The 72,089-nt window shown below is 44.5% G+C and overlaps 1 protein-coding gene across 1 annotated transcript; it reads right to left on the reverse strand.

Moving 5' to 3' along the window:
* Positions 1 to 6,965: 6,965 nt before the first annotated feature.
* On the reverse strand, positions 6,966 to 57,189 carry DIPK2B (divergent protein kinase domain 2B). The gene is made up of 5 exons (XM_057537519.1): positions 56,832 to 57,189; positions 48,543 to 48,807; positions 16,223 to 16,396; positions 11,913 to 12,201; positions 6,966 to 10,776 (listed from the first exon to the last, which is right to left on the reverse strand). The coding sequence occupies exons 1-5, from the start codon at positions 57,065 to 57,067 to the stop codon at positions 10,436 to 10,438; spliced, it is 1,305 nt and encodes a 434-aa protein (XP_057393502.1). The 5' UTR covers positions 57,068 to 57,189; the 3' UTR covers positions 6,966 to 10,435.
* Between the last annotated feature and the right edge of the window lie 14,900 nt (positions 57,190 to 72,089).

Raw genomic sequence — 72,089 nt, forward strand, 5'->3', positions numbered from 1 at the left:
ACTGAATCATGAGGGAACAACAGACAAATCCAGATTGATGGAAATTCTACAAAATAACCAGCCTTTCCTCTTTAAAGATGTCAAAGTGATGAAACACACAGGCTGAGAAACTGTTCCAGATTAAAGGAGACTAGAGACACATGCCAACTAAATGCAATACATGATCCAGAATTGATCCTGGGCCAGAAAAAAGTTTTTCTATGAAGGACATTATTGGAGAAATTGGCAAAATTTGAATAAGGCCTGTAGGTAGATAACAGTGTTGTATCAGTGTTAATCCCCTGATTTTCAGAATTGTGCTGTGGTTATGTAAGCCTTTATTTTGTTTTTAGGATATAAACTCTGAAGCATTTAGGGGCACATCTGCAATTTACTCTAAAAGGGTTCAGAAAAAAATGGAGGAGAGGGGTGGTGGGGAGAGAGAGAGAGAGAGAGATGGAGAAGGAGAAAATGACAAAGCAAACATAGGAAAAAATTTAACACTTGGGAATGTGAATACAGGGTATATGGGAGTTATTTGTACTTTCAACTTTTCTGCAAGTCTTAAATGATTTTAAAATAGTATTAGAAAAAAATAGAAAGGAGTGAGGAACTAAAAAGATGATTGGATGCTCTGGACAGCCAGTGGGGTCTGCCAGCTGTGACCTTATGTGGCAGGGTGGGGTGGTTGAGGGACTTCTGATGTTGGGATTTTTTAGCCTTTTCCCAGGAGGCTCACTCGTCAGTTCTCCTGCCTTGGGGAGAAGTACACAGCCACTGTGCATACATGCCCTTAATCCCCCAGTTTTCAGGGTGACCTGCTGCCCTAGTCTCTGTGCTGTCCCTGAAAACCCTTGGATTGACTCCCTCCAGGGAAGGAGCTTCCGATCTGTTGGATCTTGGAGGGCCATCACCTGGCCATTACCTGGCTGTGAAGGGTCGGAGGATGGGGGAAAACTGGCATCCAATTCCTTCTTAAAATAGCCTCACCCTTATTTCAGCCTTCTCCCTAATTTCTTGGGGGATCTAGAGCCATCAATTCCTCAATGTTTTGAGAGATTTTGTGATGTGAATTGGGATGGTTCTCAGCATCCTTTGTTGCCAGCTTAGGATACAGTTCTTTTGGTCCTGCTAAGTTATTTGCCTTCCAGCTCTCAAAATTTTGTTTCTATTTTCTCCTCTCTCATTTCCCCATGTGGTAGCTTATACCTATTAAAAATTCCACTTACTCTCATTTTAGTAGGGGTTACAAGTGTTCAATCCATGATTTTTAACAGTCAGTCTGTGCATAAATCGCTCTGCATTCTTGATTACTTCCTTTGAATAGCGTCCCAGAAGTGAAATTATTGGGTAGAGTGTGCAATCCTTTTTGAGGCTCTTGATGAACATTGCCAGATTGCTTTTCGATAGGATTATATTTTCACCAAGTTTCCATGACTTGCCTCTTTTCCTGAAATTTTGCCTGCCTTGGGTAGGATTATTTTAAAAACACACACACACAAGTGTGTTATTTTGACGAGGGGAATATTAACTCACATTTGGCACAATTCGCCCTAAAGAATGATTTTTTCAGAGAGAAGCTCCAGGTAGGGGCATGAGGTGGGAAGGTGGATTCAGCTAAATGGCTGGGGGCAGGTCGGGGGGTGGTGGTTTGGGTGAGGGTGTGTGAAGGGGGATTTCAACTCTCTACATGAGGCACCATGGTTTGTATGTAGAAGGGAAGGAATCAGAAGTGAGTGTGTGAGCCCCAAGTCTCTACTGCCTTCCAATGTGGTAGGGGTAACCCTGGTTCTAGTACAGGCATAGTCACTCGGGCAAATTTAACAATGGAAATGATGCAGTGGTTCTTCTACTCAATGAGCATCACCCTGGAGTGAGTCCTAGATGGCAGACCTGAATCTTAATTTTATTTATTTATTTATTTGTATTTATTTTTTAAAGTTGAAGTCGAGTTGATTTACAATGCTGTGCCAATCACTGCCATACAGCAAAGTGACTGAGTTATACACATCTGAATCTTCCTTTTAATCCAACTCAGCTTCCATGTGTTTTTCTTAGTCAGGGCCATCTTGTCACACATATAATGCTTTTGTGTTTTGTTTTATGTCTTTTGTTTTATATAGCACAGCCCCAATATGCAAGCCAGCTTCTTTACCTGGTGCTGAACAATTTCTGCTTCATGCACTGAGTTGCTTTTTTGACTTTTTATTTTGGAATAATTTTATTTAATTAACTAATTAATTTATTTTTAAAAATTAATTAATTTATTTATTTTTGGCTGTGTTGGGTCTTCGTTGCTGCACGCGGGCTTTCTCTAGTTGCGGCAAGCAGGGGCTACTCTTCGTTGCGGAGCACGGGCTCTAGGGTGCGCGGGCTCAGTGACTGCAGCACGCAGGCTCAGTAGTTGTGGCTCACGGGCTCTAGAGTGCAGGCTCAGTAGCTGTGGTGCACGGGTTTTTAGTTGCTCCGCGGCATGTGGGATCTTCCCAGACCAGGGCTTGAACACGTGTCCCGTGCATTGGCAGGCGGATTCTTAACCACTGCGCCACCAGGGAAGCCCTGGAATAATTTTAGACTGACAAAAAGTTCCCAAATTGTATACCGAGTTCCTCCATCCAACTTCCCCTAATGTTAACATCTTACATAACCATAGTACAATTGCTGCAGCTAAGAAATTAACATTGATAAAATACTACGTACTGATCTAATAGACCTTATTGGAATTTCAACAGTTGTCCCACTGAGAAAGAGAAACATGGACCACTGTAGCTGGGAACCAGCCTGGCATCGTCAGGCCTTCCTCTTGGTGTTGCTCAGAGCTGGCCTGGGTCTCACAGCTGGGCCTTTGTGTTCTCCTTGAACCTAAACAATTTCTCAGATCACTAACGCTAAACAAGGCCACTCTGTGACCACGATGAATCAAGACAAAAGAAGTCTACTAAGGTCTGAACACAAACAACGACATGAACATTGTTTAAACAAAAATGACCAAACATCCCCCTATCCTGGCTACTGTGAGTGACTGCTGCTTTCCTAACTATGGCATTACCCTGCTTCATTCCTCCTGCTTTATAGATAAGATTTATTGAGATGTGCAATCATGGATTTACCCCTCTTCCTGATAGCATTCAATCTAGAGCAAAGCCCTGCTTCCTTGAACCCTCCCCCACATCACCTAAAGAGCCCCAATCTTCTACGAAGTCCTTTCTAACCCCCTCTTACTGAGACACCTCATGTTGCTCCATGATGTGCGCTCTCCCTTGTTTTGATGAGCAATAACTCCATCTTGTCTAACTACAGCAGTGTTGCTGGTGAGTTTGGGCTGGCGGGTATCAACACCACTGATATCCTTTTTCTGCTCCAAGATCCAACTGAAGACCCCACATTGTATGTACTTCTCACGTCTCCTTAGTCTCCTCCGATCTGTGACAATTCCTTAGTCTTTCTTGGTCTCTCATGGCTAGTGGTAGGTTGTCCCTCAATATGTCTGATGTTATCTCATGATTCAATTGAGGTTTTGCCTTTGGGGCAAGAATACCACCAAAGTGATGCGGTGCCCTTCTCAGTGCATCATATCAGAGGGTACCTGATGTCTATGTGACTTATGACTAGTGACGTTGACCTTGATCACTTGGTAGAAGTTATGTCTGCCAGGTGTCTTCAGCATAAATTTACTATTTTTCCCTTTGTAATTATGAGTGTGTTGTGGCGAGATAACTTTCAGATGATGCAAACATCCTGCTTCTCATACTATGATCTACTAGTTTTAGCCTCACTGGTGATACTTGCCTGCAAGAATTATTACTGTAGTGTCTGCCAAGTGGTGATTTTCCATTCCCATCATTTCTTCTACATTTATTAATTAGAATACTACCATAAGGAAGAGCTCTTGCCTCCTCCATTTATTTACTTATCTGTTTATTTATTTATATCAGTATGGTCTCGTAAGAATTGATTTTATTCTATGTGTTATCACTATCATTATTTATTTGATATACAAATTGTCCCAAATTTGCCTCCTGGGAGCCCCTTCCTTTCTGGCAACACAAGAGTATTCCAGGCTTATCTTGTACTTTCCCTGTCTAGTCTTGGAATCAGCCATTTCTCCAAAGAGCTCTGGTTTCTTTTACTGAAGAAACCAAGACCCAGGCACTAGGTACTGGGGTGTCACTGCTTATAGACCCTCTCAGAGACAGAGCTAAGAAATATACTTCTGTACACTCGCATCTTAGTGATGTGAGTGGTGGGATAGAAACATACATCCGGATGAGTTGATGAGCTCCAAGACTGACTAAGTCCACCAGTGTGCACCCGGACAAACTTCTCTTTTGAGCACGAAGTGCTATTTGGGCATTTTGCCAATTGGTTCTGATGTCTGTCTGCCATTGAGGACCGTTTGTGAGCACTGACTGCTATTTGGGCATTGTGCATATATATGAGAAATCCTTAGAGAGTGTCATACAGAGTGAAGTAAGTCAGAAAGAGAAAAGCAAATGTCGTATAATAACGCATATATGTGGAATCTAGAAAAATGGTATAGATGATCTTAGTTGCAAAGCAGAAATAGAGACACAGACGTAGAGAACAAATGTATGGATACCGAGGGGGGAAGGGGTGGGGTGGGAGGAATTGGGAGACTGGGATTGACACATATACATTATTGGTACCACGTATAAAATAGACAACTGAGCGGAACATGCTGTATAGCACAGGGAACTCACCTAGTGCCCTGTGGTAACCTAAATGCGAGGGAAGTCCAAAGGGAGGGGATATCTGTATGTGTATGGCTGAATCATTTTGCGGTACAGTAGAAACTAACACAGCGTTGTAAAGCAGCTATACTCCAATAAAAATTAAAAACAAAAAAAAAGAAAGCCTGAGTTCATAGTGATACCTCCAGTTCCAGTCTAACATCACAGACTTCAAAATTGGAAGGAACACAAAATTCCCTCTTTCTTGACTTGTAACTCCTTTCTCGAGCCGCGAGAAGCCCGTCTCTCACCATCCACAACATATTTACTTACTTGCTCAAAACTTAAAGTAGTTTCGGAATTGCTAACCCAGATCCTCATGAGAAAAATATTTACTAACTAGAGCACAGATTTTGTGGATGGTTCTTTTTTTCCTCTCTCTTTTAAAATTGAGGTAAAATTCACATACCATAAAATTAACCGTTTTAAAGCGTGTGTACACTTCTTGTTGTTTTTCGTCTTATACTATGTAGTCAAAAGGCTTAGTTTCCAAGTTACTTAAGTTAGTTCCTCTGTGTAGTTATTTTATTCATTTGTAATACAGTTGGGTCCATCTGTTATTCTTTGTATTTCATTTTAGTTCAACCCACCTCCTGGTTGATCTTAACTATTTATTTGTGGGTTGTGTGAGGTATTCCCATGGTTCTAAGAGTCAGAGTTATACAGAAAGGCATGCTCAGAAAAGTTTCACTCCCTCCTCATCCGTGCTGCCCCACTCCCATTCCTCTCTTCTTTCCACCGCATTGACACCCACCCCCTGTACGGAACCAATCTCCTTAGCTTCTGGTTTATTCTTTAGATCTATGTATCTATATACCCACACATGCATATACACACACACATACGTATGTGTGTATGTGTGTGTGTATATCTTTTTTTGCATCACAGGTGAACGGATACATAAGTGTTTTCTTATATCTTCTTTCTTACATGAAAGGTAGCATCCTATAAATACCCTTGTGCGCTTTTTTTTTTCCTCACGTCATACTGTATCTTGCAAATCATCCCATATCAGTTCCTAGAGACCTTCCTTATTCATTTGTAGAACTGCATAGCACTCCTTTGTGTGGATGTGCTGCAGTTTATTCAACCACTCTCCCATGTACGGGCACTGAAGTTGTTTTCTGTATTTGCAATGACAAACAACGCTGCAATCAATAACTTTGACGTACTAATTTTGGTGAGAGGGGCTGGCACAGGATCTGAAAGCAGACGAGTCTGCTTCCAGAGCCGCTGCTCTCTCTGCGCTGCCACAGACAGCTCAGGCCTGAGACGATGCCCTGCTCACCCTAGCGGGCTGGGGGTACTCCCTCTCCTTGTCTGCTTCTACAAAGAGCTCCAATGGGCGGGCCACTGGTTGCTCAGCTCCCCTTTGCTGGCCTATTCCTCTCAATTGCCTTCTTAGAGGGTCATTGCATCTGCAAATTCAGGGCCCTCAGCCTGGGTGTTGACCATCCCGCACAGCCCGCAGATGCAACCATTTTTTAAAAATGACACGAAGAGCTGCGGACCGATCTGACTATACTTGTGTGCACGTGAGCTCAGCCGTGCCAATATATGTGAGCAACAGGCCTGAAGTGGGCAGGAAAGCCACATCACCACGCACAGGCAGCGAGCTGTGAGCTTTCAATGGGCCAAGAGGGATACTCGAACCCCTCGGATACTAAGCGCGGGTGGACTTCCCAAGGATCCCAACGTTACCTGCTCAAGGAGGATTCCCTCCTGAGCCTGGTGGAGACCTAGGCTGTGGAGGCGAGTCTAGTGACTGCCCGGCTGCCATTCATGATCAACCCGGAGTCTGGAGAGCGGGAGGGAAGAAAAATGGCCCCAGTCAGACTGTCCGGCAGCCTGCAGCACCCTGGTGTTTCCTTCGGTCTGGAGCAGAGCCTTGGGGCAGAGATCAGCGTCCCTCCGGAGAGGCTGCAGCACTCACCTTGGCTGTGTGAGGAGCCCTTTCTGCCAGGAAACTCTCTGCTCTTGCCCTACATTTACCATGAAATATAAAACGCCCATATGTGCCAGGCTCTTGAGAAACAGTGTATTATTTAAATAGGATAATAACCCTGCAAGGGTAAATCTTTTTCTCATCTTTTTATGAGTGAGGCTCAGAGAGAGACTCAGAGAGGTTAAGCAGCTTGCCCAAGGTTACACAGTAACCAGCAGAGTCATGATTTGAAGCCAGGTCTGGCTGATTCCAGGGCTCTAGACCTTTTCAAAATGAATACAAATCCAACAAAGTATTTATTTTAGCTCTTAGAGGAAACATTCAGGCTCATGCAATCACTTATAGGCAGAAGTTAGATGCTACAGGGGAGGACTAGGAAAGCAGGAGACCTCAAAATGGTCACTTTGAGCAGATCGCTTGAATCAGTTTCCTTGTTTGAAAAGTAGGACTTGCCCGCAGGGCTGTGGGGACGCCGAGCTGATAGCTGAAGCCAGTGGAGCCTGTTCTCCTATGTCAGTCCCTTTGCCATGATGGTTATTAAATATTTTATACCACCTCTGGCTCCACAGCTACTCCCCTTGCTTGTGGAGATCAAGTGAGACCCCAGTAAACCCCAAGAACCCTCTACACAGAGGTTAATTAGTATTCTCAGGCACCCAGGGCTGGCTTCGTGGGCATCAACATACAGTCGTACGGGGCCTGCACTCAGGTTAACACTCTGCTGGCCCCATCTTGCAATGCTCAGTGACAGGAGGCCCCACGTTTTCCTTTTGCAGGGGGTCCCACAAATTATGCAGCCGGTCCTGCAGGCAAAAAGACAGTGGCTGGCAAAACGCAGAAAGAATAATGCCTCCAATCAGATTGCAGGGGGCTGAGAACATAGTACGATGATTTTGTTCTGGCTAAGTCTCTTGAGTGTTGACTCACTTGTCTCCTGGCTCTTGAGGGGAAAGAGCTGTTCTCGAGGACGTGGCTGCGGCTTGCGTATGTTCAGCACGGTGTCTTTGTCCATTGGGCTGCTATAACAATACCACAGACTGGATGACTTATAAGCAGCAATTATTTCTCCCAGTTCCGGTGGTTAGGAAGTCCAAGATCATGGGGCTGGCAGACTCAGTGTCTGGTGAGAGCAAGCTTCTTGGTTCATAGCCAGGACCTTCTTGCTGTGTCCTCACATGGCGGAAGGAGTGAGGGAGCTGTCTGGGGTCACTTTTATGAGGGCATTCATGAGGGCTCCACCCCCATGACCTCCAAATACCATCACATTGGGGGTTAAGATCTCAACCTATGAATTTTTGCGGGGGACACAAAAAAATCAGTCCAGAGCACATGGTGTATGAAAAGCACAGAACAAAAAGGATTGAAGAACACATCATTGTTCTCAGCAAGAATATTTTCCGAGCACGTGCTCTGTGCCTAGCCCTGTGCTGGCTGCTACGGGGAGTACAGAGAACTCTGCCACCAGCATCTTCAGGGAGCTCCCAGCTGGATGGGAAGGAGGAGCACAGATCTCTCTGGAATACCCTTGAGGTTAGCCTCAAATGGGTGCGGGCCTGGGGTTCAGGGGTACAGAGGTAGGATTCAGAAAAGGCTCGTTGGGAGCTGGGCTGTCAGGAAAAGCTTTGGGTCAAGGTAGGACTCAGGGTCTTAAATGATGCCCAGGACTTAGTCAGTGGAGGAACGGAACCGTCCAAGCCCCAGCCCTGGTTATGGACACATAACACACTCTTTCCTGGCGGGTCTGGCTTTTGAATCCATCACGATAGACTGGAGTTGGGGAGCATTGCAAGTTGGGTTCTCTGGAAGCAGACACTAAGAGTTCGGGGTATGTGTTTGTTTCCTGTGGCTACTGTAACAAATGACTCCACAGTGCGGGCTTAAAACAATAGAAATGTATCCTCTCCGAGTTCTGAAGGCCAGAAGTCTAAGATCAGTTTCACTGGGCTAAAAAAGCAAGGTGTTGGGAAGGGTGGTCAATCCTTCCTCTCCAGACCAAGCCAGGAAGCAACTGTCTCAAAGACTCTCAGGCAGCCCAAGCCTGCCCTCCCAGAAGCTCGGCCCGGCAGCCTCACTGTTACGGTTGCCCCAGACGTAGTGCCTGCAGCAGTCAAAAGGGAACTCCCAACCGCACCGCAGGGTACCACAGAACAGGACTTTTCTTGGCTTCTCTTTAAATGTGAGTGAAGGGACCAGAATTGGGCAGGACAGAGGCTGAAGGGGAAGGCAAGAGGAGCCTGGACTCATAGCAGGAGTTCTGGAACTATCCCAGCAAGTCACTCTTCCTCCCTGGGCCTCAGTTTCCCCGTCTGCGGCGTGAAGCCTATTAAGCCAGGCATTCTGACCTTAAAGGTGGTGATTCAGAGGTAGAAAAGAGGAGGCCGACTGAGAGGTCCCTGGGGGGTGGAGGGCTGGCAGGGAGGCTGGGCAAAGGTCCAAGGAAGCCCTACTAATTTTTGAGGGGCCCGGGCAGGAGTATACACGGAGACCCACATACCACGTGGCTAAACATTTTAAAGATATAAAGCAAACTGCTGAATAAAATATATTCCGTTGGCTGACCTTGAAAAAATATTTTTAGAATGACCTGTAAGGCCAAGTTTGAATGAAAATTCTCAGACTCTTTAGAGTCCTGCCCTGGAGGCCACGGTGTGGAGAGAGCTGGCCCTGGTCCCCGGCTGTGGCTACAATGAGAATCTTCTAACTCACAGACCTTCGGCTCCAGGGAGCAGAACTGGCTAAGTGCCCTGCGCTGTGCTTTGAAATCCATCTTTGCGGTTGGGCTGAGGCCACGCTTCCCACGGGCTGTTCCCCGCCACAGGAATATAAGGGCTCTCCATTCTTGCGAAGCTCCTCTGACGGCTGGCTTTGCCTCGAGGTCGCCCTGACGGTCTCGCTGAACCTTCTTTCGGTTGCGCGGATGGCAGTCTGGGATGCCCCAAGCTGACCTTCTTGCCCTCACTTGGGAGAGGGAGGGGTCAACCTTACAGCGTGGCCTGATGGCTCTCCCAGGCGTCTCCGGCTCCCTCCTCCCTTCCCTCCCCCCACGCATCTTCCTTAATATTGATACAATCCTTGCCCATTTAATCCTGTCTTGACACCTGGTTCTCAGAGGACCTGGGCAAACACATTGGCCCCCAGCCCAGCCCTCTTCTCTTCTTACCCCTGGCTCCTTCCCACACCATGAAGTGCCTCTCTGGACACTTCTGGGACAGAAGGGCCTTCTGTCCACGTGTCCCCTTGTCCTGCAGTCTCCTCACCCTGTGGCAGTGCGGGGAGTGTGGCAGGAGGGCTATAGGGCAGGGGTACAGTCTTCCTTCCATGCCAGCCTTTTGACCTCCACGGCTCTGTCACATTTGCCCTGGCCGTGCATGCTTCTGGAACATTCTTTGTAACCACCTGGGCTGGGGGGAGAGAGCACGTGTCCCTGGCCCTTCATATCTCTGTCTTTTTGCACTAACTCAAGAGTCCGGCGGAGAAGAGAGAAAAATGAGGCTCAAAGAGGCCGAGTGAGTGTCCACACCTGGTTCTTCCGATGCCCACCCTTGGGCTCTTCCACGATGACCCAGCCGGCAGGGGCAATCATGCCACCCGATGGCATGACTGCCCTCTGATGGTTGGCATGTTCCTTTCTCCCTGGGAAACAAAGGTACCTTTCTCCCAGTGTCTAAAAGGGAGCAGCTTCTTTCAACCGTGCAGCAAGCAAGCGGGCAGCAGAAGTTCCAAGGATGTGGTCCCCGGAGGCCAGCAAGGCTCCAGCCCCTCAGAACTTATCATTATACTTGCAGTCTGGGTAGCGGTAGGCAAATCTGGGGTCACAGGTTCTCAGGGGCCTCAAGATGTCCTTCAGCCGGCTGGCAGCTTGGAGGACCTCGGGGTCTGGCCGGGTTGCCTCCCCACAGCGAGCGAGCTCGGCGTCTATCTCCTGCTGCACCGGGGACGGGAACTTGGCCCGGAGAAGTGGGGGCAGCACCTGGCCACACACCAGCACCAGGTTCTGCTTCTCAGGGATGGTGTCGCAGGAGGGCAGCTGGGTCTGGCAGCCAGAGACCAGGCAGCTGAAGATGTCTTTATTCTCTCCTGCCCTGGAGGCCGCTTGGCTGCCTACAAGAGACATGGAAGACATCACACACCCTACAACCTGTTCTCCTTGCGGGGAGGCGTCACTAATGAGAATTGCTGGGCAAAGTGGTTCAGACTCCTAGCATCTCCTGTCACCAGGAGATTTAGGGCTCAGGGACACGATGGCCCCCGTTGAGAACCTGGGGGGAACTCTCTCGGCTACAATGAGGTGAGGCCTGGGACTTCCCTGGCAGTCCAGTGGTTAAGACTCCGTGCTTCCACTGCAGGGGGCACGGATTTGATCCCTCGTCGGGGAACTAAGATCCTGCATGCCACGTGGCGTGCCCAAAAAATTAAAAAAAAAAAAAAAAAGATGAGGCCTGGGGATGGAAAACGCACTTCTTCCTACCAGAACTTGGGCTTCTAATTGTAAGGCTCCCATGCATATCGTGATTCTCCCATTATTATGACTGAATTAGGGAACTCAGGAAATTCCTAGGGCTGGTTTCATGTGCCTTCTTTAAATACAAAGTCGGGAGAAAGAACAGGTAATCCAGAATATGCCTTCAACGGGTTGTAGTGGGACTGATATTCAGTGGTTCACATATCCCGAATATTCTGGAATCAGCCCCACTTCTTCTCATTTGATTCTTCTTAATAAAGGCAAATCAGGAAATGAGTAAGCGTGGTTTAATTGGTCTATCTTTGTAGGCCTTCTCATATAAACAAAATCAGAAATCGGAAATTAAAATCCTCTGTCCTACTATTGGGCTCAGAATAGCTAGTCACCATTACAGACTGCGATGTTCAAAGCATCTGATGAGAAAGGCTCTGAGGGGGAGGTGGATCCAGGGGCTTGTATGTGTGTGAGCAGGGGCGGGGCAGGTCCCCGCGCCACACAGACCCAGTCGGACAATGGCAGTGCCCTCAGAGGGTGAAGCTGGGGCCATAGCACAGTGCAAATCTCCTCCTCCTGCGCTGACAAGGTCAAGTCCGGTTCCCCTTTGGAGCTGGAGCAGAGACTTAAAACGGGGAGAGGGACTCTCTCCCATCCCAAACTTGAGCTGCTCTCACTATGACACAGGGAGACCCCACCCCCGGGCCCTGTCACCCCTCCCTAGCGCCTGTCACCCTGCCTTCCCCTCTGACAGCTGCTCAGCCAGGCCCATGCTGGGTACCTTCCTGCCTGTCGATGACGCCCAGTGCGCTGGCATCCCGGATGAACAGATGCCCGTTGTTGAAGATGCCAAACATGTCCACATCCACGTGGGTGAAGTAGAAGAAGTAGTTCAAATCGTTGCTCCTCAGAGACTCCAGGACACCCAGGAGCTGGTAGGCCAGGTCGGCCGCCTGGTCTGCGGGTGCACCATAGAATTCCTGCAGTGGGCTGGTGCTGGTGCTGACCAGAAATCTGCCGCAGGAGCCCAGGTACTTGGGCAGTGGCCATCCCTCGGCGCCCGGGAAGATCTGCCAAGCGAGAGGAGGAGGCATTAGAGGATTAGAGAGAAAAACCTCCTGAGACAGTTCCCTCCCTCCCTTTCTCCCCCTCCCTCTCTCCTTCCCTCCCTCTCCCTCTCTCCCCCTCCCTCCCTCTCCCTCTCTCCCCCTCCCTCCCTCCATCCCTCCCTCCCTCTCTCTATCTCCCCCTCCCTCCCTCCATCCCTCCCTCCCTCTCTCTCTCATTTTCTCTCTCCCCCTCCCTCCCTCCATCCCTCCCTCCCTCTCTCTCTCTCTCCCCCTCCCTCCCTCCATCCCTCCCTCCCTCTCTCTCTCTCTCATTTTCTCTCTCCCCCTCCCTCCCTCCATCCCTCCCTCCCTCTCTCTCTCTCTCCCCCTCCCTCCCTCCATCCCTCCCTCCCTCCCTCCCTCTCTCCCCCTCCCTCCCTCCCTCTGTCTCTCTCTCTCATTTTCTCTCTCCCCCTCCCTCCCTCCATCCCTCCTCCCTCTCTCTCTCTCCCTCTCATTTTCTCTCTCCCCCTCCCTCCCTCCATCCCTCCCTCCCTCTCTCTCTCTCTCTCATTTTCTCTCTCCCCCTCCCTCCCTCCATCCCTCCCTCCCTCTCTCTCTCTCTCCCCCTCCCTCCCTCCATCCCTCCCTCCCTCTCTCTCTCTCATTTTCTCTCTCCCCCTCCCTCCCTCCATCCCTCCCTCCCTCCCTCTCTCTCTCTCATTCTCTCTCTCTCTCTCCCCAAGAGCAGACAGAAAGATCAGCCTTACTCAGGTATCCAACGTCTCAAGACACGTCAGCAAAGCATCCCTTAACCTTGCTTATACCTCTTGGAACATGGCAATACCTTGCTCCCCCCATCCCTCCCCCCACCACTTTTTTATTCCATTGTTGATGGAGGGATTCAGAAAAGGGAGCTCTTCTTTCCATATTGTAGATTGCATTTCAACAAAATTGCCCCAAGCGAGGTAAGAGAATGCCGATGCCTTTGCTACAATTTTAGAGGGTATTCAGGCTTCAGGGGAATGTGTTTATTTGAAGAGTTGTAGAGTTGAAAAAATATGACTAGCATTTCAGATTTCACAGATATCACGGCTTAGGAAGAGGCTATGGGGGAAAAAAAAGAGGGTCCACTTAAGGTTGATTTAAAGAAAATATTTAAAAAAATAACAGTGCAGGCAGTAGGTTCTGGGATAGGACAAAAATTATGAAGGTGACCCTTGGGTGACTCAAGTTTGGGAACTGCTGCACTGGCCCTGGGCGTGGCCCTAGGCGAATCTGCCTAGCTGGGGTAATTACACACTTACAGAGACTCCCCAACTGACTGGAACATTCTGACAGCCTAACACTGGTCTAGGCAAGCACACAGCTCTACCCAGTTTCCCCTGTCTCCTTGTAAGAGCTCCAGGAGTTTTGGATTAACATATACACACTACTATATGTAAAATAGATAACCAGCAAGGACCTACTGTACAGCACAGGAAACTCTACTCAATATTTTGTAATAACCTATAAGGGAAAAGGATCTGAAAAGAATATATATATATATATATATATATATATATATATATATATAAAACTGAACCACTTTGCTGTATACTTGAAACTAACACAATGTTGTAAATTAACTATATCTCAATTTAAAAAAAAAGAGTGGAGGGAATATCCTAGCTTTTTTTTTTTTTGACTATTTATTGAGGCAGCTATATCTAGAATGGTGTTTCTTCATGGGAGAAATGACAGAAACTATAAATATTAACACTTTTTTTTCCTCATTTTTCCTTCTTAAAAGAACAAAGTCATCCCCCTTTCTGATGATTTTCTGTGGCCTTCTGCCATTTTAACCCACTCGCCATGTTGTGAAGAACCTTTTCTTGTCCCCCCCCTGCCCACTGGGACCTCTCCACTGTGTACCATGGAGAGAGGCCCCCGGCTCCCTGGTGATGTCTAAATGTGCGGCCACGAGTCATCCCTGGGCTGGGGGCAGATCGATGCCATGCCCTTCCTGGGCGGAGCTCAGGGTGGATGGAGAGTCCCAGCCCAGACCTCTCAGGAGCCAGGGCTGGAAGTAGCCAGGTCACCTGCCTTGGCCACTAAGTGTAGGATAATTGGAGAAGAAGGCCTCTGAGCGTGCAGGGCAACCAGCAATTCCTTCTTCTCCTCTAGGATTTCAAATGCCAACGTTAGTAGGCAGCTTTTAGCAGGAAGAGCGTGGACCCTGAAGTCAGACAGCTCTGGGTTTGGGTTCCACCACTGACACTGGCTAAGGGACTGTGGCCCAGTCACTTCACAGCTCTGAGCTCCACTTACCTCATCTGGAAGACGGGAGAATAATAATATTCCCATGGGGTTGTCGAGTTGTGAGCATTAAATGACATAATGATGTAAAACATTTAACAGTGCCTGGCACATAGCTAGTGCTCAAGAAATGAGTTGTTATTATGTACTTAGCCATCCTGCCTTTGGCCAGTAATATATCATTAATATATTATATGTAAAAATAATATGTAATTATATATTATATAATATCTCATAAATAATTTAAATACTATAAATAATTAGAATTAAATATATTATAAATAATTAGAACAAAATAATATATTATAAATAATATTAAAATAATAATTATACTATAAATAATATAATTATAAATAATTATATGTATATTTATTTATAAATAAACATCATATAATAACTAATATAATTATTAATTAGAATTATTAATATTAACACAATACTATAAATAATTAAAATATAATCTCGATATAATTATTATAGTTATTAAAGTCGATACAATATTATAAATAATTATAATATAATATAATTAATAACAATGCTAATTATTATTAACTGCTGTGGGGCTGCCTCCTCCTCCACCCCCTCCTCTTCCTGCACCTTCTCCTTCTCCTCTTTCTCCTCCCTCTCTTCCTCTCCCGCCTCCCCTTATTCCTCTTCCCCCTGCTTCTCCTCCTCTCTCTTCCACCCTCCTTTTTCTACTCCTCCCTCTCACTTCCTAGTTTCCTTTGTGCCCATTCAGTAAGCGTCCTGACTCTTGGGATCCGGGAGAAATGGGTGTGATGGGGCCCAGCGAGTTAGCTGACTTGTTAAGGGGCTGTCTCTACCACTGGAGTGGAAGCTGCATGAAGGCAGGGGCCAGCGCGCCTGTCTCGTGGACCAGTGTTCCAGAACATCCTTACCTATTTGACCATCCCCTTTTTTTTTTTTTTTTTTTTAAATCGCACTTAAGCTGTCAAGATCTCAATGCTTTAGCTTTCTTAACTTTATTTATTTATTTATTTTTGGCTGTGCTGGGTCTTCGGTTCGTGCGAGGGCTTTCTCTAGTTGCGGCAAGTGGGGGCCACTCTTCATCGCGGTGCGGGGACCGCTCTTCATCGCGGTGCGCGGGCCTTTCACTATCGCGGCCCCTCCCGTTGCGGGGCACAGGCTCCAGACGCGCAGGCTCAGTAGCTGTGGCTCACGGGCCCAGCTGCTCCGTGGCATGTGGGATCTTCCCAGACCAGGGCTCGAACCCGTGTCTCCTGCATTAGCAGGCAGATCCTCAACCACTGCGCCACCAGGGAAGCCCTGACCATCCCCTTTTTGATGGACATTTAGGTGACTTCCATTTTTTTCTCCTTTCCAAGCACAGCTGCAGAGCACCTCTCCGGGTGGGTCCTTCTTCGGTTTTTTCCCCACCTCCTGAGCTTGCTCAGCTCATATGGTACTGATCTTTGAGACACCTGGTCAAAGCTGCCCTCCTCCACAAAGCCCTTCCGGGCTGCCTCTGGCCGCGAAAGTGGCCATTCCCCACCGCCCCTCCTCCCCAGCTCCCACACCTCTCTCCTCTGCAGTAACCACAGCACTTCCCCACTGCAGAAGCCAACACATATTTACTGAATGCCACAAAGGTGCTAACGTGGGCTGGTGGCCCCAAGGTGTGCAGTGATGGCAGAGAGAGCTCAACCCAGGGCTTGCTCCCTCGGAGCCGGAAGTGAACCCGCTCCCTAGACGGGCTTTCCCGGGGTGGGGGGTCCCTGCATACCTGTAGGAGGATGGGATGGGCGTTGACAGCTAGCGTGTAGAGGAGACGCAGCTTGTCGCGGTCCGTGAAGTGGTCCATGAAGATGCTGCCAGCGTCGGCCACCTCCGCATAGCGCCGGACCACGCGATCCAGGAGTCGCTGTGACGGGCAGCGCAGGAGGGGGCTGGGCAGGCCCTGCAGCGGGTGGGAGAGATTCCGGGAGGAGGAAAGCGTGCTGAGTGCTCGTGGGCGATGGCAGGACCGGCACGGGCAGGCCCTGCTATTGGGGGAGATCGCGGGGTTGCGGGGGACCAAGTAGGGCCTGAGGGGGTCGGGGGGCGGTTTGGAGCACAGTACCTCTGGGGGGCGTGGTGGGAGGGGCCTGAGCAGGCTATGTGGGGGAGGGCGGGAGTCGAGAAGGGACTGAGCGGTCCTGGGGTCAGGGTAGGCGGCCACTGGGCAGGCAGTGCATCCCTAGCTAGCAGCTGGAGCGTTGGAGACCCTGTGTCTCCACCCGCATTTTGCAACTGAGGAACTGGAAGTCTGCAGAGTGTACGTAAGTGTTGGAAGGGCTGGATTCAGGATTTGAACCTGATATGAGCTGCATGTTTGCCCTCCCCCCACCCCACCCCATCCATATGTTGAAACCCTAATCCCCAATGTGATGGTATTAGAAGGTGGGGCCTTTGGGAGGTCACTAGGTCATGAGAGATTAAGTGAGTTCCCCAAGTCACACACACCTAGTATTTGTACTAAGGCAGTACACCAGGTGAGAAGTAGGTAGGTGGAACCAGGCAGGACCTGCATCCTTATCTTTACTGGGGTTGTAACCCTGTAGCTGGGTGAGCTCAGAGCACTCATTCATTCATTCACCCACCAACGTTTGCAGGGAGTCTACCAAAGACCAGACTGTATTTGAGGCACTGCAGATGCAAAGGGGACCACAATCGACACTGCCCTCCCAGGCCTGTCGGGGGGGTGGGGGGAGACCATCAAATGCCCAGCAGTTACGACGTGGTGCAGAGGGAGCTATGACTGGTGTGAGGTCAGGGAGCTATGGGAGCCCACAGGAGCAGGGCCACACCAGAACTTTTGGAGGCGCTGGCATCTCCAAAATCCTTTGCCTTCACGGGCCCCCTTCCTCCATAAAAAATATTAAAAATGATCTTTTACAACTGCATTGGTACAAAGACAAATACCTTAATATTATATATTCAAACATGTTCTTGGATCTAAAAGATCGATTTTTTCTTCTGATTTTAAAAGAAATCAAAACATATTTGTGGGCCCCTCAAAGGCTTCTTGGAAGACAGTGAAGTCTAAGCGGAGGCCTGAAGCAAGGGTAGAGTGAGCGTGCAAAGAGGGTGGGAGGGTATCTGTGCAGAGGGAACAAGCTGTACAAAAACCTTAGTGACGCATATGACTGCCCAGAATAAAGATTCCATTCTCAGCTTCCTTTGCAGCTAGGTGTGGTAACGTGACTAAGTGCTGGTCAATGAGATATAAGTAGAAATTTCTGAGAAAGGTCCTTAAAGGGAGCGGGTGTATCCTTCTTTACTCCTTCTTCCTTCCTGACTGGAATGTGGAAGTGATGGCTGGTACTTGGGCAGCCATCTTGGACCAGGGCATGCTAAGGGTTGTGGAGCAGAAAAATGAAAGTAGCCTGGATCCCTGACAATCACAGAGTCACTATATCAGCCCTGGACAGCTATGTATCAGTTTCTTTTATATAAAAGAAAAGTATATTTTGATCTTGCTTAAGCCACTGTTACTTGGATTTTTTTGTCACATGCAGCTGAACCGAATCCTAAATATCACAGAAGAAAAGAATGGAGGCAGGACGGTCAGTTAAGAAGATGCAATGGTCCAGGTGTGAGATGAGAGAATGAAAGGATTTGAGCGTAGTAGAATCTACAAGTCTTGGTGATCGGCTGAATGGGGGAGGGGGGTGAAGGAAAAAGGAGGTGTCAGAGCTAGTACCCAACATGAGTGTGGACACCAGAGGTATCATTTGTGGAGGTGATTTTAAAACATGTTCACAAACTCCTTGACACTCCTCCCATCGAGGGTGGAGTCTAATTCCCCTCCCCTGGAGTATGGAGTGGCTTTGATGACTCACTTCTAGTGACTGGAATGCTTACGGGAGTGATGCTGTATGACTTCTGAGCCTTGGCCATAAAAGGAGATACAGCTTCTACTTGGCTCTCTCTTGTACCCAGCCACCGTGCTGTAAAGAAACCCAGGCTACATGGAGGGAAAGCAAGACCCTTAGCTCTCACCCAGCTGAGTGCCTAGTTGACAGCCAACCCCCAACTTGCCAGACACACGACTCGGCCATTTTGGGAATGGGTCCTCCGGTGCTGTATTGAACCACCCCAGCTGATGCCATGTGGAGCCTCGTGAGCCTTCCTACCAAGCCCTGCCCAAATTGAATATTTGTGAGCAAAACTGATGATTCCTGTTGTTTTAAGCCCCTAGTTTTGAAGTGGTTTGTTACTCAGCAATAAATAACTGGTATATTTGCTGAGAAGGTTCTGGGCCATCTCTAGAACTATAGCCGGAAGAGGCTCTAAACCTATCTTGTACCCCAATCTCCCTTTATGGTGGAGGCAGCTGCTTCCCAAGGTCCCACTCACAGAGTGGGGCTGCACCTACTCCTGTTTGGTTTGTGCTGGCCAAGTGCAAGCCCACAGTGATATTGGCCAATGGCAAACGGAATTAGGAAACCAAACATGTCCAATAAAATAATGATTCATTATTTTATTGGAAATACACACTTTCTGGGGATTGCCCATTGCTTTGGAGTTTCCAAATCACTACTCCCTTCTCTATACATGGGCAATAGGGCTAAGTCACCATCTTCCAATGAAAGGCAAAAGGAAAACCAAACACTGGCCTTCTGTTGCCCCTCCCCCTCTCATGCCCGGTTTCCTCATCCTTGCATTTCCTGTCTGGTGCCAGCCCTAGGGAACCAGCCAGTGGGTCAAGGTCTTCACGGTGTGGTGCAAGCGACCGGGCTTTTGCTCTGCTGCACTGTCACCTCACAGGGGGCTTCAGTGCAGGGTGGTACTGAGAGCGATTGTCACGCTTCCCCACCTCAATCTCCAATAGTTCATAAAACAGTCAATGAAATGTAATGGGTACATCATTGTGATGGTCAGTTTTATGTGTCAACTTGGCTAGGCTATGGTGCCCTGTTCAATCAAACACTAATCTAGGTGTTGCTGTGAAGGTATTTTGTAGAGGTGGTTAACATCTACAGTCAGTTGACTTTAAGTAAAGGAGATTATCTTTGATAATGTGGATGGGCCCGATCCAAGAAGTTGAAAGGCCTTAAGAGCAAAACTGAGGTTTCCCTGAGGAGGAAGAAATTCCACCTGTGCACTATGACATCAGGTCCTGCACAAGGTTCTCCAGCCTGCTGGCCTGTCCTATGGATTTTGGACTTGCCAGTCCCCCAATCTCATAAGCCAATTCCTTGAAATAAATCTGTTATATATATATATATATATATATATATATATATATATATATATATGCATACATATATATCATATAATATTATATGTTATGTATAATTATATTATATTGCATATTATTATTTTATATAAAATTTATTATATTAACATTTATACTATATTTATTAATATTGGTTAATAAATTAATAATATTGTATATTTTGTGTAATATATTATCATAATACAATATGTACATTACATATATATACTATATACACACACATACACTGGTGCCAAGGGAAAAGCACTTGTTCTGTGCGGAAACAACAGCAACTGAGATGGAAATCTAGATTTGCTTTCACTTTTGAAGCTTCTAGTGTAATCTGAGTACACGAGAAGTAACTTCCCCAATGAGCTGTTTGACCTTCGGTTGGCTTTTATCCACATCCTGTCATGTGTTTGCTCAAAAAAAAATCACCAGCAATCAGCGGTGTCCCCATTTAAATGGTTCTTACCGGGACAGAAGCATGAAAGTTAAATTGTCTAGACAAATGATTCTGTGACTCTGATGGAGAAAGCTGTGCTTGTTGTTCCTCCCTAGAAGCCAGAGATAAGAGAGTTCAAGAGAGCAGGAGGGGGCTTTCCTCAGAGCAGACCACAACTTAGAAGTCATGTGGATCTTCAATAACCTACCCAGAATTGCCCTAGTCCTTCTCAAGTTCCATGCCATGGGTGAGATCTGCCCAGCTTGAGGGTCCCGTTGGAAGTGGAAGATGGCAGCAGGGGGACAACATCTCTGCTGGGGTTTGACCGCCTGCCATCACAGAATGTGGGGCACACGCAGCCCATTCCCAGTGGTCCTGTGTGTTGGTGAATTCCGCAGGGTGGCAAGGGAGCTGCATGTGGAGGGCTGACGCAGAAGCCTCTGTGGTGATCACTATTTGAAACCATGGTTGGCAGGACACAGTTGGGGAAAGGAGGGTAACATTTTCTGGAAGTTCCAAGTGTCAGGTCATATGGCGAGCCTTTCACAGACATTATCCTGGCATACACAGGGACTTTTAGCTTTTAGTTTTCTCTTGCCCTGTGACTCTCCTGGAAATTTAAAGTGATTGATTTTAAAAAAGCTTAAACAGTTTGTGGAAAATGCAGTGACATTAAATTTCGCAGCTCATGCTGGCCAATGCAAATGGTAGACTGCATTATCAAGTGATCTAGTAAAATGCTCCCATTTTCTGGATGAGAATACTAAGGTAGGGACCAGGAAAGGGAGGTGGCTTGTTAAAGATCATGCTGCTTATTGGTGCACATTATCCTCAAGTTCATTTTCCATATTAATGATCCCACTTGTTTCTGGATGACTTTTAGCTGTTTCCGCAAAGCAAATGCTACTCGAAAGGCAAAGATTTATGAGGCAACCTAAATGTCCATCAACAGATGAATGGATAAAGAAGTGGTATATATATATATACATACACACACACACACACACACACACACACACACACACACAGACAATGGATTACTGCTCAGCCATAAAAAAGAAAGAAATTTTGCCATTTGCAGCAACATGGATGAACTTGGAGGGCATTATGCTAGTGAAATAAGTCAAACAGAGAAAGACAAATATTATATGATTTATCACTTATATGTGGAATCTAAAAAGACACAACAAATTAGTGAATATAACAAAAAAGAAGGAGACTCACAGATATAGAGAACAAACTAGCAGTTACCAGTGGGGAGAGGGAAGGAGGGAGGGGCAATATAGGGGTAGGGGATTAGGTATAAAATAAGCTACAAGGGTACATTGCACACCACAGGGAATATAGCCTATATTATTTAAGCAAAGCAAAGCAAAGCAAAGATTTACCACCACTGAATACACTTTTTCTGATGGAAATAAATGTGTAGAAGAAAGAACACCAGCTGCTCTTAGAAAGAGAAATCTAAGACAAGAAGTTGACTTTCCTTTAAGATTGGAAGTCAGCAAGCTGAGGTCACAGTGCTAACTGAAGGCAGGGTTTGGTTCAGGAATCTGACCTTCTTTCCAAGGACATATCCAACTAATGGAGAGCTTCATGCTGAAATGAGAATTAATTTTCACTTCTCAGATAGAATCTGTTCTTTTGTTCTAAAGCTTTAAAGAACATAAAAACTAGGCAAATAAAAATTATGTTTGCAAATTATGGCACTTTATTCCCCTCCTTACCCTTTCCAAGGGCTACCACCCTCTTCCCCATCAGCGGATCAGGACACAGGCGGTGCCCACACTGACTGTAGAGAATGGTTAGCCCGTGTACTTTTTTCCATGCACCGAGAGGATAGACGTTTCCAAAGCTGGCCATCGTGGGCGTGTTCATTGTGAGATATTCAAATACTATGGAACTGTACAGTGTAAAAGTAAAAAAAAAAAGTTCATGTTGCTGCCCACAGAGGCCACCATTGTTCTATGTGGGGATGTACGAATACACACATGTAGTGATGCCAGAAGAAAAAAAAAGATTGGAAGTTAGCTTTTCCACTAAGAAGGTTGCCCTGGCCAGCTCAATTTGGAAAGCTGAGGGAAATCTTGAACAAATGAGTTTTTACTTTTAGTGAATTTACTTTTATCAAGCTCTCCTAGCACCCAGGGAGAAGAGAAAGTTCTAGTGCTAATAAACCTGTGAGTTGTCTTTCTGGTTGCACACCTCAACACTTTTCATATGATTTAGTTGTTAAATATGCTTGTGAAGCAGGGTTTAGGTTAATTATGTATCCTAGTTAATCAGTGTGTCCAGGGTTTAGGTTAATTATGTGTCCTAGTTAATCAATGTGTCCTAATTAGAACAATGACGATTCAGTAACTGTATCCGTTGTGGATAATTAACCCAAAAGTTCCCAAATATTTCTTCAAGCTGCATTGTATTCAAAACCATGAAAATCCCTGTTTGGTTTATGTTATTAAGAGAAACAGCTCACGGTTCTTTTCCAACTTCAGTAGATGGATTTTTTCCCCCCTCTTTTATTAAAGTTCTTTCTGTTTTTTTTTTTTTTTTTTAATCTGAAACCCAGACTCAGTGTGGTTTGTTAACTTTTCATTCTACAAATGCTGGCCACCACAGTGATTATTTTGGAGAAACCATCTGGATGATTTTCAAAGTTCAGACATCCAAAAATGTCCTCATAAATCTCAGTCTTTTATGTTACTTTATGACGCAGCTAATCTCAGCCGCTGTTACGAGGTACCATAAGATACTGTAGCCTTATGACAGGCCCCTTGCCCCACTGGGAAGTTTCTCTCTGGTACCGTTCGCCTCGGCTGAGCAATTTAGGTTCCCTGCAACTTAGTCTCTGATGGAAAGTTAGTCAGAAAGGGTAGAAGCAAGGACAGGAAGTCAGCCAAGAGTGGGTCCAGAATTTGGAGTTTGCCTTGGATCATCTCAGAGTGGATAACATACCCTGCAGCGTTGACTAGATGTTAAAACAACATTAAATCAAAAACTAAACAGATTTGGTTGGGCGGGGTGAGGGATGTAAAATGTTTCCCTCGCACCGGAAGGCCTGTCTCTGACAGAGCTCCCATTTCCACATGAAACAGAGCCTCTAGCTCTGTGACATCCTTTCTTTGGGTGGGGTTTCTGTTTGTTTAGATTCTTGATACTCCGCAGAGTTTCTGGGTTGAGCCCTGATAGAATGTTCAAGAAGTTCTGTTTAAATCGATGGGGAGGTCTCCCAGGAGAGGAGTAATGAAGATCCCCCGTGAACGGGTGGAGTTATGTGGTTTATCCTTTCTCCTGCCTCTACCAGCACCTCCTGGTGGACCTTCTTCACGTCTAACCTCTCCAGGCCACTGCCTGCCTCCATTCCATCTTGGAATCCATTGGCCTGGGGTGGGGTCTTTGCCTGGATAGGTGGGCAGCCTTCACCGCCCCCCCAGCTGCAAAGGTGAAAAATTGGATTCAATACCAACTTCGAGAGGCAGTATGACAAAGTAGTTACAAGCCTGTCCTTTGGAGGCAAGCTACCTGGGTTCAAATCCCAGCTCTGTCACTTAACAACAGCCTGACCTGGGGCAAGCTCTTCAATTGATCGGTGCCTTAGTTTCCTCGTGTGTAATTGAGAGATAATACCTAAGGGGACTCTGTGACTTATCTTCTAAACCTGGATAGTATTGAGAGTGAAAGGGATGATATTAATAATTAAATCAGGACAACTGGCATATGCTGGAACTGTCTCAAGCAAACCTGAATGTATGGTTACCCTAATAATTGTGGTACCCACCTCATCAGGGTGTTGGGAGGGTCAAATCTGCGGGAAAAGTGTCTGGTACATTGTTGGGGAGGCTAGTAAAGTAGTCTTATTCAGGCTTCAGAGGTGGCGCTAGGCCAGCAGGGGTGGCGCTGGCACACACTGTAAACCGTTAGATAAGACAGGGAGTAAGTCACGGGACTTCTTGCACCTTGAGGGCCTGGCCAGCTCCCAGGGATCAAGAACATTCCAAGACTTACGAGTTAAGACCAAGGCATTTACGACAACAACCAGAGCTACAAACTTGCACGTAGGCTGATTGTTATCAGCGTGCAGCCTGGTGCTAAAAGCTGGGCTCCTTCGAGTGACAAACGGAAGTCTCACCCGTGGGGTGGACGCACCACCGGGGACCTTCCCAACTGTGACTCCAGATTGCTGTTCAAGGCACTTCCCAGCGCTTCTTGGATCTGGATGTAGGTGCTTCCCCAATTCGGTGATGTATGAACCTCTGTCTTTACTATTCTTTCTTAGTTAGTTATACTATTCTTTTCTTAATTAGTATACTGTAATCTTTGTTAATTCAATAAACTCTCTCTAAATTCTTGTTTAACTGAGTGTAGAGTGATTATTTTGCCAACGAATCCTACGAACCTTGAAACCTAAAGTAAGGCTTTCGGCAAAACATACATGGGAAGGGCTCTATGAGTATTTGCTATTATTTGCCCTAAAGATAGCACCTTTCCAAATTTTCCCACTTCTGTAAGTGACCTTACCATTCTCCTAGTCTTCCAGGTTAGAATATCTGGAGCTGTTTTCAACTTCCTTATCTTAATGGCTGATCTCTCTCATCTTTGATTCCCTGTGTCAAGTTGTGCTGTCATCGTTGTGATCTCTAGCATTGTATTGTGTCCATTTGTGTCATCAGTCACCTCTCCCCCAGCTTGTGCTCCCCCTGGGCTTAGCTGGCCTGGAGGTGTGCCTTTAGGCAAGTCCCTTTCCCTTTCTGAGGCCGTTTCCTCATCTCTCACGTGGGCATTATGGTAGATGGTTGGTTTACACCAGGTACGTCACTCGGTTGCCTGGCTCTAGCTGGCTCTCTGGACACTGTAGGTACCTGCTACTACTTTCCTGGATGCATGATAAACAACTCACTGTGCTTTCCACACTGTGGAGTGCTTTGTGAACACAAGGTAGTGTTGTCAGTTCCAAGGGTCAATGGGGGTCAATGGTAATATGCCCCCTCCCCAAATTTCATAATAAAATGGATCTCTGAGTAGGAAACAAGGTTGCCTTTGGAGGGTCAAACAAATGTACTCCACGTCGTGACTATGTTGACACAGGACTGTCTTTAAATTTGGAAGAAACAGTTGGGAACCCCAGGAAACCCTAGTCAGGGAGCTCAGTAACTTCAGAGGGAAGGGTTGGGGAATGAGTGTTACCGTCTTGTCCCCTATTTGGAGTGGCCAAGTAGACATAGGGGTTGGTAAGACTGGGTATCCAGACAGGAGAATCCGAGGGTCAGGAGTTGGCTTTGGGGTCTGGGGAAAAGGGCACCCAGCCCGTCGTCTCCAGCAGCCTGTGGGCAGGTGGCCAGGCCACTGAGGATCGCTTGGTTGACTTCCCTCTCGGATCAGCGCTCACCCAACAGGCTTCTGACTACGACTTGTCTTCCACTGAGGAACCCTCCTTAGTGGTGGAGCCAGGATTTGAACCCAGGCCTGAGTCCCAGGCCAGACTGTACTGCTTTCTTGCATTGAAACTCAGCCTCTCCTCCCTACCTTCTTCACCAATAGCTGTGTTTTGGGGGGCCCTGTCCTACTTTTGCTACACAGCCTCGCTGACCTCACTCCCTTGCCCATCCACCCAGCATACCACTTTTAGGTCCCATTTCTGGAAAGATCCACAGTCTTCAAATCACTTTTCTTGAGAAACGTAAATTCTCAGACTCTGCCTCAGACCTGCACAGTCAGAAGCTCTGGGGCTGCGACTCAGCAATGCCAGTGTTAACCAGCCCTCCAGGGAATTCTGATGCCCGCTCAAGTGTGAGAACCACTGTCTTATAGAATAAAATTTAGCCCCCCACCCGCCTGCCCCAGTCCTACTACTGCAACATCTATCCACTGCTCTCGACCCATACTATAATCAGGGGGCATGACACTTGCCACTTCCCACAATTACATCTTATTCTCATTTTCATGGCTTTGCCCAGCACACTCTTCTTTTATTCCCTGGAAGATATGCCCTGGTCAGGGCTACCTCCCCTTTTCTACCTGTGCCCCTTACTGTCAAACCTTTAGAAGCCAGAGGCTCACTTGGTGGCGATCCTGGCCCCTTCTTCCATGGGGTAGTCAACATCTTGGGTGACCCTGCTGGTGGAAGTGGCAGCTAGCTTTCTCCTCCTATTGGAGTCTATCTCTTTCTTCCCACCTCGTCCGTCATCCATCTCCCTCCATTCAGGGGCCCCAGAGGCTTTGCCATTGAAGCATTTGTGGGCTGCTCCAAGGTTTTCACTGTGGCAGATGAAATAATCATTGTGGCAGGCAATTCAGCTGACAGTTGGGACAGGCAGGGCAGCTGACACAGAGTAAGACACGTTATTTCATGGTCTGTCATTTTGATTCAGGTATGCCAAGGTTGGTCATAATTCTCCACTGGGCCATTTCATTTTATAGGCTGCTGGGGTTTTTTTCTCTCTTTCTTTCTTTTTTTTTTTTTATTTTATTTATTTATTTATTTTTTTATTGATTAATTGATTGATTGATTGATTGCTATGTTGGGTCTTCGTTTCTGTGCTAGGGCTTTCTCTAGTTGTGGCAAGCGGGGGCCACTCTTCATCGCGGTGCACGGGCCTCTCACTATCGCAGCCTCTCTTGTTGCGGAGCACAGGCTCCAGACGCGCAGGCTCAGTAATTGTGGCTCACGGGCCCAGCTGCTCTGCGGCATGTGGGATCTTCCCAGACCAGGGCTCGAACCCGTGTCCCCTGCATTAGCAGGCAGATTCTCAACCACTGCGCCACCAGGGAAGCCCTCTTTCTTTCTTTTTAAATCAAAAGACAGGAAGCCAAGTGCTTCTGACAACTCATTTGTGCATGCAAAGTTGCAGAAACTTCCAATGAAACTCAGTAGCTTCTGCAAAGGTCCTGTGGTCCAGGAGGCTCAGAACGAATCCTGATTGTCAGGAAAACCTTCAAACCAGCCCCGAGTTTGCCTGGGGGGAGGGACTACCAGGCTTCTTTTTATCCCCACCCCCTCTGTTGAGGTTGTACCACCTGTATCAGTCACGGTTCAATCAGAGAAGCAGAATCACTAGATTTTTTTCAAAAACAGGATTTGAACTTATACAATTGTACAAGCAGGTTAAGTAGTCTCCGTAAGGCTGTTGATCCCCCATACGATGCTGGAGCTTGAAGTCCATAGGCAGGCAGTTGAGAAGGGAAGACAGATGCAAAATGGGGGAAGATCAAGGACAACATGGAACCCACAAGCACAAGATGGAGCTCATGACAATGGACTGAAGCCCATGTCAGTTCTTATTGCCTCTGAGCGTGATGGTGTGGAGACCTGCAGAAGCTGGGGCCCTTTGGCATGAAGCTAACCCTAGCCTGGGAACCAGAGAAGCTGAAGGAGGAGCCAAGGGGAAGGCAGAGCAGACATGCAATACCGTGTGTGAGCCACAAAATGGCCACTGTTGCCCTTCCGCCCTCCCAAACTCCCAACAGAATCTCTCTGTGGCCTACTCTAACCGGAAACGTAAGGGAAGGGAAGTCTGGGAAATGTAGTTCAGCCTGGTCACGTTGACACATTCCAAACCTACCACATCACCTTTGGCTCCTTTGCTTCTCTCTTGGTGACTTTTCTGCGACCTGACTGAAGTATCTCACTGGACCCCAACCACCCTAAGTATGTATTTGGGGAGTGGCGGTTTGTCGTTCTGAGGAAAGGCTGGATAGAGGCGCAGGCTCGGATAGGCAGCTCTGGGCCAGGGTTGTGGGTGAGGAGCTCTCTGTCAGATGGCTGTCGCCAACCCCAACCCCTATTTCCCCCACCTTTAGTGCCCTCACTCCCCTGTACCCTGGGTATCTTCACAGGGTACCATCTACCAGGTCCTTTCTGGGATGGAGGGTAGGGTTAGGAGAGAGAGAAAAGCAGCCACTTCCTAGAGAATGAATATGAGAAAGTAGAACAAGAGGCTCTGGAGAGAGAGGCTGCAAAGCCCAGAATGGCCAGAGCTGAGTGTTTATCCTGACAAGGAAGTGCTAGCCAGACTAAGGTCGGTCACTAGACTCAAATGGTTCTTTGGACTGCATTGCAGGGAGAACCAAAAGGAATTTGGGGAGTCTTCCCCCAGCTCAAATATACTGTCGTAACCACTCATGTGGGTTAGGAAACTTGTCAAAACTCCCCCGAGGCTGTTGCAAGTCATTTATCAAACAAAAATTCATCAAGCCCCTACTTTATATAAGGCATTGTGCTGAGCACAGGAGTCACACATTTAAATAAGAGAGGGTCCTGACCTCCAAAGAACTGGTACTCTGGTGGGGCAGAGTGACATGTATACTCCAAAGTTCAGTACAGGGCAGGATGAGACAAATGCTACAAGAGGTGTAAACAAAGTGCTGTGAGAATACAGAGGAGAGAGCAGTAGGGGAATCCAGGAAGGCTTCACAGATGAGGTGGCATGAACATGGTCTTGAAGAATGAGTAGGATTTTGTCAGGTGGACCTCTAACGTCAATGCATTTCAAGCTGAAGGATCAGAATTGAGCAAAAGCAAGGAACAGACTTAAAGGTCATATCTGGCCAATGGAATCATTGGGAAAGAAAGCTGGGACCAAACTGTGAGGCTCTTGAAAACCATATTTAGGAATTTAGGTTTTATTCTACAGATATCATACATAATCTTAGAGGCAAAGCTTATTGGTCATGAAGATGCCATGAACATCCTCAATAACTGCTGGTGGGAGTTGAATTCAGTTTGGTAATTTAAAAAATTTAAAAAGATTAAAATAAAAAGATTTTTAAATGTTCATACCCTTAGACCCAGTAATTCCACCACAGAAAGTAAGGAAGTAGCAAAGCATAGTACTTAAGGGTATGACTTCTGGAATCAGGAGATAGACCTGTGTTCAAATCCCAGTTCCAAAATTTTCTAGCCAGGTGATCTTGGGCCAGGTATATAAATCTCTCTAAGCCTCAGATTCTCCATCTGTAAAATGGGAACAAGGATATCTCATAGGTTGTGAAGATTAACTGTGAAAAATGTGTATGAAATGCACCTGGCCCATAGAAAGTAGTCAGTATGTGGTAGTTTTGAAAAGGAAGTTTGTCTCAAGAATATAACATAAAGTTCAGGCAAAGATGTTGCAGAAAGATGGTCATCAAAGTATTATTTATAATAATGACATCAAATGATATAAACACTAGTGAATAACATGGTATACCCATGTGATGAAATGGGGCTTGTAAAGAATTTTAATGATATGGGGAATAGTATGTGATATAACATTAAGCCATAGAGAAATATGCAACATGAAACATACAACTTATTTTTTCTTAAGTTAAATCTGACTAGAAAAAAGACTAGAAGTAAAAACACCAGTGTGTTAACGGTGATTGCCTCCGGGTGGTGGCTTATAAGCAATTTTTCCCCCTACTTCCTTTTGAGTTTTTAAAAAATATACTTTATAAATTTTTATAATAAGTATATGTTATTTAATAATAAAAAGAAGGGAATTCCCTGGTGGTCCAGTGGTTAGGACTTGGCGCTTTCACTGCCAGGTCCCGGGTTCAATCCCTGGTTGGGGAACTAAGATCCCACAAGCCGCGAGGCATGCCCCCCCACCCCCAAAAAAGGTAAACATTGAACTGGGAAGGGAAAGATCTGTTTTTTGAGAGTGTCGCAAGTGGCCAGGTTGAGGATGTGTCTGAGAAAGGAAAGGTGAGAGGCAAGGAGACAATTGATGGGAAGAGTTGAGGGTGCTGCGTAGGAGAAGGACTTGGTTGGAGGTGTTCTCTGTGCACAGCCAGGAGGTCTGTGTCTTGGGAAGGAGGTCTATCATGGGGGAACTCTTGCAGGAGAACGTGCTCAGGCAATATGATGGCCTCCTGAGCTGTGAGGGCTTGAGGTATTAAGGTGAAACAGTCAGCTAAAAGGGGAAGCCCTAGATTGTTCACCATTGGGTAATGGGCAGGACTTCAAGGAGGACAGAGAGATCAGATGGACCCAAGAATGATGAATATCAAGAATGAGGTAAGCCCCATGACTGTAGCCATCTGATCCTCTAAAAATCAGATAGCTTCACATATAGGGTTCTTTAGACCCAGAACTGTGAGGAAAGGACTATAGTTTTAGTGTGAAAAGAAGGTGCCAATCTCAAGATGCTAGAAGGCAGTTAGATTGGTTGGTTAATTAAAAAGTCATTTGTAGGGAATTCCCTGGCGGTCCAGTGGTTAGGACTCGGCGCTTTCACTGCCGGAGCCCAGGTTCAATCCCTAGTTGGGGAAGTAATATCCCACAAGCCATGCGGAGTGGCCAAAAAAAAAAAAAAAAGACAAAAAGAAGAAAAAAGTCATTTATATTCTAGAGACGCCCTCCCCAAACAATGGCATATATGCTGTCCACTGTCTTGTCCCCAGAACTGGAAAGTGCCACAGGTAAATAACCACCTACTGAATCTGAATACATGATGTTGTACAGAAAGTCTCCACCACAGCCAATGCCATTTGGGAGGCCCTAGATGCCGGGTTAGCCTGAATCACTGACCTTCCCAGAAGCCTCTTGGTAGGAGGCAGTGCTTACCTAGAGAAAGTGGTGGAAGGGCACTTGGTTCTTGCTTTTCACCTTTCCTTTTGGTGTCTTATCTTCCCTTTGAGGTGCTGTGCTCAGAAGTGCTTGGGCCAGCTTACCAGGCAAGCCCTTGGAGGAATCACCCCTCCTCCTCCTGAGCAAGAAGCCCCCCATCTATTTCTTCCTCCCCTGCCCTGGGTCAAAATGCCTCAGCCGTCTCTCTTCCAAGATAACTATGGAGAGATCAAGCCCTGGAGAAGCTAATGGATAACTGTGTCACCATCCCTCTCACCCAAATTAGGTAGACATTTCTGGTATCAAGAGTCATATTCCAAGGATTAGAAACCATGGGACTTTCAAGCTTGTTAACACCTGAGTCATGCCAGTAAAGATGCTCTCTTGGGAAAAGACGGGACTTTCAGAGACTCTGAAATCTGACAGCCTCTAGAGATGACCGGGGAGTTAGCATAGGTGTGGATCAAGAGTCACCCTGGGGCTTCCCTGGTGGCGCAGTGGTTGAGGGTCTGCCTGCCAGTGCAGGGGACACGGGTTCGAGCCCTGGTCTGGGGGGATCCCACGTGCCGCGGAGCAACTGGGCCCGTGGGCCACAATTGCTGAGCCTGCGCGTCTGGAGCCTGTGCTCCGCAACAAGAGAGGCCACGATAGTGAGAGGCCCGCGCACCGCGATGAAGAGTGGCCCCCGCTTGCCACAACTAGAGAAAGCCCTCGCAAAGAAACGAAGACCCACCCAACACAGCCAAAAAAAAAAAAAAAAAAAAAAGAGTCACCCTGAAACCATGAATACTGAGTGGTGAATGATGTCCTATTCATTCACTCAGTCGATCACGCCTTCATTTCCCAAAGATTTACGAAGTGTCTACACCATGTCAGACATGTGTGAGGGAAGACATTGATGAATAAGATGCAGTGCCTCCCCTCAAGTAGCTCCCTGTCTGGTTGGAGAGTCAAAAACAGAAAGAGAGAGAGGGAGGAGAGAGAGGGAGAGAGAGGAGAGAAAGGGAGAGAGAGAGGAAGGAAGGAAGAAAGAAAGAAGGAAGGAAGGAAGGAGGAAGGGAAGGAGGACGGAAGGAAGGAGAGAAGGAAAGAAAGACAAAGAAAGAAAGGAAGGAATGAAAGAAAGAAAACAATGCCATGTACTTTATAGAAAGTGCTTTTCTGGTCTGCTGTAAGTGTGTTATTAAGTCAGATTCTCCTCTGGCTCTCATGCCAGGCTTGATTCCTTTCATATGTGCTGGGCTGAAAGCCACAGGTATTCCCCACACTTTCTTCAGCCTTGAAATAGTATCCAAAATGCCAAAGCCTTTTAGAATAAGGTGAGAGTTTTGAAAGCAAGAAAGATGGCTTTCATAGCTATATTTAGGATTTGCATATATGAACGCAATAGCACCACTTTTTTTCTCTCCTGGACAGTAGATCATTTTGAGATTTCTAGTGCTGGCCATAACAGAGTAACTGGTATCAGGCTTACCCTTCTGATGCAAATAGCTATAAACCCACACAAAACATATAAAACAACTGTTTGTGGGCATTGGACCACCACCCACATAGGGCAACAATCCTTGAGAGAAAGGATGTGCATGAGCTGAGCCCCATATTCACACTGTCTTTTCCCCCAAGGACATTTTCCAAGCTGCAGTGCAGGGTCTTGCTGGGTAGAGGAAACAGCAGTTAGGATTTGGGGCTGCCTGAGTAGCTGGGATTTGGGGGGCAGGGTCCTATAAAGGAAAAGCCACAGAGAAGGAGAGCCCAAAACATATGTGAAAGTTTCCCTCAGATCTTTGGCCAACTCCTAAGCTGCATAAGAGCAGGGTGGGACTCTAGAGCCCTAGCAGAGAACCACATTAGAAGGCTATATCACTGAGCAGAGATTTCAGAGGCCACATAGCACTGGAGAGAGGGGAGTCTGGGCTAGACATCTTAGTGAGCACCCTGGGCTTGTGATTGGACCTCAGAAAGTCCACATTCCAGTGGTAAGGCTCATGTCCTACCAGCAAGGACCATGTCCTGGGAGTAAGGGCAAAACTGAAAGAGACCTGCACTAACAAAGTCTTAATCCCAGCCTCAACAGGATTAAGGCAGTGGTTCTAGACTGGGGGCAATTTTGCTCCACAGAGGACATTTTGGACAACATCTGGAAACAGTTTGGGTTGTCACAGTTGGAGGTTGTAATGCTACTGGCATCTAGTGGGTGAGGGCTGGGGCATGCTGCTAAGCGTCTTAACAAATGCACAGGACAGCCCCCATCCCAATCCCCTAACAAAGAATGATCCAGCTGCAAATGTCAATAGTCACGAGACTGAGAAACCCTGGATTTAGGTGAGCCATTTCGTTGGCTGCTAGAGCAAAGCTCAACCATCTTTAGGAGAAGATAATGTAATTTCGGACCTCTACCATGTGTTATCCTTAAAATCCAGCACACAGTTAAAAATTACCAAAAAATGTGCAGAAGCAAGAAAAACTAATTGATAATCAAGAAAAAAGAAAACAACCAACAAAAGCAGAAGTAGAATCAGAGATATTCTGGATTTTAGAATTAGCAAGTATGGAATTCAAAGTAACTGTGATTAAGATTTCAAGAAAATAGAAGAAAAGACAGGCAAAATTAATGAAAGGGAGAGAATTTCAACAGAGAATTGGAATCCACACAAAAAATTAAGTTGACATTTAGAAATACAAAATGCAATATCTGAAATTAAGAAGTTACTACTGGATTTAACACCAAACTGGGCACAGCAGAACATAAGATTAATGAGGTATGTATGAGAGAGAATACATGAAAGCTTCTAGAAGTAAACAGGGGGATACCTTTGTGACCATGGGATAATCGGGATATTTAAAAGAAAATAATTAATAAACTGGACTTCATTGAAATTAAGAATGTCAGTTTATCAAAAGATACCATTAAGACAGGGAAAGGGCAAGCCATGGGCTGGGAGAAGATATTTGTAATTCATATATTCAACAAAGAACTCATATCCAGAATATAAATGAAACTTTTACAAATCAGTGGGACAGACAACCCAATAAAAAATGGACAAACAGGTTATGCCAGCACTTTACAAAAGATGAAATCAAAACAGCCAATAAATATATGAAAAGGGCCCTTATATTGTAAATTATGAGAAAAATACAAATTCAAACCACACAATGAGATATTGCTAGACACCCACCAAGATGACTAAAATGAAAGACTAAATATCAAGTGTTGATGAAAATGTGGAACAACAGAACTCTCTCTTCCGTTGCTTATAGGAGGAAATCAGTACAACTGCTTTGGAAAACTGTTTGGCAGTATTGACTAAATCTGTCCATAGGTACAGTTATGACCCAGAAACTTCACTTCTGCATGCTTACGTTCACCAACTGACATAAATAAGAATGTTTGTTCATCAATGGTAGAAAGAATAAATTGTGACATCATCATACACATCAGTGGAATATTCTACTGCAATGAAAAAACAAACTACTGATCATGCAACAACATGGTTAAATAGCATAACATGTTGAGGACATACTGTGTGATTCCATTTAAATGCAGTTCAAAACCAAGTAAAAGTAATTTATGGTGATTTAGGTCGAAATAGTGGTTACCATTGGGAGGGGGTGAGGTGATCAACTCTTCCAGTTTGCCTGGGACTGAGGGGTTTCCCAGGATGTGGGACTTTCAGTGCTAAAACAAGGATAGTCTCAAGAAAATCAGATGGTTGGTCACCCTAGAGGCGGTCTTTTTAGGGAGGGCACATGAAAGAGCCTTCTGAGGGGCCAGAAATGTTCAGTATCTTGATGTGGATGGTGGTTACATGAATGAATACATGTATAAAAATTTATCTAGCTCTGCATGTTAGATTTGTGCATTTAAGTATGTAACTTATACTTTGAAAAACTTTGAAAAGAACTCTATTTTACAAAGAATAGAGTGAAAAGAAATTAAAGACGTTTTGAGTAGGGCCATGGGGAGAATCTTGGTGGGTAACAAAATGAAGGCCCAGTTTTCATTCTTAATGTTTGCTTGTCTTCTTTGACAGGTATTGGGAGTTTGATCTGAAAAGGGTGGAGCAAAACGGTGGTGAACAGGTATGGGAAGCCAGAATGCGTAAAGGAAGCTTCCATTGTTTGGAATGAGTTTTCCCACCTGGAAGATTCACAGAGACCTTGCAAACAATATCACTGAATCTTGGGCAGTGAAAGCAGAGAACAGAAAAGGCATGAAAATCCATTTCTGATATTCAAAGGAGCAAAAGGGTAGATTTTACAAATTACTGGATCATAGGAAATATTCTAAGACAGGGTATTAATAGGATGATTTGTGCACCTCTAGAAGAGGAAGTGATATCTTTAGTTACTGAGGATTCATTTAACTGAATCATTCTAGACTAACTTTTTTTCTTTGACATGGTTATTTGATTTTTAACCATAGAAATGCAATAGACTTAGAATATATAGACTTTAGTGAGGAATTCAATGGTAAGTCTTATGATAACTCTTTTTTTTTTTTGTCTGGATTGGGTCTTCATTGCTGTGCGTGGGCTTTTCTCTAGTTTCAGTGAGCGGGGGCTACTCTTCATTGCGGTGTGCGGGCTTCTCATTGCGGTGGCTTCTCTTGTTGCGGAGCACGGGTTCTAAGCACGCGGGTTTCAGTAGCTGTGGCACGTGGGCTCAGTAGTTGTGGATCGAGGGCTCTAGAGCGCAGGCTCAGTAGTTGTGGCGCACGGGCTTAGTTGCTCCGCGACATGTGGGATCTTCCTGGCCCAGGGATCAAACCGTGTCCCCTGCATTGGCAGGCGGATTCTTAACCACTGGGAAGTGGTTATCAGGGAAGTCCCTCATGATAACTCTTAAAGGAGATGGTGAATTAAGATTTTGATGGCATAGAAAATTAAGATGATTAGTAATTGCTTAACTGAGTTTACCTAACAGTGAATGGATTCATCCACATAGAGTAAGAAGGCTTTCTCTTTGGTCCTGTTCTATTTAATATTTTTATTAATGACTAGGACCTAGATAAAAGTCGTGTTCATCAAAATTGAAGGTGATATGCAGTTGGGTTGGTAGTGACTATAAGTAACACAATCAAGGTGACAGGCTGGAGTAATGGATTTAATCTGAGAAGATCATATTTAACGGGATAAATAAAAGGTTCTGTTCTTGAAAACTAAAATCTAGCTGCAGAAGGGGTTTTGGCTGACACAACTTTTCACACGTACCAGTAGGAGGGGAATGACCAAGATAGCAAAGAGAATTGGGAATGTTTAGATTGGGAAACCAGGATTTAGGAGGTGAATGTATGGGAGGGGGAAGTGTTACATTTAACTCCAAGGAGTAGAAATAACTTAATAGTTGAAATGAGTGAAAGCTACAAGAAGACAGATTTGAGATGCACTTCCTAATGATCCATTTGATTCAAAGAAGGAACAGGTTGTTTCTGAAGGTAGTGAGTTTCCTGTCACTGTATGGTAAGACAAAGGATGCAAATAGTTTGAGAATTTGAATTGGTGGGCTTTCGAGGTTCTGTCAACTCCAAGAATCTATGACATATGTGTGGTTCAGTGGGTAGAAATCTATTTTGATCTTTAACAAATTGACCTATTGCTCTGTGGTCTGCTGTCTCATGTTAGCACCAAATTGGCACACAGCTCCCCATTTTTATGTCTTTTTGTCTTATTCCTCCCCATTAATGACCAAATTTGTATTGATAGCTGCCTGACACAACACTGGATTGGTTTTCAGTTATCCTCTGAGCAGTGATTTGGCAAAGCAAATCACAGACTGGGGGATACGTAGAGTTTTTAATCATTGTTATTTTCTTGATACGATTACTATTTCAGTTTTTTGCTCTGTGGTTCAAAAGATAATGTTTTTAAATGCCAGGTTTGGTAGGTTTTGGGGCTTCCCTGTTTTATTATTGTTTATGTCTGATTTTATTGCCTTTTAATCAGAGAAAAAAGCCTTCGGTATTTCTACTTTTTAAAATGTATTGAATGTTTTTGTGGCCTAATAAACAGTTTTTAGAATGTGACCAATATATCAATTATTTCTATCATTAATTTTTTCAAGTGAATATCTTTATAGACATATATACCATATAGTTTAACCTCTGCTTACTGCATATTACGTGGACACACGTAGAGGTGTAGCCAAACCCCAGGACTCCAAGCCAAGTCACGCTATAGCAAAAGCACTTGTCCCAGAGTACATCACGATAAGGATAGTGAGAGAGCAAGGAAAGAAATCATAGAACAAAGGATGGCTTGATTTATTTAAGAAGGCGCTTGGTTGGCTAACATCTACATTCAGGGGAAAGTGGAGAGCCCTGTGAAGACAAAGTCTGCTCTGGATGGACCATCTTGGTGACTGCCCAGGCTTCAGTAATGCTTTGGCTGGGAGCTGCCTCTCTTCTGCATTTGAGACTCATTGGGAAGGAACCACTGGCAACTCATCTCATGTATACCTTCCCTGAGTCTTCCCTTGCCTCCTTTTTCTTTTCCAACTTGTCTATGTCAAGGCTGGGGAAACCTTTCATTGTCTCCTTTTCACTCGTGAGATCCACCAAGAATAATTTAGGAGTCATTTTCGAGGACAGGCTGGGTGATCTATGAGTCGTTTTTCTATGAGCCTATGATACAATGGAGACCTGGAGATTAATAATTTAGTCACTGCCCTCTTCCAAAGAATCCCTTTGCCACAAATGCTGAGGCGACGAAGTCTCGGTGGTTTTAACTCTAAACATATCCCGTGATTCAAAGTCTTATTTGTTGCAACTCTCAACGATTATATGATGGAAAGGAGAAAGTGGACTGTGGGTGGGTGGGTTGGCTCCAGAAACTCGCATGGGCAACAAAAGAGAAGCACCGTTACTACATCCCCACGGTCGCGGAGAACAAAGTCTCATGATCTCATAGTCACAAAGGGGCCCTGCTTTCCGAAGACCGTTCAGCCAGAGAGTGTGCACTGAAGTCCTGGGAATATTGCTCTGTGTGAGGGCACTTTTAGTTGCTTAACTTTCCTCTTCCATTTCAGCTTTGATTTCCATTTCAGTTAGATAAGTATGAAAATGGTACATCTACCCATCAGCTGTTTTCCTTTCGGCATCAATATAGCCATGTAATTTTTTTTAAAAAAATGAATGCAACTTTTTGGAAGGGTCTTTGACCTGGTAGTTTGTGAAGGATTAAAATATTTATCGTCTGAAAACTAGCTGTGACTTCAATATAAAATTTCCCGGGGCTTCCCTGGTGGCGCAGTGGTTGGGAGTCTGCCTGCCAGTGCAGGGGACACGGGTTCGAACCCGAGTCTGGGAAGATCCCACATGCCGCGGAGCAACTAGGCCCGTGAGCCACAATTACTGAGCCTGTGCGTCTGGAGCTTGTGCTCCGCAACAAGAGACGCCGCGATAGTGAGAGGCCCGCGCACTGCAATGAAGAGTGGCCCCCACTTGCCACAACTAGAGAAAGCCCTCGCACAGAAACGAAGACCCAACACAGCCATAAAAAAATAAATAAAAATAAAATAAATTTAAAAAATAAATAAATAAAATAAAATAAAATAAAATTTCCATCTTCATTCAAACACTTTATCATAACCTGTCTTGTATCAGAACTAATCAAATATGGTCTGTCTCCCCCATTGGGGTGTCATCTCTCAGAGTACAGGGACCTTGTCTTGACAGCCTTATACCCTCCTAGGGCATAGCATATGTCCTGCAAATACCCCTTAAATATTTTTGAATTAAATTCAAACCAAAGGGGAATTTGATTATTCGTTTAGCAGTTACCTCTAAAACTATATTCTGATTAAATGGTTAGCATGCATTTTGGTTACTTTGCTTATTTCCTTTATTGTATTTATGTGAATGAGACCAAGGAAGTAAAATTGCCAGGCATCCTGGTTTAAACAAAGCTCCCTGAACACTCTATACCACCATCTAGTGGGAGGAAAATCTCCATGGTCAGCAAGCCGGTTCCCACTTGAGGAAGAAACAGGATCTGTGTATAGAACAATGTCAATAGCAGCTGGCAGTTGAGGGGATGGGAGGGGTTCTATTTGTGGGCTAGTAATTTAGGCTGTGAGATATTCCCATCAGAACAATGCAGCTTTTAGAGGAGAAAAGTCATGGTTTTATTAGGGTAAGTGTTCACACACATACACACACACACACACACACACACACATGCACACACACTGCATTGTTTCACCCTCTTGCTGACTCCTGGTCCTGTCCCACTTCCTTGGCGGCCCTTTGCTACAGTGTATTGCCTGTGGCTCAAGAGAGTGTCCTTAATACAAAGCTGCACTTGGCCCTGAAGGAGGGGAGCCATGGTCTGGCTGGCTCAGCTTCTGATGGTGATCACTGGGGCTTCTCATCCAAGTTGACTTTCTTTATTCATAAGCAGGACCGACAGTCAACGTTCTGAGGCCCCTGCACCAGTCAGATCCCTCCTTCCTTCAATTTTCTTTTCTTTTTTTTTTTGATTGTTTCTCCTTCCTTCCCTGCCTGGCCAGTTCTCTGAGCCAACCTGTGAGCTCCGTGTGGCCCCTTTTGCCTCTTCCAGGCACGCATCAGCACATCCACACTCAAATACGCACACTTGAGGGCCCTGGCCTCCATCCCTGTTGGAAAGTGGCTCTTGAGAAAATCAGAGAAAGCTCACTTAAGCCACTCGCCAGAGAGGATCCCCAGGGCTGGCCCAGCTGGTAGGCGGAGTTGACATCGGGCCATTTGTTATGAGTTGAAGCATGAGGCAACTCTGCGTACCATCCAGCCTACAATCTCTCTCCACTTGGCTCCTGAAACTCCCATATGAAAAGAGAAATATCATAATTTCCGAATTAAAAATCAGGACTTCATGGCTGACAAGTGATCAGAAAAACAGGGCAGAGCTATTTGGCCAAATCTGGAATGAATCTTCACTCAAATAGATCCCACCTCACAGTTCAGCTGAAATCACGGCGGAGGCTGCTTGCTTGGAACACTGTTGAGAAGGATTCTGGGGCCACATCTGGGTTTCGTCGGGGAATAATGCAGGGATGTATTAGGAAGGTCTGAGATAGTCATGGGATGGGCTAGTGGGAGCATTACAAATATTGGCTTTACACACAAATGGTTTCTCGGAGGGCTACCAGTGAAATGCTATTAGCTGTTGTTAACATGCTTACATGAATTAAATTATTAGATCAGCTGCCTGTCACCTCTCAGGGCTTTAAGGGAATGGAGTCACAGGATTGATGAAGTTTTTTTTAAATGACTTATTCTTCCTTTTTTTTATTAAGGTAAAATTTACATCACACAGAATTCACCATTTGGACCATTTTAAGGTGAACAATTCAGTGGCTTTTAGTACACGCACAAGGTTGTACAACTATCACCATTATCTAATTCCAGAATTTTTTCATCACCTCAAAAGATACCCTGTCTCCATTAAACAGTCACTCCTAATTCTCCCCTCCCCTCAGCCCCTGACAACCACTTATCTGCCTTTTGTCTCTGTGGATTTGCCTATCCTGGATATTTCCTATAAATGGAATCACACAATATTTGTCCTTTTGCATCTGGCTTCTTTCACTCAGCACAATGTTTTCAAGGTTCATCCATGTTGTAGCATGTATCATTTCTTTTAATGGCTCAATAGTATTCCACTGTATAAATATAACGCATTATGTGTGTTCATTCATCAGTTGATGGACATTTGGGATTTTCACCCTTTGGCTATTATGAATAATAATGCTATAAACATTGACATACAAGTTTTTGTTTGAGCACTTGTCTTCATCTCTCTTGATTGGATGGGTGACTTTTTTTTCTCCCCACCTTTGGTGATGATGGGTCCATTTGAAAGCATTTGACAGGTGAGTTTTGCTAAGAAGAAAAGAGCAGGAGTTTGGGTACTGCCTGGATAAGGTCTGGGAGGGAAAGGATACAGAGCATGTTGTGTTTGCTGTGGGATCCTAAGGGCAAAGGGTCTCTGGAAAGGACAGGAGAGTGAAGAGACGGTGCCATAATTGGATGGCAGTGACCTTGAGCTTGGTGGATGAAAGAAGCATGGGTTTGTCCAGAGTTTATAAAATGGCTGCTGATATTTTTCTGGATTTTATAAGGAAAGGAAAACTCTCTGGTGGGGATGAAAAGATGGGCTAAGAGAGCCCCCCCTCAAAAAAATGAGAAGAAAGAAAATGGTTATGACTTTGGCTGTGTCTAAACAAGGTGCTGTTAATGGATGCCTTTTTAGCAGAAAAAAGGAAAAGGAGGACCCTCAAGATGGCGGAAGAGTAAGACGCGGAGATCACCTTCCTCCCCACAAATACATCAGAAATACATCTACATGTGGAACAACTCCTACAGAACACCTACTGAACGCTGGCAGAAGACCTCAGAGCTCCCAAAAGGCAAGAAACTCCCCACGTACTTGGGTAGGGCAAAAGAAAAAAGAAAAAACAGAGACAAAAGAATAGGGACGGGACCTGCACCAGTGGGAGGGAGCCGTGAAGGAGGAAAGGTTTCCACGCACTAGGAAGCCCCTTCGCGGGCGGAGACTGAGGGTGGCGGAGGGGGGAAGCTTCGGAGCCACGGAGGAGAGCGCAGCTACAGGGGTGCGGAGGGCAAAGTGGAGAGATTCCCGCACAGAGGCTCGGTGCCGACCAGCACTCACCAGCCCGAGAGGCTTGTCTGCTCACCCGCCGGGGCAGGCGGGGCTGGGAGCTGAGGCTCGGGCTTTGGTCGGATCGCAGGGAGAGGACTGGGGTTGGCGGCGTGAACACAGTCTGAAGGGGCTAGTGCACCACAGCTAGCTGGGAGGGAGTCCGGGAAAAGTCTGGAGCTGCCGAAGAGGCCAGAGACTTTTTCTTGCCTCTTTGTTTCCTGGTGCGCGAGGAGAGGGGATTCAGGGCGCCACTTAAACGAGCTCCAGAGATGGGCGCGAGCCGCGGCGATCAGCGCAGGCCCCAGAGACGGGCATGAGACGCTAAGTCTGCTGCTGCTGCCACCAAGAAGCCTGTGTGCAAGCACAGGTCACTCTCCACACCTCCCCTCCCGGGAGCCTGTGCAGCCCGCCACTGCCAAGGTCCCGTGATCCAGGGACACTTACCCGGGAGAACACACAGCACGCCTCAGGCTGGTGCAACGTCATGCTGGCCTCTGCTGCCACAGGCTCACCCTGCATTCCAATTATAACTACAATACCCCTCCCTTCCCCCGGCCTGAATGAGCAAGAGCCCCCTAATCAGCTGCTGCTTTAACCCCGTCCTGTCTGGGCAGGAACAGATGCCTGAGGGCGACCTACACGCAGAGGCGGGGCCAAAACCAAAGCTGAACCCCAGGAGCTGGGCAAACAAAGAAGAGAAAGGGAAACTTCTCCATGCAGCCTCAGGAGCAGCAGATTAAATTCCACAATCAATCTGATGTACCTGCATCTGTGGAATACCTGACTAGACAACGAATCATCCCAAAATTGAGGCAGTGGACTTTGGGAGCAACTGTAGACTTGGGGTTTGCTGTCTGACTGATTTGTTTCTGATTTTTAAATTTATCTTAGTTTAGTGTTTAGTGCTTGTTATCATTGGTGGATTTGTTTATTGGTTTGGTTGGTCTCTTCTTTTTTTATTATTATTTTTATTTTAATAATTTTTTTAATTAAAATTTTTTTTTAATTTATTATTATTATATTTTTTCTTTCTTTTTTTCTTGTTTTTCTTCTGAGCTGTGTGGCTGACAAGGTCTTGGTACTCCGGCCTTGTGTCAGGCGTGAGCCTCTGAGGTGGGAGAGCCGAGTTCAGGACATTGGACCACCAGAGACCTCCCGGCCCCATGTAATATCAGTTGGCAAGAGCTCTACCAGAGATCTCCATCTCAACGCTAAGACCCAGCTCCACCCAACAGCCAGCAAGCTCCAGTGCTGGATGCCCCATGCCCAACAACTAGCAAGACAGGAACACAACCCCACCCATTAGCAGAGAGGTTGCCTAAAATCATAATAAGTTCACAGACACCCCAAAACACACCAATGGACATGGTCCTGCCCACCAGAAAGACAAGTTCCAGTGTCACCCACCAGAACACAGGCACCAGTCCCCTCCACCAGGAAGCCTACACAAGCCACCGAACCAACCTCACCCACTGGGGGCAGGCACCAAAAACAATGGGAACTACAAACCTGCAGCCTGTGAAAAGGAGACCCCAAACACAGTAAGTTAAACAAAATGAGAAGACAGATATACACAGCAGATGAAGGAGCAAGGTAAAAAACCACCAGACCAAACAAATGAAGAGGAAGCAGGCAGTCTACCTGAAAAAGAATTCAGAGTAATGATAGTAAAGATGATCCAAAATCTTGGAAATAGAATAAAGAAAATACAAGAAACGTTTAACAAGGAACTAGAAGAACTAAAGAGCAAACAAACAGTGATGAACAACACAATAAATGAAATTAAAAATTCTCTAGAAGGGATCAATAGCAGAATAACTGAGGCAGAAGGATGGATAAGTGACCTGGAAGATAAAACAGTGGAAATAACTACAGCAGAGCACAATAAAGAAAAAAGAATGAAAAGAATTGAGGACAGTCTCGGAGACCTCTGGGACAATATTAAATGCACCAACATTCGAATTATAGGGGTCCCAGAAGAAGAAGAGAAAAAGAAACGGTCTGAGAAAATATTTGAAGAGATTATAGTTGAAAATGTCCCTAACATGAGAATGGAAATAGTCAATCAAGTCCAGGAAGCCCAGAGAGTTCCATACAGGATAAATCCAAGGAGAAAAATGCCAAGACACATATTAATCAAACTATCAAAAATTAAATACAAAGAAAAAATATCAAAAGCAGCAAGGTAAAAACAACAAATAACATACAAGAGAATCTCCATAAGGTTAACAGCTGATCTTTCAGCAGAAACTCTGCAAGCCAGAAGGGAGTGGCAAGACATATTTAAAGTGATGAAAGGGAAAAACCTACAATCAAGATTACTCTACCCAGCAAGGATCTCATTCAGATTCGATGAAGAAATTAAAACCTTTACAGACAAGCAAAAGTTAAGAGATTTCAGTACCACCAAACCAGCTTTACAACAAATGCTAAAGGAACTGCTCTAGTCAGGAAACACAAGAGAAGGAAAAGATGTAGAAAAACAAACCCAAAACAATTAGGAAAATGGTAATAGGAACATACATATCGATAATTAGCTTAAATGTAAATGGATTAAATGCTCCAACCAAAAGACATAGACTGGGTGAACAGATACAAAAACAAGACCTGTATATATGCCGTCTACAAGAGACCCACTTCAGACCTAGGGACACATACAGACTGAAAATAAGGGGATGGAAAAAGATACTCCATGCAAATGGAAATCAAAGAAAGCTGGAGTAACAATTCTCATATCACACAGAATAGACGTTAAAATAGAGACTATTACAAGAGACAAAGAAGGACACTACATAATGATCAAGGGATCAATCCAAGAAGAAGATATAACAATTGTAAATATTTATGCATCCCACATAGGAGCACCTCAACACATAAGGCAATCGCTAACAGCCATAAAAGGAGAAATCAACAGTAACACAGTCATAATAAGAGACTTTAACAACCCACTTTCACCAATGGACAGATCATCCAAAATGAAAATAAATAAGGAAACACAAGCTGTAAATGATACATTAAACAAGATGGACTTAACTGATATTTATAGGACATTCCATCCAAAAACAACAGAATACTCTTTCTTCTCAAGTGCTCATGGAACATTTTTCAGGAGAGATCATATCTTGGGTCACAAATGAAGCCTTGGGAAATTTAAGGAAATTGAAATCGTATCAAGTATCTTTTCGGACCAGAACACTATGAGACTAGATATCAATCACAGGAAAAAATCTGTAAGAAATACAAACACATGGAGGCTAAACATACACTACTTAATAACCAAGAGATCACTGAAGAAATCAGAGGAAATAAAAAAATACCTAGAAAAAAATGACAATGAAAACATGATGACCCAAAACCTATGGGAAGCTACAAAAGCAGTTCTAAGAGGGAAGTTTATAGCAATATAATCCTACCTCAAGAAAGAAGAAACATCTCAAATAAACAACCTAATTTTACACCTAAAGCAATTAGAGAAAGAAGAACAAAAAACCCCTAAAGTTAGCAGAAGGAAAGAAATCATAAAGATCAGATCAGAAATAAATGAAAAAGAAATGAAGGAAACAATAGCAACGATCAATAAAACTAAAAGCTGGTTCTTTGAGAAGATAAACAAAATTGATAAACCATTAGCCAGACTCATCAAGAAAAAAAGGGAGAAGACTCAAATCAATAGAATTAGAAATGAAAAAGGAGAAGTAACAACAACACTGCAGAAATACAAAGGATCATGAGAAATTACTACAAGCAACTCTATGCCAATAAAATGGACAACCTGGAAGAAATGGACACATTCTTAGAAAAGCACAACCTTCTGAGACTGAACCAGAAAGAAATAGAAAATATAAACAGAGCAATCACAAGCACTGAAATTGAAACTGTGATTAAAAATCTTCCAACAAACAAAAACCCAGGACCAGATGGCTCCACAGGTGAGTTCTACCAAACATTTAGAGAAGAGCTAACACCTATCCTTCTCAAACTCTTCCAGAATAAAGCAGAGGGAGGAACACTCCCAAACTCATTCTATGAGGCCACCATCACCCTGATACCAAAACCAGACAAAGATGTCACAACGAAAGAAAACTACAGGCCAATATCACTGATGAACATAAGTACAAGATTCCTCAACAAAATACTAGCAAAGAGAATCCAACAGCACATTAAAAGGATCATACACCATGATCAACTGGGGTTTATCCCAGGAATGCAAGGATTCTTCAATATACAGAAATCAATCAGTGTGATACACCATATTAACAAATTGAAGGAGAAAAACCATTTGATAATCTCAATAGATGCAGAAAAAGCTTTTGACAAAATTCAACACCCATGTATGATAAAAAAAAAAGGTTCTGAAGAACCTATGGGCAGAACAGGAATAAAGACACAGACGTAGAGAATGGACTTGAGGACACAGGGAGGGGGAAGGGTAAGCTGGGACGAAGTGAGAGAGTGGCATGGACATATATACACTACCAAATGTAAAATAGATAGCTAATGGAAAGCAACTGCATAGCACAGGGAGATCAGCTCGGTGCTCTGTGACCACCTAGAAGGGTGGGATAGGAAGGGTGGGAGGGAGACGCAAGTGGGAGGGGATATGGGGATATATGTATATGTATAGCTGATTCACTTTGTTATACAGCAGAAACTAACACAACATTGTAAAGCAATTATACTCTAATAAAGATGTTAAAAAAAGAAAAGAAGGAAAGCTTGTTTAGCTGTATGTTAATGCACGTTGACAAAATTGGTAGAGCAAGTTTTAGCACAAGAAATTGAAGAAGGGGTCCCACTTATTACAACAACACTGCCATACATTTCTATGGTGATGGACTTTTTCTAAAATATCTTCACATCTATAAGCTCACTAGGATGAATGAATCTGGTAAAGCAGGCACTATTTGCTGCCTTTTGAGAAACAGGGAATCAAGGCACCCAGCACAGTGTCTGGTGATAGTAGGCATTCAATTAGGATTTCTTATCTAAGTGAAGTAGAGTCATGTGAAATCAAAGAATATCAGAACTGGGAGGGCCTTTGAGATCATCCAGACACCTCCCCCCAGCACAGTTTTGGAGGAGGAATGTCAGGGCAGAGTGGGGAAGTCCTAGACTTAAATGCAAGGTCAACTGGTCAGTGAGTGAAGGATCCAAGTCAATAGTCTGTCCTTTGTCCCCATACAGGCTGTTATCATAACATCCACTACAACACTTTGTGGTGGTTTGTGTTCTTGTCTGTCCTCACCATTGGGCCACATGATCCTGGGGGGGACAGCTTGTGTCTGATTCATCTTTGTCACATGGATGAACAGGAACCAGAAGCTCTCTGCTCTTCCTGGGTCTCTGAGCTCCTTCGTGTTCTGCCACAGCTGTTAGTGGCAGAGTTAGGACTCAACCACAGTTTCCAGACCCCAGGGATCTTTTGCCCCTACCACAACGTCTATACCCATCAAGGTAGGTGGCATTAGATGTACTGGGCAGGTTGCTTTGGACTTCCTAGGCCTCCTGGGATAATCCCCACTGTATTATGGAAGTGTCTAGAAAATGAGCAAAAGAAGGAGTCTTCCTTAGTTCAAAGCCCAAGGCCAGTTTAACCACTTTCTGTGGAATCTCAAGTGTATCTTGTGCACCAGGATGTTCTGTCCTTTGGTACATTTGCTAGGTCCCAGGTGGAGGTAGTCCAGGGCCAGTGCCTTGGGGGAACTGTGCCTGTCAGCGTGGGACCAGACAGCAATGGGGGCAGGAAGAAGTGATGGGATTTTCACGGGGTTCTGAAACAAACCCTTGCGTATCTTGTTTTGCTCTTCCTGGGGCCTTCTATTTGTTCCTGAGCACATATTTGAGGCAAAGCAGAGGAGGTCTCATATTGGTCTTTCCCATGCCTCAGTATTAGTTGTGGTCAGCCTGAGAATGGCAGATGGTGGGTACCCAGGCCAGTGCATGGAGGCTCTGTCTGCAGGCACAGAAAGAGAGGCACAGGGACATTACACCTAGGGTGTGTACCATGGTGTGGGCTTTGATATCTGTCCTCTGTCTTCCGGTTCTGCCCAGTGTTGAGCAGCTCCCATAAGCTTCTTTCCACCTGAGCCTCCACTTCCAGTTTCCCACACCAACTCCAAGACCCTTAGGTTGGGTCCTGCCACCACCTCCCCAACCTGGCAATAGTTTGACTTCCTCTGGCTTATTTTCTCCCCACTGCATGCCAGTGAGATTCATAAAGTGTAGAGTACAAAAGGACCACATTGGAAAGCTCAATATCAGATGATGGCCATGTCACGTGGTCGAGATATGCAAGGACCAGTGACTCTGCTTCATTCTGGGTTGCTCATCTCGAAGAGACCAAGGGGAAGGTCTGTTTGTTAGGGCTCAGAAGTTACCCAGACAGCCTTATGTGCCCATATGAAGGGGCTAGTGGCCTGGGGAGTTCAAGAAACAGACTTGGCGTGCCCCTGAGGGATGCCAAAGCCTCCAGCCTCATCATGACAGGGAGATTGAGGTGAGCCTCTCCTCTCCCATCTTTGCTGAAGGTGAGCGGCTCCTCAATCCTTTGAGGCGGCATCTTCTGCCCCAAGGGGCCAGCTGGATGTGTGTGGAGTTACATGACTGTGCTGGTTCGGATGAAAAACACGATACCAGTGGCGATAGTGCAGGAGGGGACCAATGCAGGATAAGATGGCACTGGCAACGTGCTGAAGTTCTGAAGGCAGCCTACCCGTGGGAGTGGGTGGGAGCTCTCAGATGGGAGGAGGGAGCTGTGTTATCAGAGTCTGCTTTTGCAGTGACTCAGGTTTGGTTCTTCTTTATGGTGGGAGATCAAAGAGGAAGCCGATTTTCAAAGTGGGGTCTCTGGATCATGAAACGGGATGCGTATGTATGGGAGCTTCTAAGAACGGTCACTGTTTAGGGGTTGGCAAACATTGTGGTGAGGGGGGGAAGGCTGGTGAGGGTCATCCGTCCTTCAGACCAGAGGTGGGAGCTAGGAACTGTTTCCCAAAGAGTCGCTGGGGGTCATATCAGAGAGAACGGAGAATGACAATGGGAAGGGTCCCTATAACTAAACCTGTTTAGTTCCTGTCTTGTCACAAGCCATGCTGTTTCATGACATTGTTTTGTCCCACTTTAGACAGACTACAATTCCTTTTGCCCAGACTGAGATGTGAGCTGGGAATGGATTCTGCCCCCTCTCCCCACCCCCACGGCCAGTACTCTCACCTGCACCAGGTCCGGTGTGAGGCGCTTGGCCTGCAGCCATTTCTGGAACCTCCCTGTTTTCCGCAGGACGCGCTCAATGCTACAGGTCTTTGGGGCAGCTGCGAAGGCACAGATTCTCCTGTCCGAGATCTCGTTTTGGTGTTTGCTGACCAGCCTTGAGATCTCCACGGGGCGCCAGGTTTTGAAATCATCCGAGTAATTTACAGGGTAAGAAGGCAAGTCGTCGGGAGACAGTCCAAGGTGTGAGGCCAGCCAGTTGTCAAACCTGGAAGAATAGCCCTTTGGGGATCAGCCTGGGAGCTGGAGAGAGGGAGCAGGGACTAAGCAGGGACCAGCCACACTGCCAGGGCCAGCAGAGCCCGGGGACAGGGAGATGGGGGAGAGCATCTGTTCTGATCCATTTCTTCTCCTTAGACTGGGGAGCTCCAAGCTCTTCCTGTGAGAGGACTATTTGTGTTTCCTCAAGCTTAGGGAAGTGTATATGTGATGTCAGAAAAGGTAAGGGATCTGCATACCAAAACCAAACTTTTATCTTCTTCATCCAAATGGCACAGAAGGACTAGCCACGGCTTTCTGAACTTCTACTCCACGTGAAGGCAGCAGCTTTACACATGCTGGTACCTTTGATTCTCCTACTACCCCATCCCCACTTTACAGATGTGGAAACTGAGGCTTGCGGAGCTTAAGTGCCTTGCAAGGTCAGATAATATGTTGCTAAGCAGGGATGCAAACTCAGGGCTGTCTGTCAGAAAAACCCATGATCTTTCTCCTTCGCTACGCTGGTTCTAGCAGCGGCCCACTCTGTGAACAACGACTGGGTCTTGAAACCACAGTTCTTGAAGAGGCTTCTGGTCCTGCACTGGGGAGGGCACTGCCTCTTCATATCCAACCCCCAAAAGCCCCATCAATTTTGCTTTCAGTCCACAGATAAGTTCTGAGTACCAACCAAGTGTCAGGGAACAGTGGCTGCTAAAGGGTCACCAAATTCAAAGCTATGTGGGATCCAGGAGGTGTGTGATTCCACACAATGGAATCCTCCCCAGGGGAGAGGCACTGGCCTATTACCATCTGCTGATTTTCTAGGCACCACCTTGACCCTTTTCTCCAGTCATTTCTCCAGCTGTGTGCCGACAGTTCCATCAGGGAAGAATGTTCAGTCTCCTTCTGACTAATGTATGAAAAATTACTAAGAAAATGTGTCTCTTCATTATTATTAATAATTGAGGGTTATACTGCAAATGAAAATTAGGCTTATATGTTATATATTGAATTTCTTTTTTAAAAAAATTATTTTATTGTAGTATAGTTGATTCACAATGTGGTGTTAATTTCTACTGTGCAGCAAAGTGATTCGGTTATACGTATATATACATTCTTTTCCATATTCTTTTCTATTATGGTTCATCACAGGATATTGAATATAGTTCCCTGTGCTATACAGTAGGACCTTGTTGTTTTTAATTTAATTTCAGTAAGAATCTTTAAATTCTTATTATTGCGCATTACTGGGCAACCTCATGATAATGAGTTTTGGAGGAACTAGCTCCAAACCCTACATTGTATTGTTTTCTCACCTATATGATACAGTTACCCTCTTAGGGTAACTAAGACTCTTAGACTGAAAGCTTTTCAAAGAAGGTGCTCTAAGGAACTGTCAGTAAGTACCTTCTGCAATGCAGGACCATTCAAACTGCAGTGGAAGTAGGCACAAAGAATTCCATTCAAGGACATCGCCACAGATCTGTTTAAAAAGACCAGACACCGAAAACTTGCAAGGAATCAACTCTATTGGAATTTTTAGGACAACCATGGGAAATGATCCTCCCCACTGGGAGAATAAGGAAGGGCCTAGGCCCCCGAGGCAGGCCTGTTTCCTGTAGCTACTCTTATTCATGCGGGTTCAAACCACCCCTCCCCAAGGGCCTGTGACTAAGGATTTACAACTAGGTGGCTCTCTTAGATAACAATAACAGCGATACACATTTATGAATCACTTTAGCGGTCACTTTATTGAACACTTTATGTGCATTAAGTCAGTTAAACCTTTCAACAAACCTATGAGGTCAGCACTGCTATTACCATGCAGATGAGGAAACTGAGGCACAGAGAAGTTCAGTGATTTGCTCCAAGTCACACAGCCAGGAACTGGAGGAAGTAGCCTTCATGGCTCCAGAGCTTGTACTCTAAACCACTTTGCTGCTACTTAGTCTTCTATCATCTATTTTATGAATTTGCGCTTGGTAACAGATGGGTAACATTATTAGGAGTTATAGCTAGCAGGGTCCTTAAAGATGATTTTGTCCCTGTCCCCCTTCCATTATATATATATATATATATATATTTTTTTTTTAAATTCTTTTCCAGATTCTTCTTTTTCCTTATAGGTTATTAGTTCCCTGCGCTATACAGTAGGTCCTTGTTGGTTATCTATATTTTTCAACTTCTTCATTGGAGTATAATTGCTTTACAATGGTGTGTTAGTTTGTGCTTTATAACAAAGTGAATCAGCTATACATATACATATATCCCCATATCTCCTCCCTCTTGTGTCTCCCTCCCTCCCACCCTCCCTATCCCACCCCTCTAGGTGGTCACAAAGCACCGAGCTGATCTCCCTGTGCTATGCAGTTGCTTCCCACTAGCTATCTATTTTACATTTGGTAGTGTATATATGTCCATGCCACTCTCTCACTTTGTCCATTATATTTTGAGGATGAGAAAATTGAAGATGACTTGTCTGAAGAATCATAGAAAATTAGTGGCAGGGGAGGACAGATCTCAGGGGGCTTTGTCTCCCGGTTTGTGGGGGTGACATGGGGAGGGATGACCTACCCTGTGGGGTAACCTCATTGTCCTCTTTTTCTGTCCCCACCTTCTGAGGAGGCTCTACCGAGAGGGCAGCACTGACTTGGCAGGTGACTATCATGGATCTCGGTGCATGTCCAGCCATGGCTTGAGGTGTCCCATGAGGACCAATTGAGGACAAATAAAGAGGTTTACAGGCCACACTTCTCCCCCTTTCCAAGTGGTAATAACTTTAGGATGCTGAATGGGAAAACAACGAATATTCTTACCACTTTGATTACCTACTTTATTGAACTGAAGAATGTCAGTGAGAAAATGGGCCCTGCTGTTTATTCACTAAAATGTTAATATCCTAGAATTTGGAAAACCACAAAATAGAGGCAGAGTTCTAATCTTCCTTCTGAACTGACATCATGGGCATGTTTGTAGTGAGCCTGGCCGAGTTCCTCACTGGGTTGAAAGATGGAAAAGCAAGATCATAGTTTCCTAGAGCTGGAAGGAAGAATAAATATCATGTGGTCCCATCCCTGCAAGCCCCTCAACATGGAGAGCAGGCTGCGGGTGTAGGGGAGAGTGACAACATTGGAACGAGAATGTATACTTCTTGTGCTTGCATCCAGTCAAACACTAAGTTTGTAGCCACGCCTTCCTAAATATTTCGTGCCTCCCTTCCCTCTTCTCCATCCCTCAGCTCTGCACAGGACACTTAAAACATCCAACATCTTGCCAAAGCTCTCAGGATACAGTTCATACTTAGAGCAGTTCACAATGCTCTTCCTAAGCCCATCTCCTGCTGCTCTCCTTACAAGCTTGCTTTGGTCTCACCAAACCACTGACCATCCTTGGCTAAGCCGTACTGTTTTGGGCCTCTGGGCCTCCACTCACCTTGTTATATGCTGATCCCTTTATCTGAGACACTTTCTCTTTCTTCCCTGGATAATCCCTACCCAACCCATTAAAACCCAGACAGGTATCATCTCTTCTGATTCTCACTCCCTCATCCCCCCCAGTCTGAGACAGGTTCCCTCCCACATGCTCCCATGACATCCTGTGTAGGACATTGTGTATAGTCCTCATACTCTGCTTTAATCATTGGTTCATGTCTCTGTCTTCCTTCAGGGCCAGGACTGGGCCTCCTTCAACTTTGTAACTAAGTGCCTAGCAGAGTGCTTGGTTCCAAGTTAGTACCTAATAATTTTAGTTGGACGGATGGATGGATGGTTGGGTGGGTATTTGAATGAACAGATGGTTAAATGAGTAGAGGAATACATGGAGGGCTGGATGAATGGGATGCACAGAGTGAAGGTTGGGTGGATGAATGGGTGAATGGATGGATGGATGGGTGTGTGTATGGATGATTGAATGTGTAGATGGATATTTTTGCCCTAAGCTCTGGGGCCCTGAAGCTCCCAAGACCTCTGAATTCATTTGAGGAAGTGAGTTAAAGCAGTAATTACTATCACCTTCTGAGGTGAAGGAGAAAGACAAGGGCAAGGGAGAAGGGAAGGCAAAATAAAACTTAATGATTTACTTATTTTGCTGTGAGTCCTCCACCACTCAGAAGTATTTAAACATTCTTTAAGACTTTGGGAATGGGGGGTGAGGATGTAAGGCCATGTGGGTACAGTAAGGAAGGCAAGGTAAGACGTCCATCCTCGTAAGAGCCGAGGAATCCTTAGGAGTGATTCTGATCAGAAATACTGCCATTAAGTACCCCATACCCCACACTTTCACCTTACCTGTTACTTGCACATATGCAAATACTGATCAATCAGATCCTGGTAGAACTTGCCAGTTGGGGTGGTCACTTAGGATTTTATATATAGGGATATATTCAGTAGGAAGAATATATAAATCAGGTTGACTCATTTTTCTAGCTTCCCTTAACTTTTTCATTCATGGTTTGAAAGTCAACATGTAATGCATGGAAAACTGGTACTGAAAACATTCTAATGGTCAAAGATCATTGGTTGTGTATGGGAAGCATCCGATTCATCATCACCATTCTTGCCAAAGAAAAGATAGGGAAAGAAGGAAAGGTGACATCCTTCCACCAACCATGTGTCTTCAGCCTACCCAGACAGCCCGGGGAGCTCACCCTCTGTTTGTTGTTGAACAACAAGCATTGTCCGATCCTTAATGAGGACCAGGACTGGAGTACTGATGCTTGCCTGGCTATAGCATTTCAGCCTAATATCTGAAAGTTTTGGATGGGCTTTCTCCTAAGGTAGCATTATGATCAGTTTTAAAAGTGGAGAAATGTTTGGAGATGAACAAAAACAAGATGAGCAAACACACCATTGGAAAGAGAGGCAAAGGATGTGAACTTGTAGACAATTTAGCAAAGAAGAAATACAAATGGGCAAGAAGCCTGCAAAAAGGGCTCAACTGAGAAGAAATCCGTAATGAAAATAATAGTAATAGTAAACATTTCTGAGTGTGCAAAAAGTAAACTCTATAGGTAGAAGTCTCCGTTTGGAGATATATATATATATATATATATATATATATATATATATATATATCTCAAAATCCTAAAAATTCACTGTATTTTTTGACCCAGAAATTTCACCTTTAGGAATTTGTTACAGGAATTAATCATTGATGTGCATAAAAATCTAGCCACAGGGATGTTCAACATAGCACTGTTTAAAATAATGAAAAGTGAAAAAAAAAACCTAGTTATCCCGCAATAGTTGTTTAGTTAAATAAATTATGGTTGATTGATGCAATCGAATACCACGAAACCACAAAAAATCAAATTGTGGAGAAGAATAGTTAATGTGGAAAGGTGTTCCGATACATGGTTAAGTAAAAGTTTCCAAAAGAGTATGCATAGTATGATCACATTTTTGTTGAAAAAATTTTAATCCATACTTGGAAAAAAGGTGGTAAGGATCATATACCAAAATGTTAACTAAACGCTGATCTCTTGGTGAGGAATTATCTGTGATTTTTATTTTGTGCTTTCTTTAATCAAAATTTCCTGAAAATTCTAAAATAAAGAGACATCACTTTTAAAATAAGGAAAATACTATTTACAATGTAGAGAAAAGGACTATAAACAAGTCCATGTTCCCAGAGCCACTCACTACCTCTCGCTGCTTCCTTGCGCTGAGGATGTGATTTCTCTACGTGAAGCATTCCAAACCTCAACCTGCCCCGCCTGGTGTTTTCCTGCTTGGATCTGCACACTTCCCTTTCAGGCGGGCGCACGTGGAAAATGAATTCTGAGGGAGCTGAAGTAATATCCTGAACTCAACTGGAACACAAACCTATTTGGGGAAATGCTTCCTGAATTTGGTCATTACCTGACTGATGAGAAAAGCCTCATTTCTTTCCACTTGAAGAGTCGACTGTAATATTCATACACTCTTGTTTACTTATCTGGAGGAGGATATGAATCTGGAGCTCTTCCTCAGTTGAATCCCTTAATTTCCCTCCCTCCTACCTTAAAATACGTCCATATTCTCACTGCCTTCTTTCTCCAAGGAATCAGTCCCACTCCCCCTGTGTTATTGGTCCTCTCCAACCCATTTCTTAGGTGGGAAATCTTGAGTTCATTTCCAACATCTTCATTTCCTGTCACATCGAGTTGATCAACAAAATGATTCTCTAGCTGAACTGACTTGCATCCTTCCTGCCCTGCTTTGTTCCCAATGATCTTTCTCTTGGACTAGGAGAACTGGTCTGGCAGCCTCTGCCAGCATCACCAGGCCGTTCTGCACACTGCTTTCCAGAAGATCTTTCCAAAATACAGGCCTCATCTTGTCCCCACCCTACTCAACATCCTCACCATTGCCTGCAGTAGAGCTTCCCCAATTGGAGGTCTTTCAACTTTTTAACATTCAAAATGCCTTAAAAAATGGTCTAATAGGACAGGTACACACTACTATATATAAAATAGATAACTAATAAGGACCTACTGTATAGCACAGGGAACTCAATGCTCTGTAATGGCCTATATGGGAAAAGAATCTAAAAAAGAGTGGATAGATGTATATGTATAACTGATTCACTTTGCTGTACACCTGAAACTAACACAACATTGTAAATCAACTATACTCCAATAAAAATTTTTAAAAAATGGTCTAATAGGAAAAGTTCACATCCACTCCCTATAATATCTACCATCTCACAAAAGAAGTTCAACATTTTTGTTGGTATTTTCTATTTGTTATTTCTGTTTAGTAACTTGGTTGAATACTCAAATACATCTTCGGCTAATACAGATTGGAAATAAAATTATTGTAAATGAATGCCTTCTGCCTGGTCTTCAAATCTTACAAGCCAGAGGCAGGACCTTGGGGGAAGGCACAAGAGAAGAGGCCTATTACAAATGTTCTATTGAAAAGGGTGGAGACCACTGGCTCACAGGTTAAGTCCCAATTCCTTGGTATGGCATTCAAGGCTCCTGGCCCCATCTGACCCTTCCAACCTCCTCCTGCTGCCATGCCTCCACACGTGCCACATGCTCCAGCCACTAAGACTTCTCACCTCTTCCCACACCTCTGGGCCTTTGCTCAAGCTGATCCTTCTAACTTAAGCCCCTCTCCTCCCGCTAAATTTCAAGGTCTTGCTCAGAACACCTTCCCCTGGAGGAGCCTTTCTCCAGTCCCCATTTGGAATTAATATCCTCTCCCTGGAGCTCCCCAAGGTCCTTTACACTTCACTTCTGGCCTGCATCGGATCAGGCCTTATTATTGTTATTTGTAACACCGTTCCCCTGTCCTGATACCCCGGAGGGCAATGACCAGAGTCATAGCAATGCCATTACAGCACGTGCTGGGTCTTGGCCATAGTAAAGGCCAAGTAAAGGCCAACACATTGACCGTGTGTTGACAGGCCTGAATTTCAGAGTGTGGTACTATTCTTTGGTGAGAGCCAGGTGCATTGAGATTTACTAAACTTAGGTTTTCCTCTGATCAAGGCAACATCTCACAGCAGAAAACTTGTTCAGAAACTTTGGAGCAAACTGCCTCGGTTTGAATTCCAGATCTGCCGCTTATTAGGCGGTGACCTTGGGCAAGTCACTGAACCTTGCTAGGTCTCAGTTCACTATCTGAATCATGAGTGCAAAACACTAACTCCCAGGATTGTTGTGAGGAGAAAATAAAAACAGCTTTAAATTGTCTGTCACATAGTAAACTTTCTATAAATTTTATTTCCTTCCCACTATGAGAAATGAACCTGGTCAACTCAATAGTCCCAGGTTTCTCCATTCACAGAAAACTTTAAAACTTTAAGCTCCCACTTCCAAAGGAAACTTTGGACTTAGCATTTAGAGCTGGAATTTGGCTTCACACCTTACCCCCTTCCCATCGCAACTTTAACTCATTCCCCCTATGATTAAATGGCTTTGCTTCAGCTCCCACCCATAAATTCATAAATTACATCCTGACTTGATTTCAAGAAACTCCTGGACATCATGACATGAAGGGAACAGAATGTTGCCCCTCAGAGTTATCTGATTGAGATTCTGACCTTATTTCTTCTTTAAAGAACTTCTTGCAAATAGATGTCCCGATGCAGGCATTACATTTATCAAGACCGAGGAAAGTCCTTCCAAAATTGTAGCTGGTTCTGACTCGGGGCACCAGAGAAGGAGAGGGAGAAGCCGGCGAGGAGACAGAGTAGCTCAGGCCTGAGACCCACAGCAGCAGGGCTGGCCAGCCCGGGTGGAGGGCTGCAGCCTCAGGCCCCAGCCGCGGCTGCATCATGGGCTCGGGACTCCAGCTGCAGCCCTCGGCTGCCCACTTAGGGCTGTGCAGAGGCAGGTCTTGGCCAAAGAGAGAGGGCTGGCTTCAGGGCGCTGACCCCATCCCAGCTTCCCAGGTTTCTGTTTGAGGATGCTAAGGGGCTTGGGGCTAACGAGGCTGGGGAGGAGGTGAGGAAGTCCATGGCGGATGCTGATAACGCCGTTTCCAGAGTTACTCTTCCTCTGCCCCGGGGCGGCTGCTGCAGCTTGGGGAGGGGCTGACTAGCAGATTTCGGGAAGGACAATGGCCAGGGCCTCCCTGTGCAGTCCTTTTGACAAACACAGGATATCCTGGCTGGGCAGGAAAGGTCCATGCAGGATGTATGTCCGACCTGGTTTCCACCTGGGAGTGTCAAAGGATCCTGAAGGTCTCCGCCCTCCACTGTTTTAATTCTGGGTGTATCTGTCCCTATGGATCACACACACACAGACACACAGACACACGCACACCAACCCCTCCCCGGCCCCCTGCGGTGGATAATTTGGCTGTGAAATAACTAGAAGTCATTAAGGGGCACATCTGATACTGATTTGAAAGGTGCAGCCTTTTTACTGCTTAGGGAACAGACAAACGCAAGTGAGTCTATGCTTCAGCCCCTCTTGCCAATCTGAGAAGAAAGGAGGGGAAAGGACCCGGTGGCCTCTGGCACGATGAGGGGAACACCAGAAAGATCCTTCTGCCTGCACCCAGCTGTGTCTGTCCTTCTCCCCCTTGCCTGAAAGTCCCTCTTCCTTTACTGCCCGACCTCCCTTCTCAGTGGCCGGCCTGACTCGGTGGGATATGACTGCCCCAGGATGGCCTTCCTCCTGACACCAAGCAAAGGTCCATAGCATGGAGCAGATGGCAGTACTAATTAAGGAATATGTAGAGAGGACCAAATCAGGGAAGGCAGGCTTGGGCTGGGAGAAGGAAAAAAAAGCTGGGCGTGGCCTCAGGAGAATTGGGGGGGTTTTGCTAAAGATTGATGGGAAGAGCAGGGTAAGGGCGGTTCTCTGACGGTTAAGCATGTGCTTATTAGCTAACTGTATATCCTCCTCAGTGAAATGTCATGCTTTTTTTGTTTTTTATCGTGGAGTTGTGAGAATTCTTTATATATTCTAGATACTAGTTCTGTGTTGGTTATGTGGCTTGCAAATATTTTGTCCCAGGTGGTAACTTGTCTTTCATCTTCTTAGCAGGGTCTTTTTTTTAAAAGTATTTGTTTATTTATTTATTTATGGCTGTGTTGGGTCTTCGTTTCTGTGCGAGGGCTTTCTCCAGTTGCGGCAAGCGGGGGCCACTCTTTATCGCGCTGCGCGGGCCTCTCACTGTCCCGGCCTCTCCCATTGCGGAGCACAGGCTCCAGACGCGCAGGCTCAGTAATTGCGGTGCACGGGCCCAGCTGCTCCGCGGCACGTGGGATCTTCCCAGACCAGGGCTCGAACCCGTGTCCCCTGCATTGGCATGCAGGTTCTCAACCACTGCGGCACCAGGGAAGCCCAGCAGGGTCTTTTGCATTGATAAAAAGTACAGAAATATTGAAAAAAGGTACAGGGCTAAGTACAGATCCCTGGGGAAAGTGCTGCAAATGGTGTTCCAGGTTCAATGTGATTTAACAAAATATATATTGTACTTACTGTTACCTCAAGGTTTTATTTTAGGTCCTGCAGGTGGTCTCAGCAGCAGGGGAGCTAAGAGCCCAGGCAGGTTGCTCATGGACAGTACAGCAGCACGGTGTAGGAAGGGCACTGACTAAAGTTACTAACTGTCCCAGTTTGCCAGGGCTGTTGATGTTAGTCCTGGAATCTCAGGTAACCCCTTAATCTTGGGAAAACTTGAATGATTGGTCACCCATATGAGGACCTGATAGACCTCCCATAAGAGCTGTATGAGATGAGATCTCAGGTGTACCATTTGGCTATTACGTTGAAGGACAACATTAAAGGTTGGAGGGCTTGAGCGACACCTTGGAGGCAGACCTGTAGATCACACACGCACACACACACACACACACACACACACACACACAGGTTTTTATAAAACTTAGTTAACTTTAACTTTTTCTCATGTCATTAAATATTCTTCCATGAGACCATTTATAAGTACTGCATTCCATTATATAGATGTAGTACGATTTATTTAACAAATCCCTTATTTTTGACACTTTGGTTGCTGACGGGTAGGATTTTGACAGCTGAAACTCCTGAAAATGATGAAAAACAGATTTTTTCCTCACTCCCAAAATGCCATGAATTGTAAGATCCACCATCAATTTAAATAGCAGCTTTTTAGAGGAAAAATATAAGAAACACTATATCAAGTATCCATTAAAAAGTGCTCTAAATGATCCCTATAACTTTAAATATATGCTACTTCCCTTTTTTGAATCATGACCAAATTTTGGATGTGTTTTTCACATTCAGAGTCTGAACGTATACTGAGTTGCTCATTTCAGGGGACTTGCTGCTTTTCATAATGTTCTCATGATTCTTAGTCTCTTTGGTACCTAATTTAGTGATATGGCAAGTATAGCAGGTAAGATTTTCAGTCTATACGTTCAGATGTGAAGACATACAACTTTACATTTTATAATTCAACCTAATTTTTATTTTGAGCCTTCCATTCTGGATTGGTGGGAAGTCTTAGCATGGTTATTTCTTGAGTTCTTCCCTTCTCTTCTGGAATTTCATTGTGGTTCGGTGAGATTTACTCAACATTCAGCCACTGGGTGGAGATGTTTGGTACCACTGCCCGCCATGGGGCCTGTTATGATTAGTCCAAGTTGCTTCTTAATCCCTTCAAACTCTACTTGGGGCTCATGCTTCAGCCTGCAAGACTGCCCACCACGCCTTTAGATGAACCTTGAGTGTCACTTCCTTTCTGGGGTTTTGCCACTCCCCTACTCTTGTGTTCCTAGCCCACCAAGAGGCCATATTTACTTTCTAACTTGCCACATTCTCCCCCTGAGGAAATGAGAAAGGGACTAACTGTCTGCTTGAATTGGTAGGGGATGGGAGGGGCAGAAAGAGGAAAATACAAGGGTAAAAAAACACAGGTTACCGTCTTCAAATGCTTTTCTGCCACACAAAGTATATCAGGTTTTGCTTGCATGACTTATTTGGTTGGAACCATAGTTTCATTTTTTCCCATAATTGAGTAATTTGTCACTAGAAGTTAAAGAGCTTCCTTAAAAGTCAACCAGCCCCTGTGACAGATTTTTCAGAACCTAGCAACAATTCTTCATGATGTATACTCCATCAGGGCAGAGACTTTTTACCTCTTTTGCCTCAGACCTCCAGAGGAGTTTATAGCATATGCTGCCTCATTTTAAGTAAAAATTAGGGATCCAAGTTAATATACAGCTGCAATGACAATTAGATGAACTAATCCCTTTTACACATTGCAAAATTCTCAGTCGCAGGCAGCAAGGAGCCTTTTATGACTTCTTCTTTGATTCTGAGGCTGACAGTTTTCTTGTGACTTTGAGTATAAGGGGCTTCCTAATTTCAGAAACATTGAAGATTAAAAAGAATGTGTGGCTCAGCATTGAAGAAATCTGCAAGGCAGCCGACTGCCAGGAGGAGGATCAATAAAAGCAGTATTTTGATTTGTTTGATCCCAGGGGTGGGACACATGGGCAAATGGTGAGGCATAAATGAAGGACCCCACTGAAGGGGCCTTGGCTAGCAGGCCAATGGTTTGGAGTGGCAGGGAAGGTCAATGTGAATGGTGTGGGATGGATTAATGTGTGAAGGACACTGGGCATGACATGGAGTCAGTTTGAAGAAATGGTGCCCAAGGCCAAGGACATGGCAGTAGGAATGAAAGCAAAGGGATAAATGTGAGGGGTAATAAGAAGCGTAGTCTCCATGACTTGGAAACTGAGTCAATGAAGAGAATAAGGGAGAAGCAAAAATCCACGGAAACTCAGAGTTTTCAAATCTGGATGTCTAGGAAAATATAATACCATTGATAGGTGCCGAGAATGAGGAAGAGGAGCTGGTGTTGGAAGAAGACAAAAATCCTGGTTTTGGATCTTTGAATTTAAAACATTAACTGCTAACATAGGTCTTTTAATTGATCTCCATGGGTATGATTGATTTAGAATATCAGACTGTGTCCAACTAAACTATTACTCAGTTCTCATATTTCTATCTTGGTGATAAGGCTATAGCCTTAGATTTTGATAAATATCTTACTGAAATCTGGTACTATAGCATCAGCGTTCTCCTGATGTGCGTATGCCAGACTAGTAATGTAAAAAACAGTAAGTGAGATGAGCTATCATGGGATTTTCTTGGTGAACCCCTACTGGCCCTTACTGATCTCCACTGCCCGTTGTAAGTGCTCACAAACAGTAGTTTTGCTCAGTAGTCCAGTCTAGACTTTCTAGAGGTCACCTTAAAAAAACCCTAGTATATCTGAACATCTTCAGTCTTCTGGCATCTCCCTTATTCAATATTGTAGCAGCTGTGGCGGTGCGCTGCTCTATCTCCTTTCATGAAAGAAAGTGCGGATCAACCGTGAAGAGTGCAGTTAGCTGATGTTCCCCAACTGTTAGCGCTTCAGGATCCAGCTCAGCTTTTGAGCTGAGGCCACACTGTTCCTGGGCAGCCCCTAGCCAATGACTGAGCATAGTGGAAGTAGTAAGGTTTGGCCATCCCTGCTCATCAGAATTCCTTTAATGAGGAATCTGTGGTCCAGAGCTCCCTGCTGGGTTGGCTGAGGCTTTGTCAGATCTGCATCGTGGTTTGAGGCGCTCCCTGCCCCAAACTGCTTCCTCTCCCCAGGCATCTGCAAATCTATAAACCTCTTGCACTCCTAACTGCATCTCAAGAGTCTGATTCCTGGAGGGCCCAAATGATACAAACATGATTCTTCTATGCTCTCCTGACATTGGTCCTAGGATCAGATGTCTAAGTTTTTTTTTGGAGGGGGGCTGAGAAATAATTTGTTTAACATGAAGTCCCAAGGAAGAGATCTCATAATTCCCTCAGCTCTCTTGGGCTTTGATTCTTTCTCAAAAATATTAACCCCACTCTTTAATATTTAAAAATTGTTCCCCTTGATATAAAAGGTGGCAACATGATAGGGTTCAGCTTTCTCTCTGTCCGCACCATCTTATTCAAGGGGGTAGATCTATTCTTTTGTGGTTCTTCTTTAGATGAGCATGGTTAAAAAAATTTGCCCTTAGCATGTTTACCATCTCTAGTTCCTCACTTTAAAATTTTCCTGACCAGGTCTTCAAAATCTCTAATAATACCTTACAATGTGGAGACTTCTGTAGTTTTATAAAGCACTTTCACATTTATTATTCCACTAGATTCTTATAAGAAACTTGTGAAGGAGGAGGATGCAAAGCTAATAATTATTATTATAGATGAGGAAACTGAGGTTTAGAGATGTTTAATGGACAACAAATGTCACACAGCTAGTATGCACCAGACCTGAGGCTTGAACTCAGCTCCTCTGAAGCATAACACAGGGCACCATCTACTCTACCACAATGCCTCTCAAGATGTGGCGTGAGTTTGTACTGGTGGTTTCATGGAGTCTACTTTGCATCCCCAGATGTGCAGAAGTGGCTCTGGGTTCTCAGAAGGCTTTCCACATATTTTGGCAACATACCCAAGGAACATGGCATCCTTCTGAATCAGTCACATGGAACTAACCTGTGCCCTCTTTGCTCTGCTCATCAGGGACCAACACATGAATTGCTGGTGCCTGTGAAGACCTGTATGTTGTCATGAAGTGCCAGCAACTTCAGATGTCCAGGACTCACCTAGGAGAGGTTGCCAGCCATTGGGCTTCTTGGTACTGTTTCTCTTCCTCCTTAACCCTGTGTTATTTTTCTCTATTCACCATCACCCTTGTGATGCTGGGTTTGATTTCTCTCTGCTTTCTTTCTTTCTTTTTTTAAAAAAACATCTTTATTGGAGTATAATTGCTTTACAATGGTGTGTTAGTTTCTGCTTTATAACAAAGTGAATCAGCTATATATATACCTATATCCCCATATCTCCTCCCTCTTGCGTCTCCCTCCCACACTCCCTATCCCACCCCTCTAGGTGGTCACAAAGCACCGAGCTGATCTCCCTGTGCCATATGTCTGCTTCACACTCGCTGTCTATTTTACATTTGGTGGTTTTGTATAAGTCCATGCCACTCTCTCACTTCATCCCACTTTACCCTTCCCCCACCCCATGTCCTCAAGTCCATTCTCTACGTCTGCGTCTTTATTCCTGTCCTGCCCCTAGGTTCTTCAGACCATTTTTTCTTTTTTTTTAGATTCCACATATATCTGTTAGCATACGGTACTTGTTTTTCACTTTCTGACTTACTTCACGCTGTATGATAGACTCTAGGTCCATCCGCCTCACTACAAATAACTCAATTTCATTTCTTTTAATGGCTGAGTAATATTCCACTATATATATGTGCCACATCTTCTTTATCCATTCATCTGTCAATGGACACTTCGGTTGCTTCCATGTCCTGACTATTGTAAATAGAGCTGCAATGAACATTGTGGTACATGACTCTTTTTGAATTATGGTTTTCTCAGGGTATATGCCCAGTAGTGGGATTGCTGGGTCATATGGTAGTTCTATTTTTAGTTTTTTAAGGAACCTGCAAACTGTGCTCCATAGGGGCTGTATCAATTTACATTCCCACCAACAGTGCAAGAGGGTTCCCTTTTCTCCACACCCTCTCCAGCATTTATTGTTTGTAGATTTTTCGATGATGGCCATTCTGACTGGTGTGAGGTGATACCTCATTGTAGCTTTGGTTTGCATTTCTCTAATGATTAGTGATGTTGAGCATTCTTTCATGTGCTTGTTGGCAATCTGTATATCTTCTTTTTTTTTTTTTTTTAAAGTAGACTCTTTTTTTTTTCTTTTTTTTAAACCTAGCCATATACATTTGGGTTTTCTTAACACTTTAATTTTCCTTCCCGTTTAAATTTATTTATTTATGTATTTTTGGCTGTGTTGGGTCTTCGTTTCTGTGCGAGGGCTTTCTCCAGTTGCGGCAAGCGGGGGCCACTCTTCATCGCGGTGTGCGAGCCCCTCACCATCACGGCCCCTCTTGTTGCGGAGCACAGGCTCCAGACGCGCAAGCTCAGCAGTTGTGGCTCACGGGCCTAATTGCTCCGCGGCACGTGGGATCTTCCCAGACCAAGGCCCGAACCCGTGTCCCCTGCATTAGCAGACAGACTCTCAACCACTGCGCCACCAGGGAAGCCCCTGTATATCTTCTTTGGAGAAATGTCTATTTAGATCTTCTGCCCATTTTTGGATTGGGTTGCTTGTTTTTTTGTTATTGAGCTGCATGAGCTGCTTGTAAAGTTTGGAGGTTAATCCTTTGTCAGTTGCTTCATTTGCAAATATTTTCTCCCATTCTGAGGGTTGTCTTTTCATCTTGTTTATGGTTTCCTTTGCTGTGCAAAAGCTTTTAAGTTTCATTAGGTCCCATTTGTTTATTTTTGTTTTTACTTCCCTTTCTCTAGGAGGTGGGTCAAAAAGGATCTTGCTGTGATTTATGTCATAGAGTGTTCTGCCTATGTTTTCCTCTAAGAGTTTTATAGTGTCTGACTTACATTTAGGTCGTTAATCCATTTTGAGTTTATTTTTGTGTATGGTGTTAGGGAGTGTTCTAATTTCATTCTTTTACATGTAGCTGTCCAGTTTTCCCAGGACCACTTATTGAAGAGGCTGTCTTTTCTCCATTGTATATTCTTGCCTCCTTTACCAGAAATAAGGTGACCATATGTGCGTGGGTTTATCTCTGGGCTTTCTATCCTGTTCCATGGATCTATAGTTCTGTTTTTGTGCCAATACCATACTGTCTTGATTACTGTAGCTTTGTAGTATAGTCTGAAGTCCAGGAGCCTGATTCCTCCAGCTCCGTTTTTCTTTCTCAAGATTGCTTTGGCTATTCGGGGTCTTTTGTGTTTCCATACAAACTGTGCAATTTTTTGTTCTAGTTCTGTGAAAAATGCCAGTGGTAGTTTGATAGGGAATCTGTAGATTGCTTTGGGTAGTATAGTCATTTTCACAATGTGATTCTTCAAATCCAAGAACATGGTATATTTCTCCATCTGTTGGTATCATCTTTAATTTCTTTCATCAATGTCTTATAGTTTTCTGCATACAAGTCTTTTGCCTCCTTAGGTAGGTTTATTCCTAGGCATTTTATTCTTTTCGTTGCAATGGTAAACAGCAGTGTTTTCTTAATTTCTCTTTCAGATTTTTCATCATTAGTGTATAGGAATGCAAGACATTTCTGTGCATTATTTTGTATCCTGCTATTTTACAAAATTCATTGATTAGCTCTAGTAGTTTTCTGGTAGTGTCTTTAGGATTCTCTATGTATAGTATCATGTCATCTGCAAACAGTGACAGCTTTACTTCTTCTTTTCCGATTTGGATTCCTTTTATTTCTTTTTCTTCTCTGATTGCTGTGGCTAAAACTTCCAGATCTATGTTGAATAATAGTGGTGAGAGTGGGCAACCTTGTCTTGTTCCTGATCTTAGAGGAAATGGTTTCAGTTTTTCACCATTGAGAACGATGTTGGCTGTGGGTTTGTCATATATGGCCTTTATTATGTTGAGGTAAGTTCCCTCTATGCCTACTTTCTGGAGGGTTTTTGTCATAAATGGGTGTTGAATTTTGTAGAAAGCTTTTTCTGCATCTATTGAGATGATCATATGGTTTTTCTCCTTCCATTTGTTAATATGGTGTCTCACGTTGATTGATTTGCATATATTGAAGAATCCTTGCATTCCTGAGATAAACCCCACTTGATCATGGTGTATGATCCTTTTAATGGGCTATTGGATTCTGTTCGCTAGTATTTTGTTGACGATTTTGCATCTAGGTTCATCAGTGATATTGGCCTGTAGTTTTCTTTCTTTGTGACATCTTTGTCTGGTTTTGGTATCAGGTTGATGGTGGCCTTGTAGAATGAGTTTGGGAGTGTTCCTCCCTCTGCTATATTTTGGAAGAGTTTGAGAAGGATAGGCATTAGCTCTTCTCTAAATGTTTGATAGAATTCGCCTGTGAAGCCATCTGGTCCTGGGCTTTTGTTTGTTGGAAGGTTTTTAATCACAGTTTCAATTTCAGTGCTTGTGATTGGTCTGTTTATATTTTCTATTTCTTCCTGGTTCAGTCTCAGAAGGTTGTGCTTTTCTAAGAATTTGTCCATTTCTTCCAGGTTGTCCATTTTATTGGCATATAGTTGCTTGTAGTAATCTCTCATGATCCTTTGTTTGTGCAGTGTCAGTTGTTACTTCTCCTTTTCCATTTCTAATTCCATTGATTTGAATCTTCTCCCTTTTTTTCTTGATGAGTCTGGCTAATGGTTTATCAATTTTTTTTTACCTTCTCAAAGAACCAGCTTTTAGTTTTATTGATCTTTGCTATTGTTTCCTTCATTTCTTTTTCATTTATTTCTGTTCTGATCTTTATGATTTCTTTCCTTCTGCTAACTTTGGGTTTTTTTTGTTCTTCTTTCTCTAATTGCTTTAAGTGTAAGGTTAGGTTGTTTATTTGAGATGTTTCTTGTTTCCTGAGGTAGGGTTGTATTGCTATAAACTTCCCTCTTAGAACTGCTTTTGTAGCTTCCCATAGGTTTTTGGTCGTCGTGTTTTCATTGTCATTTTTTTCTAGGTATTTTTTGATTTCCTCTTTGATTTCTTCAGTGATCTCTTGGTTATTAAGTAGTGTATGTTTAGCCTCCATGTGTTTGTATTTCTTACAGATTTTTTCCTGTGATTGATATCTAGTCTCATAGCGTTCTGGTCGGAAAAGATACTTGATATGATTTCAATTTTCTTAAATTCCCCAAGGCTTGATTTGTGACCCAAGATATGATCTCTCCTGAAGAATGTTCCATGAGCACTTGAGAAGAAAGAGTATTCTGTTGTTTTTGGATGGAATGTCCTATAAATATCAATTAAGTCCATCTTGTTTAATGTATCATTTACAGCTTGTGTTTCCTTATTTATTTTCATTTTGGATGATCTGTCTCTTGGTGCAACTGGGGTGTTACGTCCCCTACTATGATTGTGTTACTGTCGATTTCTCCTTTTATGGCTGTTAGCATTTGCCTTATGTATTGAGGTGCTCCTATGTTGGGTGCATAAATATTTACAATTGTTATATCTTCTCCTTGGTTTGATGCCCTGATCATTATGCAGTGTCCTTCTTTGTCTCTTGTAATAGTCTTTATTTTAAAGTCCATTTTGTCTGATATGAGAATTGCTACTCCAGCTTTCTTTTGATTTCCATTTGCATCGAATATCTTTTTCCATCCCCTTATTTTCAGTCTGTATGTGTCCCTAGGTCTGAAGTGGGTCTCTTGTAGACAGCATATATACGGCTCTTGTTCTTGGATCCATTCAGCCAGTCTGTGTCTTTTGGTTGGAGCATTTAATCCATTTAAATTTAAGTTAATTACTGATATGTATGTTCCTTTTACCATTTTCTTAATTGTTTTGGGTCTGTTTTTCTATGTCTTTTCCTTCTCTTGTGTTTCCTGCCTAGAGAAGTTCCTTTAGCATTTGTTGTAAAGCTGGTTTGGTGGTGCTGAATTCTCTTAGCTTTTGCTTGTCTGTAAAGGTTTTAATTTCTCTGTCAAATCTGAATGAGATTCTTGCTGGGTAGAGTAATCTTGGTTGTAGGTTTTTCTCCTTCATCTCTTTAAATATGTCCTGCCACTCCTTTCTGGCTTGCAGAGTTTCTGCTGAAAGATCAGCTGTTAACCTTATGGGTATTCCCTTGTGTGTTATTTGTTGTTTTTCCCTTGCTGCTTTTAATATTTTTTCTTTGTATTTAATTTTTGATAGTTTGATTAATATGTGTCTTGGTGTGTTTCTCCTTGGATTTATCCTGTATGCGACTCTCTGCCCTTCCTGGACTTGATTAACAATTTCCTTTCCCATATTAGGGAACTTTTCAACTATAATCTCTTCAAATATTTTCTCAGTCCCTTTCTTTTTCTCTTCTTCTTCTGAGACCCCTATAATTTGAATGTTGGCGCGTTTAATGTTGTCCCAGAGGTCTCTGAGACTGTCCTCAATTCTTTTCATTCTTTTTTCTTTATTCTGCTCTGCAGTAGTTATTTCCACTATATTTTTTCTAGGTCACTTATCCATTCTTCTGCCTCAGTTATTCTGCTATTGATTCCTTCTACTGAATTTTAAATTTCATTTATTGTGTTGTTCATCATTGTTTGTTTGGTTTTTATTTTTTCTAGGTCCTTGTTAAACGTTTCTTGTATTTTCTTTATTCTATTTCTAAGATTTTGGATCACTGTTACTATCATTACTCTGAATTCTTTTTCAGGTAGAGTGCCTATTTCCTCTTCATTTGTTTGGTCTGGTGGGTTTTTACCTTGCTCCTTCATTTGCTGCGTGTTTCTCTGTCTTCTCATTTTGCTTAACCTACTGTGTTTGGGATCTCCTTTTCGCAGCCTGCAGGTTCATAGTTCCTGTTGTTTTTCGTGTCTGTCCCCAGTGGCTAAGGTTGGCTCAGTGGGTTGTGTAAGCTTCCTGGTGGAGGGGACTAGTTGCCTGTGTTCTAGTGGATGACGCTTGATCTTGTCTTTCTGGTGGGCAGGACTGCGTTTGTTGTTGTGTTTTGGGGTGTCTGTGGCCTTATTATGATTTTAGGCAGCCTCTCTGCTAATGGGTGTGGTTGTGTTCCTGTCTTGCTAGTTGTTTGGCATAGGGTGTCCAGCACTGTAGCTTGCTGGTCGTTGAGTGCAGCTGGGTCTTAGCATTGGGATGGAGATCTCTGGGAGAGCTTTCGCTGTTTGATATTATGTGGAGCTGGGAGGTCTCTGGTGGACCAATGTCCTGAACTCAGCTCTCCCACCTCAGAGGCACAGGCCTGACACCCGGCAGGAGCACCAAGACCCTGTGAGCTACATGGCTCAGAAGAAAAGGGAGAAAAAAAGAAAGAAAGAAAGAAAGCAAGCAAGAAAGGAAACAAAATAAAATAAAGTTATTAAAATAAAAAATAATTATTAAAAATAAAAAAAATTAAAAAATAATACGAAAAAGAAGAAAAAAAAGAAAGAAAAAAAGAAGAGAGCAACCAAACCAAAAGACAAATCCACCAATGATAACAAGTGCTAAAAACTATTCAAAAGAAAACTGGAAGAAAACGGACAGAGAGAACCCTAGGACAAATGGTAAAAGCAAAGCTATACAGCCAAAATCACACAAAGAAGCATACACATACACAGTCACAAAAAGAGAAAAGGAGAAAAATATATATATATCATTGCTCCCAAAGTCCACTTCCTCAATTTGGGATGATTCGTTGCCTATTCAGGTATTCCACAGATGCAGGGTACATCAAGTTGATTGTGGAGATTTAATCCGCTGCTCCTGAGGCTGCTGGGAGAGATTTCCCTTTCTCTTCTTTTGTCGCACAGCTCCCGGGGTTCAGCTTTGGATTTAGACCCGCCTCTGTGTTTAGGTTGCCTGAGGGCGTCTGTTCTTCGCTCAGACAGGACGGGATTAAAGGAGCAGCTGATTGGGGGCTCTGGCTCACTCAGGCCGTGGGGAGGGAGGGGTACGGATGCTGGGCGAGCCTGCGGTGGCAGAGGCTGGAGTGACGTTGCACCAGCCTGAGGTGCACTGTGTGTTCTCCCGGGGGAGTTGTCCCCGGATCACGGGAGCCTGGCAGTGGCGGGCTGCACAGGCTTCTGGGAGGGGAGGTGTGGATAGTGACCTGTGCTTGCACACAGGCTTCTTGGTGGCTGCAGCAGCAGCCTTAGCGTCTCATGCCCGTCTCTGGGGTCTGCGCTGATAGCTGCTGCTCGCGTCCGTCTCTGGAGCTCGTTTAGGCGGTGCTCTGAATCCCCTCTCCTCGCGGACCCCGTAACAATGGTCTCTTGCCTCTTCGGCAGCTCCAGACTTTTTCCCGGACTCCCTCCCGGCCAGCCGTGGCACACTAGCCCCTTCAGGCTGTGTTCACGCTGCCAACCCCAGTCCTCTCCCTGGGATCTGACCTCCGAAGCCCAAGCCTCAGCTCCCAGCCCCCACCCACCCCGGCAGGTGAGCAGAGAAGCCTCTCTGGCTGGTGAGTGCTGGTTGGCACCGATCCTCTGTGTGGGAATCTCTCCGCTTTGCCCTCCGCACCCCTGTTGTTGCACTCTCCTCCGTGGCTCCGAAGCTCCTCCCTCCGCCACCCGCAGTCTCCGCCCGCAAAGGGGCTTCCTAGTGTGTGGAAACCTTTCCTCCTTCACAGTTCCCTCCCAGTGGTGCAGGTTCCATCCCTATTCTTTTGTCTCTGTTTTTTCTTTTTTCTTTTGCCCTACCCAGGTACGTGGGGAGAGTCTTGCCTTTTGGGAGGTCTGAGGTCTTCTGCCAGCGTTCAGTAGGTGTTCTGTAGGAGTTGTTCCACATGTAGATGTATTTCTGATGTATTTGTGGGGAGGAAGGTGATCTCCATGTCTTACTCTTCTGCTGTCTTGAAGGTCTCTCCTCTCTGCTTTCTTATTCTAGCTTCCCTTTTGGATATTTTTCTTCCATCTTGCAAAAAAAACAAAAACAAACAAACAAACAAAACCAAAAAAACACCCCTACTTCCTCTCCAGTAAATTAGCTCCTAGAAGATGGTTCTCAAACCCTGCCACCTCTCCTGAAACCAGGAGACTAGTTATTTTTCATCTTCTGTTATCCCAATGGTCAGTGGCTCAGGCAGGAAGGCAAATGTAGATATGCCCATCAGGCTATCAGACACCTTCTTACATTGCCCGTAACACTTGAGTAGCAAAAGAAATGTTTATCTTTTATGGCTTCTGTGAAAGCTCTGCCCTGAACACCTCATGAAGCTGACCTTTTGAAACTTAGGCTGCTGCAGAGCTCTGGACACTTTCTGCCCCTCAGTGTGTCCTTTGATGCTGGACATTTGGTTCCTCCCCTGACAGAGAGGAAAGAGAAGGAACACTTGTAGGAGCCTAGGTTACTTTTTCAAATATTGTGTCCTTTTATTTTTTAAATAATAAAAGCAGTACATCTTCTTCATAGAAAACTTGGTAGATGAAAAAAAATTAAAGTGAACATTAATGGTTCTGGGTATGAGCTTTAATAGTTTTTTTCAATGCATTTATACCATACTTGCTTTTTAACTTAAAAATACACTGAAATAATTTTCTGTGTCATTATTTTTCCTAAAGGGGAATTTTTCATGGATGTATAATATGTGCCATAATTAATTGAACCAGTCCCTATTATTAAGACATCTGCTCAAAATTATTTAATTTCTCAAGTGGCAAAGTTTCAAAGCAAACATTTTGCTTTTATTCCTGAAATCTTGGAAGGTATATCAGATAGGATATCTGTAACTGCAAATAACAGAATATTCCTACTGATATTTGTTTAAATACTACAAAATCTATTATCTCATGTATGAAGTCCAGAGATTTAGTGGGCTCCAGCAGCTCAAATACATCATCAAAGAGACAGGATCTTCAGTGGTTAGGACTCCGTGCTTTCACTGCCAAGGGCACGGGTTCAATCCCTGGTCAGGGAACTAAAATAATAATTAATAATAATAATAATAATAATAATAATAATAATAATAATAATAATAAAAGAGACAGGATCTTGCCATCTCTCCACTTTGCATGTTAAGTCAGTCAGTTTTCCCTCCAAGCTGACTCCCCTGTTCATAAATTGGTGGCTGCACTTTGGGGCCTCACATTCAGACATGTCAACACCTAGTGGAAGAAGAGGAGACATCTCTTTTCTTGGAGGAAGAAACTATTTCCCAGAAGTCTCTCTTCAGATCTCATTGGCTAGAATTGGATAAAATCCTACCCCATCACTGTGAAGAGGACTGAGATTACCATGTAGGAGTACATTGTCTTGCAGGGTGGACTGCTAAACCAAAACAAGGTGTGGTTAGGGAGGAAAAAATAGAGAAATGAATGCTGGCTAGTAGTGTCTTGGTTTGGGTTCCCCAGAAACGAACTCTGAAACAAGGA

This window comes from Balaenoptera acutorostrata, chromosome X (genome assembly GCF_949987535.1).
Source record: "Balaenoptera acutorostrata chromosome X, mBalAcu1.1, whole genome shotgun sequence".
In the NCBI taxonomy this organism is placed as follows: Eukaryota; Metazoa; Chordata; class Mammalia; order Artiodactyla; family Balaenopteridae; genus Balaenoptera; species Balaenoptera acutorostrata.

Excerpts from the sequence above, each read along its gene's own strand:
- DIPK2B (XM_057537519.1), bottom strand. The coding sequence starts at position 57,067 with ATGATGCAGCCGCGGCTGGGGCCTGAGGCTGCAGCCCTCCACCCGGGC. Across the intron at positions 16,397-48,542 it reads TCACACCGGACCTGGTGCAG|GGCCTGCCCAGCCCCCTCCT; the intron begins GTGAGAGTACTG and ends CACCCGCTGCAG. Across the intron at positions 10,777-11,912 it reads CGTCATCGACAGGCAGGAAG|GCAGCCAAGCGGCCTCCAGG; the intron begins GTACCCAGCATG and ends TGTCTCTTGTAG.